General features: G+C 41.7%; 2 protein-coding genes across 2 annotated transcripts; one reads left to right on the top strand and one right to left on the bottom strand.

Annotated features, from left to right (window-relative positions):
* Window positions 1–14,449: 14,449 nt before the first annotated feature.
* LMNB1 (lamin B1) lies at window positions 14,450–35,059 on the bottom strand. The gene is made up of 11 exons (XM_063454145.1): window positions 34,503–35,059; window positions 21,991–22,147; window positions 21,566–21,691; window positions 20,298–20,468; window positions 19,646–19,771; window positions 19,219–19,439; window positions 18,299–18,524; window positions 17,880–17,984; window positions 17,571–17,690; window positions 16,332–16,442; window positions 14,450–15,004 (listed from the first exon to the last, which is right to left on the bottom strand). Exons 1-11 carry the CDS (start codon window positions 34,859–34,861, stop codon window positions 14,975–14,977), a joined length of 1,752 nt encoding a protein of 583 aa, XP_063310215.1. The 5' UTR covers window positions 34,862–35,059; the 3' UTR covers window positions 14,450–14,974.
* Window positions 35,060–38,137: 3,078 nt separating this feature from the next.
* SPMIP10 (sperm microtubule inner protein 10) lies at window positions 38,138–60,217 on the top strand. The gene is made up of 3 exons (XM_063456950.1): window positions 38,138–38,548; window positions 54,434–54,542; window positions 59,866–60,217. Exons 1-3 carry the CDS (start codon window positions 38,421–38,423, stop codon window positions 60,079–60,081), a joined length of 453 nt encoding a protein of 150 aa, XP_063313020.1. The 5' UTR covers window positions 38,138–38,420; the 3' UTR covers window positions 60,082–60,217.
* The last annotated feature ends 11,872 nt before the right edge of the window (window positions 60,218–72,089 follow it).

The following is a 72,089-nucleotide window of genomic DNA, read 5'->3' as shown; positions in this document are numbered from 1 at the left end:
CGCACTAAGCGGAGGTTATTTGCACAAGAGCTTAGGCAGATATGAGGATAGAAATCTTTTTCCTTCCCTAACAGGTCCACTACAGTCCTCTATGGGAAAACAGACAACGTTTGCAGCTATTTGATCCTGCTAGCCCTAAACCATTATTGGGCTGACACGTTATGTACTTTATACAGAAAGTTGCAACTTTGTGTCTCCCGGTTCACAGAAAGATACTGTGTTCCCTATAGGCTGCAACCTGACTTGAACTAACTAGAGAGTACAGAATCCACATAGCTCATAATTGGGCTAATATGAATCAGGTCGACTACAACCTCTATGATTATTAAGACAACTTTTGCAGTTATTTTACCCGGCTAGTCCCGAATCTGCATTGGGCTGACGCTCTGGGTTTCACGTGTAATAAGTTGTAAGAAGGTGTCTCCCTGTTCAATTAGAGATACCCTATTTTCTTAGAGGTGGTAGTCTGATTTGTATCTGTCTCTCTGGCGGGGAGTTTTCTACACGCTGATGCAAAGGGACCTTAGACAGCTACTGGTTGGTTGTGTTTTTCAGGATTGGCAATCCTTCATGCACCACACTGTGTAAGCAGTCGCTGCGTCCCCTGCCAGCGCCAACTACACTACGGGTTGCCTACGGGCCACTCTCTATTTTCAGACCCACCCTAATATGTATAGTACGGTGATGGTATTCTAAGTTTTATTTGTGTATTTATTTATTTTCATTTGGGATCATATTTTGAATGATACCCGCGATTAAATAATTTTAGACGTTTATTTAAAGCAGTACAACAGCTGCAGAGCTCCTTCCTCCGGCGCTCCTGAGGCCTTTCTTGCCAGGGAATACGCCGATTCTCTCTGTTTTTTGTATTCATACAAAGGTTACCCCCTACGGAGTTCTACAGCCACACTCTAATTCCCCTTGTTGGGAACCAAGCACTTCGGTGCCTTCCGTTTTTCGAAATAATAGTGCACAAGCGCTGCCCGTTCATAACCCTTATCACCCAAACTGACACCGCGGGAAGGTAGATAATCCTCACAGGGACCTTTCATGCCAACACATACCACCTGACTTCAACTCGATGCCTTGCCCGGCAACGGACCGGAGCGAACACAAGGGAGCGCGGAGATCCCAGGGAGGAGGCGGACAGGACAAATTGGACCCCTGGAGGTTACAACAGAAATAGGGACAGCACATAAGGCGGTCATACGCGGGACCCTGATTAAAATAGCAACAAGACACAAGAAACAGAAAGCGGAGACCCTTTTTGAACTCCAAAAGGCGCTTAGAAAGGCAGAATTAAAACATAACCGACACCTACAGCCGAGTGGCTCCAGGGGCTCAGGGACCTGCAACACAGGATATGGAACACAGCGGTCGAGGACCTAGGTAAGGATCTAACCCGCAAAAAACGTCTATACTACAAGCGCTCCAATAAAATGGATACCCTACTATGGAGGGTACGAACACTAACCCAGAAACACTCATGGCCGACATAACGCTCATCCCCAAACCCGGAAAAGACACAACAGAACCGTGACCTATTTCCCTGATAAACTTCGACGTTAAAGTGTTTGCTAAAATTCTGGCGACAAGGCTAAACCCCCTACTGACGACCCTGATCCACATGGACCAGGTTGGTTTCGTACGCCTTCTCTGATCCTGTCTCTGGACGCAGAGAAGGCGTTTGACAGGGTCCAGTTGCACTATCTCTTCACGCTGCTGGAACACTTGCGAATACTGGGACCATTCATCACAGGGATTAGGGCCCTGTACGCAGAACCCAGTGCACAAACAAATATACAGGGCTCCGGGCCAGGGGGGAGAGGAATACAAAGTTTCTGCATATGCGGACGACATCTTGATCACACTGACCAATCCCGAGCGTTCACTGCTACTGTTCCTGCTAACGGAGTACGGCTATGTCTCGGGTTATAAGACCAACCTAGAAAAATCCGTGGCCATGCCAATAGAGGTCACCCGGATACAAACCACCCACGCCATTAAAATCACGACATCCAACATTAAATACTTGGGGGTCAGACTTACAGCAGACCCGGACAAACTTTACACTGAAAACTTCACACCCAGTATACAAGCACTCTGCCAGGATATAGAGAGATGACAGGACAAGCCAATCTCATGGATAGGCAGGTTACACGCAGTTAAAATTACATTATTGCCACGCTTTTTGTTCCTGTTCCAGGCCCTGCCCGTTAAAATAACCAAACAAGACCTGACACCGCTACAACGCGCCATAGATCATTTTATATGGGCACAAAAAAGACATAAAGTGGCTCGGCAGGCACTATACCGGCTGAAGCCCAGGGGTGGTCTGGGGCTCCCAAATAGCGGCCTGGCTCTCCCAGGCAGGATACCGTCGCTCGGTAGAGCTGGAAACCCACCTAATGTGCACGAACCTACCCCAATTCTTGATATGGGTGCCCAAACAAGACAGACAAGCCCTCCAAACCTCCTGCCCAGCGATCCTCAATTCTATTAGAATATGGAACCTGACAGCAACCAAACACGCCTTAAAAAACACACCATCACCAATGACTCCATACCTACGAAACAAAGCATTTGAGCCCTGGCTGAATTGTTTGACAATGGGACTTTCAGAACGTTCGATAACCTAAAAACACTAGCTCCCCTAGCCACAAAGGATGTATTCAGACACATACAACTCCAGGACTTTGCCAAAAACTGAGAGATTCGAAATGCAGCCCAAACCCCAATGACGTTCTATGAAAGACTGTGCGCCTCAGAATCCGAACAGAAAGGCCTGATAACAACCATATATGCACAACTTAGTGCTCCGGACAGGACCAACAAAGACCCTCAATATATTGGAAAATGGGAGACTGACTTGGGAAAAGAAGATCTCGATCTGAGGGTATTGGACATATGGAAGGGGTAGATGGAATGGGACACATAGAGGGGCTGTGGGGCAAAGTGAATGAGATACATGGAGGGGCTTTGGGGTCGAGGGAATGAGACACATGGGGGGGCCTTGGCGCAGTAATGAGACACATGCAGGATCTGTAGGGAATGAGACACCTGGGGGAGGAATGAGATGTGGGGGTGGGGTGCAAGGCAATTTTCGCACTGGGGCCTGGTGGATTCTAGTTACAGCTCTGTACCTAGGTGCTGTTATAGATACAGGTTGTGCTCAAAAGTATGCATACTCTTGGAGACTATCTCCCTGTGTTATATATCATTTACTCCTGGTTTAAGCATTAAAACTTTATTTTGCCTTTTCAGATTGACTTTTTTGGTGGATTCTAGTTACAGCTCTGTACCTAGGTGCTGTTATAGATACAGGTTGTGCTCAAAAGTATGCATACTCTTGGAGACTATCTCCCTGTGTTATATATCATTTACTCCTGGTTTAAGCATTAAAACTTTATTTTGCCTTTTCAGATTGACTTTTTTGAGACTTGGGTGTGTTTTTTTTCCTTTATCAGTTGTAGTGAGATATATATATTTTATATATATTTTGAGCGTCTTAGACATTCTTCTATTTTGGGTTCTCCTTTATTTTCTTATATATCTTTTGTAACAGTTACCTATAAGGCCCCTAATTCTAGCAGGTGGTATAGCTGCCCATTCGTCTTGGCAAAATGCCTCCAGGTCATGTAAAGTCTTTGGTTGTCTTGCATGAACCACAAATTTAAGATTCCCTCACCCCCCCTCCTCCTCCCGCCCCCCCCCTCCAGAGTGGCTCAATGATATTAAGATCAGGAGACTGTGATGGCCACTCTAGTACCTTCACCTTTTTCTGCTGTAACCACTGGAGGGACAACTTGGCCTTGTGCTTAGGATCATTGTCATGCTACAAAGTCCCCCCTCTCCCCAAACATCAGTGAGCCATCACCATGCTTCGCAGTGGGGATTGTATTCTTTTCACTATAGGCCTTGTTGACTCCTCTTCCAACATAGCGCCAAGTGATAAAGCACCTTGAAGTCGCTTTCCCTTTCAAGGGAGGTCTGGATCCTCAGTCAGCTTGCCGCTCTCTCAAAATCAGGAATCAGGTGGGTAAGTATAAATGATTTATTTGGTATAAACTACAATACAAAATACAGTACTAGCTCACCGGTCTGGGGAGTAGATTTCTGTTATCATTATGATTAAAAAGGAGCCAAAATTTCTGCTAGGGTATGCAAACCTTTGAGCACAACTGTGACAAACGCGACAATAACACTATCTCCAAAAAAGAATGATGAGAATCAGACAGAAGATTCAGAATCTCCACAGGAAGATTTACATATCTGCAAGAAAATTCATGAGTCTCCTAGGTTTCCTTACATCCACCACAGGCATTGCACGGTGGGCTCAGTGGAGCATGCATCTGATACAGAAGGAATTCCTACGGCATTTCCACAGAAGAGAACCCAACTGGGAAGAGCAGATCAAGATTCTTGTCAAAGAACAACTGAACTTGTGTTCAGAAGAACCAAGTTGGCAGATGATTCCCATAGGTGCCAGTCAAAGAGGAAGGGGAGCTCATTGCGGAACTTTGTAGAAACAAGGGATATGGTCTACCAGTGAAAGTAAATCACATTCTAACATAAGAGAAATGATAGTAAACTCAAACACTCTACCTTCTCTCAGAGTACAGTGGGTGGTGATTCAAGCCGCCCACATAGCAGTGGCGTCATATGTGAATCACCAAAGAGACACCCACAGCAACTGGCTTTTGACAGAATTGTCTTCCAATGAACTTTCCTCAGACTCACCTTCTTGGTATAAAAGCAGTCTATATCCCAAGTCCCGAAAACGTTCTAGGAGATTATATGAGCAGTGCGGACATTTTTCCAGGAGAATGGAGATTGAACCCAGAAATCTTGCACTAATTTTTACGCAGGTGGGGGATACCCCAGATCAATTTTACGGCCAACTCCAAGAATACACAAGTTCAGAAATTCTGCTCCTTAAAGGGACACTATAGTCACCTGAACAACTTTAGCTTAATGAAGCAGTTTTGGTGTATAGAACATGCCCCTGCAGCCTCACTGCTCAATCCTCTGCCATTTAGGAGTTAAATCCCTTTGTTTATGAACCCTAGTCACAGCTCCCTGCATGTGACTTGCACAGCCTTCCATAAACACTTCCTGTAAAGAGAGACCTATTTAGGCTTTCTTTATTGCAAGTTCTGTTTAATTAAGATTTTCTTATCCCCTGCTATGTTAATAGCTTGCTAGACCCCGCAAGAGCCTCCTGTATGTGATTAAAGTTCAATTTAGAGATTGAGATACAATTATTTAAGGTAAATGACATCTGTTTGAAAGTGAAACCAGTTTTTTTTTTCATGCAGGCTCTGTCAATCATAGCCAGGGGAGGTGTGGCTAGGGCTGCATAAACAGAAACAAAGTGATTTAACTCCTAAATGACAGTGAATTGAGCTATGAAATTGCAGGGGAATGATCTATACACTAAAACTGCTTTATTTAGCTAAAGTAATTTAGGTGACTATAGTGTTCCTTTAAGACTGAACCCTCTCTCAGTAGGTCAAGATGCCTTCTCTCAGACTTTTCTCCCTCTCCTACCTATGATTCATTGTCCTCAGAAGAATATATGGAAGGAAGGTAAGAAAGTTATAGCCATCATCTCAGTGTGGCCAAGAAAACCCTGGTTTCCTTTGTTGTGCAGACTAAGTCTGGAACCTTCTTGGATGTTACCAGTTAGATAATTTTTACTGCTACATGGGCCAGCAGTACATTCCAACCCCAAACAGTGATGCTTAGCGGCATGGTTCTTGAACAGGATAGTCTCCTAAACTAGGGTTTATCAAAGGCAGCAGTATATACCCTACTATAATTTAGGAAGAAATCTACATCTGCTGCATCTTTTACTCTTGACAAGTTTTTCAATTTCCCTTATTCCTTCTCAAACTCTTCAATCTGGTTTGGAGAAGAGCATGAGCCTTATTACTTTGCAAGTTCAATCTTCAGCCTTGTCAGCCCTCTGCAACACCACCTGGGCCTTGGATTCTCTTATTTCAAGGTTCCTCAAAGCCAATATGCGATTAGACCTCCTAGGAGGGCATTGGGATCCTCCTTGGGATATGCCTTTAGTCTTAGAAGCCTTAACAGAACCTCCCTTTGTTCCACTGAAAGAGCTTTCCCTAGTTTTGTTCACATATATAACTCTGTTGCTGGTGGCTGATACGACCGCTAAAAGGGTCTCTGAAATACAAGCCTTTTCTTGTGAGAATTCCCATACACAAGTGTTTCATGGCAGATGGTGCTAAATCCCATATTTGATTTCTTACCAAAAGTGGTGTCTACCTTCCACCTTCTTCTGGATATGTTCTGCTCTCATTTAATCCAGAAACTTCCACAGAGATGGAGTCCAGATTAAATCAGATTAAATTAATTTATATTTAAATTATACAATTACCGCAGTTATTTGTACTTCTGTCAGGACCTAGGAAAGTTGAAGCAGCTTCAGCATCTACCCTCAGACATTGGATTGCTAAAGTCATCTGCAAAGCCTATCTTTTGAAAAATCTGACTCCTCCTGAAAAAATCAAGGCACATTCCACCAGATACCTGGCAACTTCATGGGCAGAGATTCCATGAGATGACATATGCAAGGCAGCCACTTGGTCTTCTCCTATAACATTTAATAAACATTACAAATGGGGTTTGTCATCATCTGCCACTTACTTTGGTGTGTTATCATGTATATTTTTTGGTGTTTCTTTATTCCCACCCGTCGTTCTTTTCTTTGCTTGCATATTACCCATAAGTGATGCTGCCATGATGCAGCCAGGAATAACAAACATTGTTATCATATGTACCATAATTCTCTTTTCCTGGCTATTATTAATGGCCGATTAAGATACCCTCTTATTAATGTTTATTCTTTCAGGTTTTAAATGGAAGTATGGAATAAGGTGGTACCTACAGTCTTGTTAATTATTCCCTGTGTTGTCTCGACTGGGGGCAGAACTACCTATAAGGGATGCTGTCATGAATAATAGCCAGGAAAAGAAAATTACGGTAAGTATGATAACAATTTCCCTTAATTGTGTCTGTCATGTTTAATAACCTCCCTTTCTCTTTAGTGGTGTGGCTGTTGAGAGGGAGAGGAACTAATCATATCAAGATTTCGGGTGCTTTATGGGTATAGATCTCTCAAGCTCCACTACATGTTATTGTCCACCTAGCCACCCCATATGCCCCATTTTACATTTTTTTAACACTTTATTTCATGCCCGGACCTAGGTCCTGGGTGCCGCCATCTTTGTCATCTGCACACACTAGATAGCACTGTGAAATTCCCACGCATGCCCAGTTAAACACTTGGACATTCGCTATTGTCTGAAAATCGGATGGGAAATTCGGCTATTCATACATTCATTCGTCAGAAGAACTTTGGTATTCGTTAATTTGTTTGTATTGTTTATTACAAGGAGGGAGCTACAAGCTCGCGGCTCCCTCCTTGTACTATGTAAAATAGAACTCACTATACCCCCCATGCCCCACAATATGACCCCCATATTAACATAATGGAGATTAAAATCTCCTGAATACATGCCCCTTTAATAGATGCCCCTACTTGCTATGCTGTGAGCAAAAAAAAAAAAGACCCCTCCCTCCCCCAATCCAATAAAAAGGGGCATAGCTCATCTATTAAAATAATTAAGTGGGGGACGGGACATAGTGTCCCCCCTCAGCCACCTGAGTGGTGGCTATTCAACTAAACGGTGGCCACCTTTTCTTTTTATTGTATTAGTTCGACAGGATTTATGGCTTATTCTTTGGCCTTTTTGGGGGCTGAAAAAAGAGGACATCTAATGGTAAGTATTTTTTTTTTTCTTTTTACTTTACAGGTTTTTAATTTATTACTCCCCCTTCACTATTTTTAGGTTCAGGGGGTAGGTATGGTTCTATTTTATTGAGGGGGTGACTATGGGCTCAGGTACCCCTAGTCACCTGCAGGGGTTATTTTTACATCAATTTTAATTGATTGTTTTTCCCCGCTATATCAATGCATGGTTAAGTACAGAAATAAAAGAAATGACATGGTGTGCATGCAATTCATTACAGGAGACAACTTATGTCTGTAAGATGAGAACGAGTTGTGGATCAAGCAACCAAACAGTAACAAATTTACATGAGGGTATAACTGTGCAGTGATATGAGCCACATAGTTTATGTGCACTACAATGCGACCCATTTGGGAAGATACGGTCATGCTGTCTTCTAATTATACCCCTAACCAAGGTGGCATCGGGCCGGGGCGGTGTTTAGGTGTGACGTTACACACCATAGTGTAGGGGCTAGACCCCTGTCATCTGAGAGCCAGAGCATCTGGCTATAGGTGAGCAGGCTTGTTGGAGAGCTTAAAAAATATGTGAATTGTAACTAGCCAAACAGTAAGAAAAACAGTAAATAATGAAAATAAATAATAAGCCAATTAGTTAAACAAAAAACAAACGTCCAAACCGCTAATGAGCAATAAGACCCTGGTAACGAGATCAGTTGTTCCGCTAAAGTGGAGGGGACAACTCGTGTTGGGTGTCAGGCATGTGTGCTGTCCTGTTGTGCAGGATTACTCTTCGGGTCCTATAAGACGAGTTTATAGAAAGTTTGGTGCAATTGTACCGTTGTGTGTCACCACCAGGAACCTGGGCGATCTCCAGTGATATTCTATTCCTGCCGCTGGTGACAGTGATATTCTATTCCTGTTGGCTGGTGACAGGATCCAGGGATCTTCCCCACTGTAGTGTGGCCCTAGTGAGATATTGGTAGAAAGAGAAGTTAGAACCTTCAAAAGTTTACAGCGCCTTGCCCTGGAGTGCTGTCAGCAAGGTTCTTTTATCCTATGAGGAGGAACAACTGAGGATGATGTCTTATACCACGATAGTGTGAGCTCTGCCTGAGATCAACAGTCGGTAAATCACATGCAGAGAGAAATTTTTTGCCAACCATGGTGTCAGTAGTGAGGCCACAAGTCATTTTATATAGTGAGGAAGCTCATCAGGCATGATTAAATCAGGTATACCCCTTAATTTTAGGTGCTTGCACCGTGACTTGTCATCAAGAGCGGTGTAGTGGAGTGGGTTTGTTGGTTAGCTTATAGTCTGTTAGGGACAACGGGCCAAACCTGAGGTCTGAAATGCCTTCCTCCGAGGCCCTTACTCTGTCTGTGACTGTTTGTATATCAGCATTTATGACCGCCACATCAGCTGTCAATAGGCTATTAATCTCCATGACCAGGTTTCAAAAGTCTTGTGTCTGGGGCCGACCCGTACTTTGAGGTACCTGTTCAGGGGCTGAGTCAGGCTGTGTGGGATCAGTATCAGTCTGCACAGCCCTGTATATCCCGGTCTCCACCATTTTGGGATGTGGCTGGCAATGAATCAAGGACCCAATATTCCTGGACCCTGAAGCTGGCTCCTGAGTCGGCCTCTGGGTCCGCCACCCCATGGTCGATGTCAGATCAGAGTCTTCAAAAGGCTTAAAGGAACACTATAGTCACCTAAACTACTTTAGCAAAATAAAGCAGTTTTAGTGTATAGATCATTCCCCTGCAATATCCCTGCTAAATTCACTGTCATTTAGGAGTTAAATCACTTTGTTTCTGTTTATGCAGCCCTAGTCACACCTCCCCTGGCTATGATTGACAGAGCCTGCATGAAAAAAAAAACAACTGGTTTCACTTTCAAACAGATGTAATTTACCTAAAATAATTGTATCTCAATCTCTAAATTGGACTTCAATCACATACAGGAGGCTCTTGCAGGGTCTAGCAAGCTATTAACATAGCAGGGGATAAGAAAATCTTAATTAAACAGAACTTGCAATAAAGAAAGCCTAAAGAAGGCTGTGCAAGTCACATGCAGGGAGGTGTGACCAGGGTTCATAAACAAAGGGATTTAACTCCTAAATGGCAGAGGATTGAGCAGTGAGGCTGCAGGGGCATGTTCTATACACCAAAACTGCTTCATTAAGCTAAAGTTGATCAGGAGACTATAGTGTCCCTTTAAGGCCGCTGAGCAGTGCAGACAAACCTGGGTGGTCAGTAGGCCCTGGATCTACACTTCTGACGTTTCGATTTGGCGGAGTGTAGGAATAGCATAGAATGTCTCGTTTGTGTTCACCTTGGGGATTGCCGGTATTTATCTGGGTGGTGGAGGGGTTGAATCCTCCAAAAACAAGCTATTGTTTGGCTTTGTGATAAAAGCCCCCGATTTGTGCATTATTACCCATTTATTATGGAGAATAGTTTCAAGGATGATGTCACAGTATGTACAGTAGGAGATTCAAATGCATTTGAAAAATTACTTTCTATGCTTTTAATATTATGTTTAAGAGCTATAGTTAACAAATGTATTTGCAAGGTCTGAGCAATATGTAAGTGAAATGTAGAAATCAATACCGCTGTATTTATCTTTAAACTAAGTGGCTGGCTTAGTTGTCAGTCTCTAAGTGCTGCCCTTTGCACCTGTCAGTCTGCTTTGAGCGAACAGGAGGAGAAACAGAAATTATGCTTCTGAGCCACCTCCTAGAAGCAGCAGATTTGCATGCAAGGGAAATTCAGATGGAACTTCTTTTAAATATTTTTAAAAAAATATATCATGCGGATCAGTGGTTCCCAAACTTCTTAGATTTAAGGCACCCTTAATATTTCAATATTTTTTGAAGGCACCCCAAGTCAAAACAAATTTCTAGGTTGTATATATGTACAGCACTGCGGCATATACTGGGCTGCTGTTCTGCAGAAATGTTTCCCGGTCAGGGGCAGATCCAGAACCCAATCTCGGAAAGAACATTGGTAGATTGTAAGAACCCCCATATAGTACATTCGTTCGCACTCTTCCAAACTCCTGCAAGGTTGTGTGAATAAAGCATTTTCGAATTGTACATCCGTTCGTTCACACTCTCCCAAAACTCCAGCAAGGGTGTGATTAATAGCGCTTTGTTGTTTGCATACCCAAACATCAGTCAAGACTTGATGAAGGGTACAACAGGAATGTTTTATTATGGGTAGATGGCCCACTTCTATACACAGAGCCCCAGCATGGGGTCTCCAGTAAAAGTATAGGGGAAAAACACCCTGCTTTGTTAGCTTAGAAATAGTAATCGTAAAGTTTCAAGACAATAAGGTTCTTGCTTTATGCATGATTTAATGTTAAATTGTGCTTGATAACAGAGGTCTTTAGTGTTCTATCAACCAATAGAGGTTTCATCTCATCACTTTTACATTTGGTTACAAACTATAATTTTGATTTTTTGGTCTCGCCTGATTTCATAATGTACAAAGAGGGGGAAAAACGGTCATGTAAAGAGATTAAGTGTTCTACATAAGAATTATCCAGGGAACATTTTGTAAATGTTTAAAGAAAACTAATGTAGAAGTAGTTCAAAACCCAATATTATCTTCACTGAAAATTGCAGGTGAGGGAGAACTTTGTTAGAAAGAAAGAAAAAAATACATTAGTTTTTGACGCAGGAAAAATTGCTCATGACTGTCCTGCCTGCATTTCTAAGTAATATTAAATTCCAACATTCATAGAATTAAATTCCTAATATTTTATATTTTCAGATCAAGTTGTCCTTTAGAAAGGTCAGCCGTTTTGGAACCTGTAATTGCTTTAAACTGAAGGCCTGTGACTAGTTGGGTTTACCATTTATGTAACTATATTTGAAACCTATATGATAGTTGTTTACAGGTTACTCTAAAACTCAAAATAAAGAATTTGTAAATATGTATCAGAAGCATCTTTAGGAAAGTTTGAGAAAAAAAAAAACTACCAGAATTATAAAGCAAAATGGTGTAAGGTCAGGTCCATCCAAAATGTAGATCCCTGGCACAACTTTTATTATGGTTTACCAGTAAGTGACAGTACAGCCTACAACAGAAATTTCAAACTCATTTGTCCTGGAGGGCTTATTGAAATAGGTAGGGAGGGCCATATCCATAGCAGCATTCACTAAGTGGGTTTATATCCTCCCATAAAACCCATCACGCAGTAAAAACACCCCAAATAAATAAGTCTGTCCCCTCAACTTTTTTTTCCCCCGTCCAACACTCCATATTGACAACAGCCTTTCATTTTTAGCTCACTGAGACCCATGTATGGTTTCAATACCAGGCAGAGTTCTATTTTTTTCTCCTGTAAGCTGTGGTACCACATGCTTTCTCTCCCCCTTGATTTATCTTAGTGATTGAGGAGACATGCTGTGACCAACCAGTAGCAAATGGCACATGTGGAGATCTCCTGCAGACTGTATGTTTCCTGGGCAGCAGTGTAAGCATGTGTTTGCAGTAATGGCATTTTAATTCAGGTGTGCGTAGAAATAGTATTTGGATGCAGCATTGTGTTTTGTGTGCATTGTTTGTGTTTCATTGCTATGAAGCATTTTTATTAAGTGTTTGAATGTTGAGATGTACATACTGCCCTCAGCCACACACTGGTATATACACACACACACGTAACAATACCTTTCAGCTTTCCTGCCCAATTCACGGCTCACCGTAATCTGTGAAGAAGTGACCTGAAATACCATTCTCCCAGCAGGCAATTGAGAGATACCAACAATGTGACAGTGGACGACCAGACACCTGATCTGAGAACTCTCATCACACAATGACCTAATGGGCCTCCACAACTGCCCTTATGTCTGCACTGCCCACATGCAGTCCTATCCACACTATTGTACACTCACAAATTATGTGGGTTACTACTACTGGAAGCTTTTCATAGTTTAGTATTCTGGGTTTGGTGATGGGAGTGACTTTTAAGAGCATAGTGTGTACTCAGAGGCGCTCATCTGCAGGACTAATTCCAGAGCTGCACGGGCTGTATGCAGCCTCCATGTTTGACAGCTCTAGGCCTCCACTATTTAAGTTATACCAATTTTATTTTTCTGTGGAATAAGGGTGTATGTAGAAGTACATCAGAATGCCTGAAGAAAACATTTACGTCCAGACTGGTCATAACAGATGGGCAGATGTGTGAGTAATCCAAGTTTAATAAGATTTCTCTTATTAAAATGAGCACTATAGGGTCAGGCACACAAACATGCAGTCTGTGCTGGCCCTGTCCTCTTTGTGACCTCTGAATTGCTGTTTATTTGCCATAGGGAAAGCATTGGTTTGGCTAAAATGAGCAAGGGGCAGGGTCAAACACGGATTTGGCCAATCAGCACCTCCTCCTATCCTATTCCTATTGAATCAATGCATCTCTGAGGAAAATTCAGCGTTCCCACACAGTGTGGAGATGCTGAACGGAACTGCTGCCTACTGTGCAGCACTGAGCCAGGAAGCATCTCCAATGGCCTTCTGAGGAGTGGTCACTTGGAGGTTTGGCTAGGGGCAATATAAACACTGCCTTTTCTCTGAAAAGACAGTGTTTGCATGAAAATGCCTGCATATAATGCTTATACGCACCAGAACAACTACATTAAGCTGTATTTGTTCTGGTAACTATAGGGTCCCTGTAAGCTATTTTAGGCTGACAGAATCCTTCAGCCACATACATACACCTTGGCTCAGGCAGCGTTTGAAAACAGACGCTCTGATCTTTCCAGCTTCTATGCAGGGAGTGAAGCAAGGAAGATCAAGGAGACAGCTTAAAAAAAAAAAACCAACAGCAACACACTGTCTGGCCCAAACAGCATGCATAAAAAAATATGGCTGAAGGATCCAGTTATATAGCAGCGGTAGGGAAGAGTCTCTATAAAATACATATTTTTAAAAAAGTTATTTTTTGGAGGGGGAAAGGTGTCCGTTAACTGTAGAGAGCTATTTATGTACATATTGCATTTTTATACACATCTATTTGACATGGTAGCTGTAAAACCTGATAAAAGTGTGCATTATTTCAGACATTCCAAATATAATGCTAATCCATTTTACAAAATGGCCTTGCACAACATTTTTTTTGTTTATTTCGGTGTGGTTTAAACCCCTTGTTAGGACTCAGAAATGCATCGCCATTGATTAAGCAGATACAATAAATTCACAAGGTTCCAGAATGCACAAAATACCTTACTATAGATTAACCAGCTTGTGTGTCACAGCCGAACAAGAGCCATAGGCTGCAGTCCCTGCAACCACACCCCTAACATAAAAGCAACGTGAGCTGCGGCTTACTAGCAACCCAACAAACAAGGACAGGCAGACACTAGGCGTAAATGGTGTTTTGTGCTGGCGAGTGGCCCACTGGATAATGCCATGCATAATTAAATCATTAAATTTTTCAGCGAGTTATGGATATTATGTGAGCACCCAACAGCGAGTCCACATGCTTCGTAGTGATGCTTAGGACCCAAGTTTTGAAAGAAAAAATAAAAAACAACTTTTAAACATACCTATTATAGTCAAGCAGAATTGACTTTATAAAAACACCAAAATAAACTTTGGCTACGAAACACAAGTGGGTCTTGTTATATGCAGCTCTGCAATTTCAGTGCACACATAAAAAAAAAATACATTAAAAACCAGCATTGTTTTATTTTTGTTCACGTAAACCTTTTAACATAGCTAACAACCCCACCCACCACACTAGTCTAAAAAAGTTGAATAAAAACAGCTGAATTATTTTTAAAACAGTACAAAACATATCCATATAACAAGAACTGAAATTGCTTCATTTTTAAAATTAAGTCAGTAGAAAAGTTGAATGCAGACATTCTCCAAATGAGGAGCCACACTAGTCATATATGACCAACAGGTGGCAAAAAAGAAATTCAGATTGGCTGTGCAGTCACATGATTTCACTACTGCATTAAAACCCCCGAATACAATCAGCGCACAAACCAGTTTTCACATTTTGCAAGTCACAGATCAATTACATTACAAAATGTCCGATGTTCTTTTTCCATTATAAAAAGAAAATAAGGCCATCAAAATTGGCATCTTTAAAAGTTAAAATAAAATTGTATGAGAATACAAAAATAGTTGACGCTTCCAGAAGGCTCAGATCTGTTTAGAGGGAATATTCCAGAATCCAGGTTACATGATAGCACAGCCTCGTTCCCCTTGCTGAAAAAAAAACAAAAAAAATATTTTATATATCTAATGAGCTTTTTTTTTTTAAACCTGTGTGACATGTCATGATTCCCTTTTATTCCAGAAGTTTGGTACTTAAGGGGTTAAAATAAATACAAATTATATATACACAGTATCTTAGTGTATCTGACAGTATGCATGGCCCCAACATCAGCCGCTACTGGGACACTAAAATGCTTTTTGGATGCCCCAATCTGTATTAACCAGAAGGAGGAACAAAAAAACTCTGTAAAGACCAGTTATTTGCCTTTGTTTTCCACAACTAACTACATTACAGATGATCTGATAACCAGACAAAATCATAAAAAAAAAAAAATGATTTTAGTATCCCTACCTACTGTCCATTGTTTGTGAAAGAGGGTATATACCATCAGATGCAAAACATTTGACATTTTAACTTTCAAACAAGGTTTTTCTGATGCAGTTTGTGAATTCACAAATTTTAAAAAGGGTTCATTAAGCACCAAAACCCCATTTTAATCTTTAATCTATAATCTAATTCCGGCCTGAATAAAGATTAATAAAAATGCCAATGCTTACATTTGTCTGAGTACATGCCTCTAATGGCCGTTAGGAAGACATCCACTAGACGCACTTGCTACTTAAAAGGGACACTCCAGGCACCCAGACGACTTCTGCCTATTGGAGTGGTCTGGGTGCCAACTTCCACTACCCTTAACCCTGCAACTGTAAATACTGCAGTTTTCATAAACTGCAATATTTACCTTGCAGGGTTAACTCTTCCTCTAGTGGCTGTCTACTAAACAGCCACTATAGGACACTTCCTGGTTCATAGCACAGATTCTGTGCTATAGCGCCGCTGGACGTCCTCACGCTAAAATCCCCATAGGAACGCATTGAAAGCATTTTTCAATGCTTTCCTATGGGGAGGTCTAATGCGTGCGCACGCGCATTAGGTCTCACCCGCCAGATGATGTCGGCGGGGGAGGAGTGTGGGCAGACCCTGGACCACCGCCGAGGGACATCGGCGCTGGACTCCGGTAAGTCACTGAAGGGGTTTAAACCCCTTCAGCAACCTGGGATAGGGGGTGGGAGGGAGACGGGAAACTGTTTTCATGGTACTGGAGTGTCCTTGTAAAAGGATAAATGTCATTTAAAAAAAAAAAAGGTTCTTATGCATTTAAAAACCAGCAGCAACATTTCCATAAATGCTCCAAGCTTTCTTAGGTATATGCCAAAAATTGCAAAATAACTGCATGCAAACCCAAAAATAAAATTAAAAAAAATGGATGTTACAATCCAAATCTACATTGGGATTGATCAAGATCAATCTACATACCTTCTTACGGCGGGGTTCTTGTGTCTCTTCAAAAATCTCCTCTTCTTCCACCTCCACTTCTTCCTCTTCTGGTATAGTGGTTGTATACACAGTTTTCCTTTGAGCTACTTCCTGCAAATACACAAGTAGATTAATCCTAACTAATACAACTTGTAGCCAACTCTGCCTTTGAAATGTAGTCTACCAAACTTTGATTGTGATAAATAGAACAGCTTTGGGTAAATTCTTTGAGCTATATTCTAGAGTAGTTGAAGCAAAATTTGAAACCCATCCAGAATTCGCAGTATAATCCCTTGGTAGGACAGGTGTGGGTTCAAAAGAAACTGTCTTTGTTTAAATGATTTGGTGTCTTAATATTTCAATTCACTAAACTCAAAGTGGTAGCAATTGTAATCTGAATGGCAAAAATTCCCTTGCAATTTCACTGCTCAATTCACTGTCATTTAGGAGTTAAATCACTTTGTTTCTGTTTATGCCGCCCTAGCCACACCTCCCCTGATTGTGACTGACAGCCTACATGAAAACAAAATGGTTTCATTTTCAAGAAGATGTAACTTAATTTTAAAGTTTGTATCTCCTGCTCTGTGAATTAAACTTTAATTAAACACCGGAATCTTCTGCAGAGTCTAGCAAGCTATTAACATAGCAGGGGATAAGAAACTCTTAATTAAACAGAACTTGCAATAAAGAAAGCCTAAATAGGGCTCTCTTTACAGGAAGTGTTTATGGAAGGCTGTGCAAGTCACATGCAGGGAGGTGTGACCAGGGTTCATAAACAAAGGGATTTAACTCCTAAATGGCAGAGGATTGAGCAGTGAGGCTGCAGGGGCATGTTCTATACACTAAAACTGCTTCATTAAGCTAAAGTTGATCAGGAGACTATAGTGTCTTTAAGTAGTATGCAGCTAGCAGAATCTGAGTATAGATATAGCTATAATTGTATTTATTTTTTTTATTTCCTCCTTCAGACGACAGTTGCAATTGTTAAAGGAGAGATTAAGGGCAGCTACCAGATATCACATTATAATGTACAATCCATTGAGAAACCCCTAAAACCACTAGCATAGGTTAACACAAAGCTATAGCAATAGAACTTGAGACTTTTCAACCTTCACATATTTAACCCCTTAAGGACACATGACATGTCTGACGTGTCATGATTCCCTTTTATTCCAGAAGTTTGGTCCTTAACGGGTTAATGAGTTTCTTTTTTGTGGTCAGTTTAACACAAAAACACACCTCTCCCTGAGAATTCTTCAGGATGACCTGGACATCTTCACCAGTTCCCCAGGAGCTTTGGTTCTTCCAGATGAGATCAGTTGGTGGACTTGCAGGAACTCCGGCATTTACAGCCCAGATCTAGTTTGAATAAAGATTGCATGTTTTACAAATTGAGATAGGGGAAATTAAAACAAAAAAAGCAAGAGAATCAGCTATAATTTTATAAAGACATTAACAAATAATAATTAATAATTAATTAATAATTTAACAAAAATGTTTTTTTTAACTATGGTAATTTTGGTGAGTGAAGCCAGCATATCTGCCTACCGTTACAGTCTGGCCTGCTTTGAGCACATATCTTGAGGTAAACTTGTAATTCACAGACGTCTCTCCAATAGTTCTGGTCAATTCCCAGCCACCCAAAGGTTGATCCTGTGTAGAATTGTGTTAAAAAATAAAATAAAGAAAAGCAGGAAGAGTTTACAAACTTTCAAACATTGGCCCAATAAACTAGTTCGTTTTAACTTACTATATGTGGCCTTAAAAAGGTGTACATCGGCTAAAGATAAATCGCTTGTTTTTATACTCGTGGTCTAACATTGGGATATGTAATACAGACTCCACCAAACCAAATTTTGGCACTTCCAGGGTTATTCACTAGTGAGGATTGACAGGAATTCAAAGTGAATTTCAAATTTAAGGTCAATATAGTCAAACTGGAAGCATAGCTGACCCAGCAGCCTTACCTGCTCTGAATTGTTCTTAAGTCGGATAAATTTTCCATCAACATCCAGCTCATCAATAGACACGTTACCAGTTGCAGATGCAGAATGAGCAATGCTCACACTGCTGCTTGCCTCAGATTCCTCAACATCAACCCTCTTCCTTTTACCTTTAGTGGTGCGAACACTGCGGCTTGAGGAAGCTCGAGACACGGTCACACGTGAAGATGGGCTTGGAGATAATTTCAATCTGGAAAAACATTGTGTGGTATTATTGCATACATGAAGTTTGATATTAGATAAAATATATTCAGTAAAACGTGTATAATATGAGGTACTCCAATAACTTAATATGCAGAACTCCCTGGGTCCAGGGCTAAAGACAATTTGCAAATACAACAGAAGTGTAGGCATCAAACCTAGTAGGAGAATGTTGGACTTTACGGACAGCACCCCTGTAGTGCCACCAGAGGACTTTCAGTGCTAGAAGACCGGCCATATGAAAAGGTCACTTTTGTGGTTTAAAGTAGGCCTCAAAGACATTTTAAAAATGTGGTACCAAAATATGGAATTAAGAACTGCAGTTCGCTGGCTTTTATTGTTGCTAGGAAGCCTTCAAATCATGGTAAATATGCAATGATACTTCACACAAACTTTAGAGCTCACACAGTGTACAAATTAGGGAAGTGAAACAATGGTCTTACATATATACATGTGTTTTACCAAGTGCAGCACTGGCTAAGAAATATACAAACATGTTAGCAGACAAGAATGTATTTTACAGAATATATTCTTATAGGGTAATTTCTACAGGAAAGGACTTGAAGGCTGAAAGAAAAGGTTTGGAGGGCACCCAAGTCAATCATGGTTAATGTTCCTTCACCAACATGTAGGGCAGTCTCCAATAGAACAAGGTGTTACTACACATCAATTAAATTGCTTACCTTTCCTCTTCGCCTTCCAGCAGTTTTCTGTATGCAGTGATTTCCATGTCCAGGGCTAGTTTCACATCTAGAAGTTGTTCGTAATCACAAAGCTGCTGCTGCATTTGATCTCTAATTTCTGCCATCTCCCTCTCCCTTTCAGCCAGTAGTCGTCTGCTGTTGTCCTTCTCCTTCGCCAGCATTTCTTCTAGTTCTTGCAATTGTTCTTGCCATGCTCTTGACTAGTGTAAAAAAAATAAAATAAAAAAAAATGTAAAATGTATTTTATTTACAAGGGCGTGGAAGCAGGCTGGTAAGCTGGAAGCAGGCATTTTCACCTTTAGAAGTTCTGCAAAGCTGGACTATTGGAATGTTCATAATGTACCAACACAGCCTTTTCCACTTTTAAAAGCAGTATGTAGCGTTGCCTCATTGCTCACATAATTACCTCCTTTTGAAGCTCAGAAAGCTGAGACGTGAGGCTATCAATCCGCAGGCGGCTTTCCATAACCTCCTCCCGAGAGCTGTTTGCTGCAGAGCTGTTCATTTCAGAAGACAGCCTGGCGTTCTCCAGCTGAAAAGCAAATATACTTTCTCAAACACACCAAATCAGGAAGTGTACCAAATACGGACATTTCACAAGTCCACTAATTTCAAAACCACATACAGGAATTGGTAGATTTCCTAAGGAAATGCAGTCACTATACAGAAAATTAACACTTTTTTTTTTTAAATTAACAAGTGGAAGTGGGAAAAATAAAAAAACGCTTTTGTCAGGTAATCATGTCAATTTATATATGCACACAAACAGCTTGGTTTAAAACCAATTCAAAGTATTGTTACTCGTATGACAGTTTCACATACACTTGCGAAATACAACGCAGGGGAAAAGGAAAGAGGGGGACGAGAAAAAAAAAAACTAAAATAAAAATGCAGAAACTTTCATAGAACTAGCAAAGGCAGTCGCCGTTCCATAACCACTTCAGCTTAATGTAGTTATAGATCTTTCAGGCTACTAACACTACCCCACTGTTTGTAGATGCATATACACAGATATTAAGGATACTGCAAACAATTTTAACCATTATACATTTCCCTACCTTAGCTTGATAGGTGTTCTCAAGCTCTTCTTTGTAAATTTTAACTTGCTCCTCATGTTGAGTTCTCATTTCAACAAGTGCCTGGGCAAGCTTATGTTCATATTCCATTACCCGACCAGAATCCACCTCCACCAACCGAGTCTCATGCTTCCTTCGAGTTTCCTTAATTTCCTGTAAAAGAACCATACATACAATCAAATATAGAAAAAAAAAAAATCATAAGACGACTAAGAGGAACAGGGAATTATGGGAGCTGAGCCAATTTCTACATTACTACTAAATAATCTAGGAATTTAGAAGAAGAATAGGCCTGGGGAATGAAAAGAAAAACACAAAATACACAACTTGTCTCAGACGGTATCTGTGCATGATTTTGCTTGTGAACTGTTATTTGTAGCCAATATCACCGAAAATGCAAAAATTTACCAAAGTAAATGGAAGCTGACATACACTCTTTTGTAACTATTTTTCTCCACTTTCAATGAGACTATAGTAAGATGCTGTATTTCTGCATGTCCAGTCAGCCACTTCATTGCAGAGTGTTTATGTGAAACACACAGCTCTTAAAGATTATCTTTCTGGGTCCATAGAAATTGGGCTTCATCTAAAGAATTCAAATTTCATCTAAAACAAATGCTAGCACAGGCTTAAAGATTACACATTTTGCTACAAGGCAAGCCTAAAAGTAACTCACTGCAAAATTATAGGATCCATGTGTAAATTTCTACTTCCCATCGATTAAATTTCACTCGTCAATGGCTAGTGTCACATTTGAACCTTGTGCGTACATGCAAGCAAATGTAGAGATGAATACAGGGCTCAACATGGCGACCTGAGATTTGTCACCCCTCAGTATACAGTTTTAAGCAGAGTAGTAAGTAGCGGGTAATCTCCTCTGGGTGGTTCTTTTGCTCCCTGTCACTGTACTACTCCCCCTTCGAGAGTGCGAAATGGTCGCAGAGACAGTATAAGACATTTTAGTGCCAAATTGCTAACAGAGGGTAAGCAATGCTTCTAAAGCTCCAAGAGCATAGAAATATACAATCCCTATTATAAATGATATATTAACAGACTTGGGATGGTTTGTATTTTAAATATAAGACAGATTTACTTGAAGCAGAGAGCCATTAGAAAAATCAGTAAAGGCTGAAATTGTTCAGCAATTTTTTGGTTGTAAGAGAGGTCACTGCAGGATCAGAGCCTGGCATATGTAACTTTCTAATAGATATATTAGAGCATCAACGTTGAAACTTTTTAGGAGTAATTACCTCTTCAAACATATTTTTACGGAACTCAAGCTCTTCAGATAGAGACTGACAGCGATTTTCAAGATCGACTTTCAACAATGTTTCCTCTCCAACATGTTTCCTCGCCATTGCTAGAGCAGCTTCAAACTAGAGGGAAAGAGAAAAAATATAAAAGTACAAAATGGAGACTCTGCTTTAAATTGCAAAATTAACATTTAAATATACAGGCAACTTCTATAGCAAAGGACACGTAATATAATTTGCAGCAACAATGTTAATAACAAAACCACTGATAGCCGAGTCATCTTGTGATGTCATATAAAACCAAGATCATTTGAAAATAGAATGATTACAAGGTCTAGAGAAAGAAATAGGAAAACAATGTGTGGAGCTATGACAGACGTAAAAAGCACCAAACCCATCATTAAACTGAGGCAACTTCCTACCTTAGACAGCTCTGCTTTAAGATCTTCCAGTTCCATCGCCAGGGATTTGTTCTCGCCTTGTGCAGTGGCCAGGGCTGCATCTTTGGAGTTGAGGAGAGCTTCAATATCACGAAACCGGCTTTGTAGGGAAGTGAAATCAGATTCCTTCTTAGAGTAGCTGTTAAGGAGAATAAGTATTTGATTAAAAGGGTTTCAAATATAGTAGAATGCTTGAAGGCAAAAAGTCTGTTAAATTATTGTAGACAGGGGAGGACTGAATACTTTACAGGGCTCTGGGTGATAAGAAATCAGGAGCCTTTATGCTCAGCAAACATACAATCACCACTCACAAGTATATCCTTGGGTTATAGGATATACTTTCTAAAAATATATTTCCCAAGTGGTTCGGTAGGAACTTCAACTTGTCTGCAGCCCCAGTAGGCTTCTCCTTCCAGCCAGTGCTGTGAAAAGCAGGAGAATGCTGGCGTGGTAACCTGAAGGAGGTGAAGACCAATTTAAAAAAATAAATAAATAAAATAAAAAAAAATAAAAAAGTCTTGTCATGCCAAAAGCATGAGTTGGTGTTTGATGTGTGTCGAGATATGTTAAGAGTTGTTTTTTGTAAACCTTGCGATGACATTTATTGTGGTCTTTGATCTTGCACCAGGCCTAGACCATAAAACATCTAGATAGCCACCACCAGAGCTGGACACAAGGAATTGCATAGAGTGGGCAATAAGCAATAAACTGCCAGACCAACCCCCTCTGATTTTTCTTCTTTTGTCAGCACTTTCTAGGAGACCTATACCACCTAAGACTCCCACAAGAATTCTATATGGGGTAAATATATGTAAGAAATTTCTTGTGTTTTCTCCTATTTTATTTTATGCACTGTTTTGCAATGTGTTATCTGTATGCCATTTATTTCTGTATTTTGTACTCAGCACTGTGAATCTTTTTTGTCAGATTAAATGTTTACTTAATCAGCTTGTGTCTCTGTGCTCTATGAGCTTCACTCTCCAGAGGAAAGCTCAGGTAAACATGTTACGAAAAAGGGTTAATTATATGTGTTTGATCAGTAAAAGTGGAACTGTGATTCTATAATTCTCCTGTGTGTGAGGTAACCTAAGACGCCCGGGTTTAAAAGTCTTGGTGGTGGCAGTAAAGTGTGTACTAGGGTGTTAGTGTAGAAGGGATTGCAGGGGTTAATTGAGTGGTTGCTGGGACTAGCAACAGGTAACCAGGGGTCTGGCGTCATTAACCCCGTCACTTCCACACTATCCTCACTATCCCGGCTGGGCCTATAGCCCACACTCGTGACAAGTCTCCTCCCTCTATAATGCATCAAAGTGGGGTGGCCGGTGACGGAAATCTTTGATCTGATCCGCCTACCAGCAATGTAAGCCCACTCTGGGTCAAAGCTTGGCGAAGACCATGGGAGAGAGGCGAAGACCATGGGAGAGAGGCGAAGACCATGGGAGAGAGGCGAAGACCATGGGAGAGAGGCGAAGACCATGGGAGAGAGGCGAAGACCATGGGAGAGAGGCGAAGACCATGGGAGAGAGGCGAAGACCATGGGAGAGAGGCGAAGACCATGGGAGAGAGGCGAAGACCATGGGAGAGAGGCGAAGACCATGGGAGAGAGGCGAAGACCATGGGAGAGAGGCGAAGACCATGGGAGAGAGGCGAAGACCATGGGAGAGAGGCGAAGACCATGGGAGAGAGGCGAAGACCATGGGAGAGAGGCGAAGACCATGGGAGAGAGGCGAAGACCATGGGAGAGAGGCGAAGACCATGGGAGAGAGGCGAAGACAAATATTCTGAACAAACTGTCCCATAGTAAGAAACACTATGGGACAGTTTGTTCAGAATATTTTTTTTCTGGGTTTCTTCCTCTAAAAACTAGGTGCATCTTATGGAGCGAAAAATACGGTAAGTTGTTGTGATGTGAGGCAGTGTCAGATGCAGTCTTGCCTAAAGGCGTTAAACCAGTGGTGCCCAAAACTTTTAGGTTCAATATTTTTCCAAGGCGCCCAAGTCAAAACAAATTTCTGGGTTGTATACATGTACAGTGCTGCAGCATATACTGGGCCCCTGTTAAGCAGGAATGTTTCCAGTTCAGGGGCGGAACCAGAACCTAATCTCGGAAGGGGCACTGGTAGACTATTTAAAGAAGCAATCCAGGCACAACCACTACAGCACTCTGTAGTGGTTACAGGGCCAGGAGTGCAGGTGCCCTCCCAGGGTAAGTAGTCAAACAGTAAACGAACAGTTTGACAACTTACCTGCGATCTGCTGGGATTGGGGCAGTAGTTTGTGTGTGAAGGATGTAGTGTGTGTATGGGGGGGGGGAGCTTTTGAGAGTCTATGGGGGTAGGAGGACAGATTAAGAGCACTTTTTTTTTTATTACCTTTACCTGGGAGTAGGGATAGTACTAAACCCTGGTGGTCCGGTGGGGAAGCCCTGGTGGGTCTAGTGGTAAGAGTTCACGCTCACAAGATTCTGAGCTTTTCTACGATAACCACAGCAATGCTCCAAGTTTGCGATAGGTGAACCTGCAGGTTAGAGCTTCCAGGTGCTCTCTCTCCCCTGCAGCATTTCAGTGCTAGCAGGCTGGTGAAGATCTCTGATCTACCCTTTGGTCCTGTAGGGGAGAGCGAGGCACAGTACGCTGTAATCATAACACCTGGGAAACATTTTGCGGCAACCCTGTTTGGGAACCGCTGTGTTAAACCATTAGACCTAGCATCATCCTTGGTTGATCTGAGGCTTCAATCAGGAAGCCTCAGACTGGGATCCTAGCACTAGCTCCCCATTCAGCAAACAGAGTTCAGAAAAGAAAGTTGGGACAAGCATCATTAATCGAGAAATAAAACCATGCTCTTATCCTCTTCCTTTATTTGCATGCTTTCGTTATGCTGACTGCCAGGTACAAAGGATTGAGCTTGTAATTATGATTGACATGAGGCCAAGATGATGACAATACTAATAACCAAATTGCTGCCAACAGTGGCACAGAATGTAATTGGCTGTACAAGGTTAAAACAAATTTGGGTTGTACTGTGTTTTATTAAGTACATTCTGTACTTCTACCTTACATCATGCTTTCAAAACAAAAACAAATACCCACCCACGGCTGTAAGTACAATACATCTGCAGTATTTGTATATGATAAATCACTTCTAATTAGATGCAGGCCATAATATAAACTAGAATTTAACCAGATACCTGGAATACATTTTGCATATCAAAATCCTGTTCATTGTGAATCAAAAGAGACACTAGGTGGCACCCATGCACTTCCAACAGTTTAATTATTTTATCAATCTTACGTCTATCTTCTGTCCATACGCCCACCTCTGATGCTCGCCTTCAAGATTTCTTGAGGGCTGCACTGTTCCTGTGGAACTCTTACCTCCTCCGTTAGATGCTCACCCAGTCTCCACTCCTTCAAAAAAATCATTAAAAACCCACTTCTTCATAAAAGCGTATCAATTAAACTGTTAATAGCTCCTGACTGATTCCTCTTCTGCAACTGTCACTAGTCTAATACTATGGTTACCTTTTGTGTCATTTTACCCCACTCCCTCTAGCACGTAAGCTCATTGAGCAGGGCCCTCAACCCCTCTGTTCCTGTGTGTCCAACTTGTCTGGTTACAACTACATGTCTGTTTGTCCACCCATTGTAAAGCGCTGCGGAATTTGATGGCGCTATATAAATAACATAAATCAATGTCTTCAGTGCTCGTCTGTTTCAAAATGAATTTAAAATGTATAGCCAGAGTAGCCATAGTGGACGCATAGCTGACTTAGGGAATTCTTCCAGTTTGGCGATTTTAAATTCAATTTGGATTCTCACTTTAGCAAATAACCCTGTCTATAATAGATAGATAGATAGATAGATAGAGATAGAGATATTATATATATATATATATATATGTTTTTTTAGCAGAAGTGTACTTTTTAAATGTAAAACATATTCTGATGCCTTTGGATCTACAAGTTCCAATGGAGTCCAAACCATCTCCCAAAACAATCTACCAGACTAATTAGCCTCAAAAAAAAAAAAAGTGCGCACTTTTATTGGTATTTATATAGCGCCAACTTATTCCGCACCGCTTTACATTAAAGGGGGAATTTAACAAATAGGTATAGGGGTTCTCTGCTCAAACAAGCTTACATAAACGTCAACACAAAAATAAATGGTAAACTATAGTGGCAGGAAAACAAACTCCTATCCCTGTAACTATAGCTTCCCCCTCTGTCAAAAACCTTGTCACTTACCTGGGTCAAGCACAGATGTAGATCAGTGCTGGCTCTGGTCCTCCTTCGCCACCAGTCAGCAGGGAGGACCCAATATGCATGCGCGGCAATGGCTGCACTCATTTGGATTTCTCCATAGGAAAGCATTATTCAATGCTTCCCTATGGGGTTTTGGGTCTAGTGTCAGTTAGGTAACTAAAAGTTACCCAACTGCCTGAAAGACCCTCTAGTGGCTGTCTGATAGACATGTGGAGTTTACCCTAGCAGGTAATTATTGCAGTTTCTTAAAAACTGCAATAATTTACTGGTCATGGTTAAGGGACCAGGGATATTGCACCCAGACCACTTCAATGACCTGACATGGTCTGTGTGCCAATAGTGTCCCTTTTAGAACAAGAGCCAGGGTCCTTAAGAGTAGGGATTGACCGATTATCGGTTTTACCAATATAATCGGCCGATATTCTGTATTTTCGGCAATATCGGTATCGGCCAATATAGATTCCGATATTGCCGATAATACCTCCTAGGACCACCAGGCTTATTACAAGCCCAGCTGTCCTGGGGGGGGGGGGGGGGGGGGGAGAAGCTGCTGGCAAGGTAAGTCGGCGCTTGCTGCCATTTGGGGTATTATAACACTGTTAAAAAAAAAAACACAAAGGCCTACCATTTGTAAAAGTAGAAACTCCAGGGTATCTCATATGGTGCATATTGTGCCTTAACATGCCCCCATTTTTTCACCAATATCTGCCAAAGTATGTGGTAAAAAATTATTTTGGGCATTTTTTTTTTTTACATACGGATTACATTTTTGCTAGGCCTTTTGTATATTTCACATGTGCCACTAAGTTCAAACTTCCCAAATTATGCTCAGCTAAGTCTGAGTAAAATGACAGCCCCATTGTATGTCTTTGGCAATATTTTGTGAAGTTACAGTGCTGTAAAAGACACGTGACAAGTTTCAGTTTTTAAGTGTGAATTTTCATGGAGGGTTTTGATGTGTCCGTGTTCCACTTTGGAGCACTTGAGCAGGCTACATATCACAACTACACCATAAAGGCATACCATTTCTTAAAGAACACATCCCAGGGTATTTCAAAAGGCATATTTTGAACCTTAGCGTGGGATCATTTTTCCACTAGCTTGTACCAAGTGTAGTGGTAATAAGCGTTTTTTTCTGCCTTTTTGACACACAAAGTGAGTTTGCACAGTATATTTTGCAAACCTTATGTGTGCTACGACTGTAAAATACTTTGTATGTTGCTCAGCTGTGTTGGCTGAGTACAGCAATACCCCCGTATGTACCTTTGCCAGGTATATGTGAATGTTGAAGGGACACATTTGAGACGCAGCCAGTTTTCTTCTAACTTTGAAGTTTTACGCTGTATCCATGTTCCATTTTGGATGGTTGGTTATTGAAACTTCCCCCCCCAAACACATACTATTTATTAAATAATACACCCTGGGGTAATTCAAAAGGCATATTTTGAACCTTAGCGTGGGATAATTTTTTTCTCTAGTTTGTTCCAGGTGTAGTGGTAATGAGTTTTTAAAACTAGTTTTTAAACTTTTGTTTTGCTTATTTTTTAAAAACTTTCTAAACTTTTTTTTTTTTTTTTTTTTTTTTTTACAGATTTAACATTTTTCTAAGCTTTTTTTACCGTTAACTCCTACCTAGCAGTAAGCAGCACTAACCGTAAATTCCCCATAACTCCCACCCACCCCAGCTAGCAAAATATATAATTATAAAATATTTAAATGAATTAAATAAATTGAACCCCTGAGAGTTAATAAATAAAAGTTAATCGTCAGGGGTTAAAACAAATGAGATCACAGTATAATACTGTGATCTGTATTTTGATCACTGTAGGCAGTGATCGACTGGCAGGGAAGGGGTTAATTTTTATTTGGACTGGGTAAAGGGTTTATTTTTTTTAATTTTTTACTTAAACGTTATTAAAACTTTTTTTTTTAAAAAGTAATTTTTAACTTTTGAAAGCTTATTTTAAAACTTTTTTTTAACATTAACCCCTAGTTAGCCTAACTCAAAATCCCCAAATTCCCCACTAACTTCCACCCACCCCAGTTAGCTAAATATATAATTTTAAAATATTTAAGTTAATTAATAAAATAAATTTAACCCCTGAAGATTAAAAAAAAATAATAATTAACCCACAGGGGTTAAAAAATAAAATCAGATGACAGTAAAATGTAATCCCTGTAGTCAGTGATCAATTGGCAGGGAAGGGGTTAATTTTTTATTAAAATGGTAAAGGGGGTGGGATTTTAAATAAACTTTATTTATTAAATTTTTATTTTACACAGGGGGCAGGACAGCACTGATCCGTCTCCCTGCACTTCAGTGAACCCGGAAGTGCAGGGAGGCGGAAGGCAAGTATACTGAGCACATGTGCTCGCTCTGACATGCTGTCAGAGCAGGCACATGTGCTGGGACAGCCCGATCCGGTGCTCCCGGTCTGCCTCTAATACAGAGGCAGACCGGAGCACCATTAACCCCGCGATCTGGGGTTAATTTTACCGCGTGACAGACGAGGTCAGTCACCTGTCGTTAAGGGTATCCCCAGGATGACGGACCTTGTCCGTCACCCGTCCTGAAGGGGTTAAGGGATTAAAGGAAATAAGATATTAAGCAAGTAAACCATGAATAAAACCAAAAAATAAATTATCCACTCTGCTTCTTTAACGGAATAAGATGCCTCAGTGATATGGGACACACTAAACTTGTGGACAGACATATGCAAATAAATATTCAGTAATTCCCCAACCAGGAGAAGTGAAGCCCAAGAGCTGGCTGGGGGCAGCATGGGTGCTTTCTAAAGAATTCTGTGGGTACAGAAGCAGGATATGAAAACTTTAAAAATAAAGAAACCCACAGATTCGTTTTAGATTTCTCTTACCAAGTATACATAAACAACATTTTTATATATATATATATATATATATATATATATATATATATATATATATATATATATATATATATATATATATATATATATATATATATATATACACACATATATACACACACACACACACACACATATATATATATACACACACACACACGGAAAATAGTGATTTGCACAAAATGCGCAAAAAAAAAAAAAAAAACACCCTTGTGGCTATCAGAAGGGGAAAGATATATAAAATTATATAAATACCCCAAAATAGGAAGTGCGAAGACTCCTCAATGTCTTCAATATCAAACATAAAACAATAAAAAGCACGACCTAAAAGTACAAAGGGAGACCAATAGTGCAGACAGAAAAATTGAAATACATAAAAAGGGAACTAAAAAAACTCACAAACAGAAGTAAAAAGGCAGGGTATAGCCGGTCTTCTAGTGCTTCTTCTCTTTTATGTGAAGATAATAAAAAAATAGTAAAAAAATAATAGTAGTAAAAGGGCAATACCATATTGTTGCCACAAGCCCCTGACGAAGTCATTTAGACGAAATGCGTAGGGTGGCAAGCTTTATTTTATTATTCAAACTTTTTACCGTGGACCTTCTTATCTACTTTGTCTCCATATCCTGATGGTTTTATTTGTTCCTGGTGGGAGACATCGAGTTTGATTTGAATTAATGAGCCCTTTTACTACTATTATTTTTATTCATCTTCACATAAAAGAAGAGAAGAAGCACTAGAAGAAGACCGGCTATATACATATACACACACACTAAAATAAAAGCTAAACATTTGCATAGTAATATGATCAGCATCACCAAAAAAAAAAAAAAAGCCTAAATTACACTTCAAACACCTGCTCTGTCATCTCAAACGGTACGTCTCATTAGAATTTGGTTTCACCAAATGACAAGCACAGCAATGGCCTTCACAGATCAAATTCAACATGTGTAAAAATCATTCCAGCTCAATAACCAGAGCTCCCCCCCCCCCCCCCCCCCACAGCACCTCATCGGTCAATGATAGTACACAGTGCAGACAGTCACTCATTCATCACATATGGCTGCAGGTCACATGCAGAACAGGGAGGGCTTAATGCAGAACAAACCCAGCAGTATTAGCACACTACAAAAAACAACCCATCTGTTCATCCGGTATGAGTCTAAGCAGGATACAGACCACAGCACGCAAAGCCAGTTAGCAGGTGGATTTAATAGACAACTTAAACAAAATTAAAATCATACGTACTACCATAATCATTGTTTGCCACTAGATAAATACATTTTAGCTTCCACACAACTAGGGACATCATATTCTTTTATTATGTCTCATCTATATCAAAAGGGGTCCAAAGCAATAAAAGTCACAATGTAGTGTATGGGTATGCCTGGTCCACACCTTAGAGTACATATTGACATTTCGCAAGTTATCCGATACTTTTAATAAAGTCAGTTACCAACATGGTCTGCTTAATGCAGTTCATTTTTAGAAAAAAAAAAAAAAGGTTTATTTGCCTACTGTTACATATCCCTCTCTGCGCTCCAAGTCTCACTGTTGCCAACATTATTCAGGAAATATGCTATGTCTGCCGAAGTTTTCCTTTCATGTGACCAGCTATTACAGCATCCAAATGCAAAGAAAGACCATGCAGTTAACATCCCCATTTCCACAATAATTGTAGAATGAATGCCAGAGCTGCAGCGCTGCAATGTCACACACCTTTGTAGTAGTAAAGAGATATTCTGTTGAGGGACACACACATTAAGGATTGACCAATATTGATTTTTTTCAGAGCAGATACCGATAATCTGTGAACTTTCATGTTGATAGTCGATAACTTACAGATAGTTTGTATATTTACTGTTTTGAAAAAATAAACTCCTTCTACACAAATCTACTGTTAACTGAACAGGTTTGTTTTTCCTAATTTTTAAAATAATTTAAATGCACAAAATATACATGACAGTCAGAATTGTTCATGTTTTCAAGAATATATGTATGTAGTGGATACAGTGAGCATATTTGATTAGTGGATGCAGTGTGTGTAAATATCTGGGGTGGATAGGTGAGCTGGGGAATTGGGGTTGTAAGGGCACTGAGGTAGATATATGGGAGCATGGACTCCTAGCTTACCCTACCCTTACCAGTCCAGATTTAGCCCAGCCACACACAAAGCTCCGCCCCCATTGTTCTGTCAGCATTATAGACAATATCGGTATCGCTGAAAATTCTGAATATCGGTCAGACCGATAATCTGTCGATCCCTTATACACAGTAGGATTGTCTATGGTGTGAAAGGAGCTTTCTAGTTTGAATTGTATGCATTACCACAATTATCCCTTGAATTTCCCTCTGTTTGTTTTCCCCAAGTTAAAACAAACTTATGATTTTCACCCTAAGATTTTGGCCCTGACCACTCAGGCAATCTCTTGTCTGCAATTTGGAAAAGATGGCATATACACTAAACTTAAGCAAAAGTTTGTTTGATCTGGTTCATCTGAATCACATTCCTTTTAATCCACACCGGAACAAAGTAGTCAGGGATTTACCTGGTATTCACTGAATATATTCCCAAACAGATCGATATGATAGTGTGTGGATTTTGATTCATATGAACAGACACCTAATTTACACATTTTGCTTTAGTATGGCCACTAACTCAACAGAATTCAATGGATTACCGGTACTTGTCCTTGCATCTATTTATTTTATTCCCAAATAAGATACTCAAAATAAATAAACAAACACTCAAAAAATCCAAAAAGGGATTCAGACCTAAAGAATATCTCCATGCTGGTCAGGGAAGAACTTTTGTTATTCTGTGTATGAATGCCTAATTGTGAGAGTGGTGTGTTTGTATGAGTGTTTAAAATATTTGAGAGGAGCATGGCTAACTAAACAAACCCTGTCACTGAAATGCTTACACAAGTTAAGAGGAAAAAAAAACAAAAACAACAAATAGAGATATAGATATATCTCTATATCTCAATAAGAAAAACTTTTTTTTTTACCAAATCCTGGAGTGCCGATATAGATACACACAGCACTTTGATTTTTTTTGAATGCAGAGAAAAGGCAATATTTACATTACCCCTAGGGACACCTCCAAGTGGCCACTTGAGGGGCTTCCTGGCTCAGGGCAGCACAGTTCTGCGGGACTTGGTCGTTGAGTGTCTGAAACTAAAATGGGACACGCAACTTCCCGAACACCGGTCAAACTTTGCGAACACCTGCTTCCTTTCCCCAACCAGCCAGGAGAGCGCTGTTCGGTAATTTTGTTCCCACAAGCTAGGGGAACAAACGCTACTATGAGCCAGGGGGTACGTTTCGCGGATTTATTTGGTTTTAAGACTTTTTTAAATAGACCTCCATGAAACTCCGGAACCCCTCAACTGATGTTTGGGTACCTGTCTACTTTGCTGGGAGAATACACTTGGGAATCTGACATTCGTATGGAGAATCCTTCAAACAGCCGAACTGCGAGCTATAATCACTCAGGCTCTAGAAGTTTGGGAGGAAATAGGCGAACGGGCATCTGCTACACCAGCGTTTGTCACAGTCCCCAATGCTTTGCAATTCACGAGGCACACAAATGTTTTTTCCAGGCAAACTTTTAGCCATGGGCTCAAACTATAGGGAAGTTAATCAAAAATGCAGCTAGCCACTTTACCACATCTGTAATATGTATGAAAGTTCGCAGTGTTTACATAAGCCATTTTTAGAGTCTAGAGGAGCATGAACTGAATATAAAGACTGCATTTAAAAGTTTCTAACCTAGTCTTTATTAAAAATACCTGCATGATACCAAAAAATGCATGGTTTACTAGGGGGAGGGATAAAGTTGACCATCATGTAGGTGTAAAACAAAATAGCCACAAAACCTTTCCTTGTTACATAATGGCTAATTGGAGCCCAGTTATACACAGAGAAGAAAACTTGTTTTAGCTGTGCAAGTATCACATAACACACTGGCCCCAAACCAGAAGCAGCTGCCGCTGCAAGAGCTATGACCTGAGTACAAGTCAAACAGCTACAACTTACTGACATTGCAGTGATATCTGGTAACAATAAGACCAAGGTATTTAGAGTGTCCCTGCCACTTGCATAGTAATCTAGTAATAACCATAGTAATCGCTGAAGAAGAAAAAAAAAAATCATGTTCAGCATTCTAGATGCATTTATGCTGTTAACCCAAAAGAATGGGGCGGGACAGGGGGGAAGAAACTGAATTGTGCCACAAAAAGGAGTTGGTGGTTTAGGAATACACAGAGTATTATGGATAAGACTCCACATTAATGACCAAGGTCAACATAATAGGAGTCACATTGAATTCTACAAACTACTGAACACTATACTGGGCAGCATTGTTTAGCGCCAAATGTGATCTGCATTATTTTACAGGCAGGAAATAGGGCGGGTGTGTCAGTCTAAGAGGTCCATAGCAATGAATGAGAAGTAGAGAAAGTGAACATATCCAACGCTCAGATCACTGCATTGACAGGAGTGAACTAAATCCCCTGTCCTGGTGTAGGATGAAAAAAAAAAAGCAAACATATTACAACATAATAAAATGAGCACACGTGCACAAAGTTATATCTTGCATGCAAAATACTATTTAAAAACACAGCATTTCTCCATAGCCAGTGCACTGGCTCTGCCATAGATCGATCAGCAGACTGCTGACAATGTGTTAACAGGGAACCCCCTCCTGTTCATTGAATAGTGATGGGGGAGGGGTAATTACTACAGTCACAAGATTAACCTAGATCTCTAGATAAAGGGGGGGGGGCACAATCCAGCTACTGAAAGACAAAGACACCCATCCAGGAATGGGTAAATCCTTTTTAAGAGACGTTTTAAATATATTTCCCCGTCTGTGTAACAAAGTGATCACATTACACCGCTTCCATATATATGGAGCATACTGACACCCAGCTATATGAACCACCACTCATGTCATCCAGCCAGCGCTGTAGATGTGACAAAATGCTCTCATTGTCTGACTCCCAGACAGGCTCTCTGTATGAATGACCCCCCCTCCCCCCTTTGTATGAATGATCCCCTCCCCCAGCTCATGGAACCACCACTCTCATGATGCCCAGCCAGCGCTGTAGTGATACAGTCCCTGTGTTAGTGACACTCTGCCCTCATTGTGTGACCCCCTCCCCCCCCCCCGACCAGCTCTCTGTATGAATGAACTCCAGACAACAATGCTTTGTCCCCCCCGAATCACCACTCTCATGACGCCCAGCCAGCGCTGTAGTAGAGTTGCGGCTCCCGGTATGAAGGACCCCCGACACACAATGTATGCCTTTCCCCCCCTCTCTCCCCCCGATGCTCACTTGTTAAGGAGCAGTTCGTGGTCCGCCCTCAGCTTGCCCAGCTCGATCTGCAGCTTGGCTCTCTCCCGGGCCGTGTCGTCCAGGCTCCTGCGGGCGTCGGCCAGCTCGGTCTCGTACAGCTCCTTGATGCCGGTGACCTCGCGGCTGCGCCCCTCCTCGCGCTCGGTGACCTGCAGTTGCAGCACGCTGTTCTCGCTCTCCAGGCTGCGCACTTTGTCGATGTAGACGGCCAGGCGGTCGTTGAGCTCCTGCAGCTGCTCCTTCTCCTGAATGCGGGAGATCCGCGTGGGACTGAGCGGGGTGCCCACGGCGCTGCGCCGGGCGGACTGCCTGGGATTGCTGGGAGTGGAGGTGGCCATGGCTCAGTCCGTTCAGGGAGGCTGTGATCGCGGGTCCTAGCGGCCGGAAGCTGTGTATCGGCCTGACGGGCTGCAGGGATTCCCCCTATTATAGCGCACTATTTACAATAAATGGCAGCACGGTGTGCCCTGGATCCCGCTGCCCCCCCTCGATAGGCTCAGCGGCGAGTAAAGGGGCGGGGCCACAACATGGCGCCAGAATGTCACGTGACTGCCCGCAGCCAATAAGAACGCAAAACCCTCCCACCGGCCGCGTCTGAGACAAAATTCAAACTGTAGCTGTGAGAGCGGTGGGGGATGGGGGAGCGGCTCAGAGCAGCCTGTCTGTGGGCCGTCTCTCTTTGTAGCCCATTCTCTGACAGTTTATCAGTTAGTGCAGATGTGTATAAGCATGCTGCTCACAGGGCAGTAGGCAGCTAGAGAGGAAGGCAGAGGATATTGTTTATCACACTACATACTGGGTGTATGTGATGTCATTGTTGCAATAAAGCTTTTTTTTTTAAAAAAAAAAAACAAGTCCCCCCCTCCCCTGCTGTGACACTCGAACAGCTGCATGACACCAGGCTCCTATTTCTTGTACTGTCAGGTTTTATACCATGAAAGAGCCTGGAGCAGGAAAGAGTTATGTACAGGGGGGCAGGGTGACCTGAGTTTGTGACAGATTTGTGCAAATCCTATGGGTTCAGTGACAGCCCTATAAAGACCTGGGAAGGAAATAAAATGTGTAGCGCTATGCACTAAAGTAACTAGATTGTAAGCTCCTTTGAGCAGGGCCCTCTTCGCCACTCGTCTGTGTGTCAGTATTATTTTTGTCTGTAAGTTACTAGTTGATAAAGGGTTAATTTTAACACTGTGACTGCTTTAGTGTTTTGAAGTGGTCATGGTGCTTGGAGTCTGTATGCGCAGTGTATCAGTATGAAATGCTACACATAGTGAGATATTTTATATTGCTGACGCAGTTGTAATTCCACCTCCAGCAGCGTCATTATCCAGCTATCCCACCTGTCATTGAGCTCTACTACAGCTCATTGAGAAGCACAGGAACGTGACACATACACTCAATGAGAGTCCTTTGATTTGTCATTTTTCGGGCACAGACCTAAAGTTTGGACCCGGGAAAGAGGGGAGGCTTTACAGTGGAATGTTCCTTTAAGCATGTGAGGTAGGGCTAGTGCGCTGTATAGGTGGGAGAATATGACCGGCTCGGGGTATGTGGTTGGGAGGGTGGCTGAATGACAATATTACTTTGTGGAAGCAGATACGTGGTGTGTGAATTTGTCATGTTAATGGTTGTAAATGACAGGTAGGCCTGGGGATACGTGACAGGCAGGGTGGGTGCAAGTAATCTGGAAGTTAAGTGGGGCTATATTACAACGTGAATAGATGTAAGTGGTTGGTGGTGAGCTGGGGGTATATGAGTGGAAGTTTGTGTAAGTGACTGACTGGGAAGTGAGGTGGGGGTAACAAAGTGGTGTATGTGTCTATTGACTATAAGCTCGTTTGAGCAGGGTCCGCTTCAACCTATCGTTCCTGTAAGTTTTCTTGTAATTGTCCTATTTATAGTTTAATCCCCCCCCCCCCCTCATAATATTGTAAACCGCTATGAAATCTGTTGGCGCTATATAAATGGCAATAATAATAAATGACTGGTAAGTGAGGTGAGGGTGACTGGATGTGTTTATGGCTAGTGGTGAGCTGAATGTATATGAATGAAGGTTCAAATAAGTGACTGACTGGGAAGTGAGGTGGGGTGACAAGGTATATGTATGTGTCTAAGTGACTGGGAAGTCAGGTTGGGGTGGCAGGGTGTATGGGTTATAATGGCAGGAAGATAGCTAAGAATTTGCTGACAGCCTGGGAGTGCAGTAAGTAAGGTAAGGAGAAGATTATGAAAGGGACACTAAACAGCAAAAACAATTCATCTCCCCTTTTGTCTAAATAATGGAAATTTGAAAGTCTTCCAATTCTTCTCGTATAGAAACATTGCATTCAATGCGGAGATTAGCTGTGCGAAGTATTGGATTGAACAAAAGACATCAGAATTGATTAATTCACCAGAGAAGGAATGACTTCAGAGAGGAGGCTGACCCATCATTGGCTTACAGGAGGTAAGTTAACACCTTTTTAAAATCTACATTTCTACTTCAACAAAGAATCTCAGGGCTATTTACTAAAATGAGAATTTCAAGTGAATTTCAAATTTAAGGCCAGAGTACCTGAGCTGAAAGTAATATGTACAGGGTTATTCACTAGAGTGTGAATTCAAAGCAAATTCTAATGAGTTTTAAATTTAAGACCAGAGTAGCTGAAATGAAAGTATAGCTCACTTAGAAAGAATTTCCAGTTCCACCATTTGAACTCAATATTGAATTTACCTTACATTTTCACTCAGTGAATAACTCTGAAAAAGCATAAGGTTTGGTGTTTGGGAGAGCTGGATATTTGTATGTATAATATCTGATCTTATGGTCTTTTTTTATTTTTTTTTATACACACAGTTAAACCATTACTAATGGACTAAATAAGGCTGGTTATGGTTTGTGCAACATTGCATGCTACACTGTTACTGTATACTCTAATGTATAGGTAGTGTAGGAATAGGTATAGGTAGTGTAGGAATGCCTTTACAGCAGAAAAAGCAGAGTCAGGAGTACAGGAACAAAGCATGAAACAGAGAAACAGACAGGATTACGGATATCAGAATAGTCAGGACAAGCCAAAGTCAAAACCAGTTACACAAAATAGTAATAACAATGCACTCTCCAGCACTAAATCCACCATAATGTGTCGCAAGAAGGGTGAAGGAAATTTAAAAAGGTGCAGGGAACTACTTCCCAATTGCTGGTTTAACTTTCCCACGCCAGAAATTGCATTAAAAGTGACACTGGAATAATACCATCGAAGCCAGTATTTTAGGATGATGCTGATTGCCAGTGTCACTAAAGGTATTACAGTGTCAGCATTCAGCGTCAATACTGATGCAGGAATGACACAGTGACGTCAGTTTCAGGAGCAAATCCTGCATTAAAATTGTTGAAGGAATGATACACGACCAGAGAACAGATACACTGATGGGTGCAAGAGAGACAGGTACTGTAGAATTTACAAAGTGAGAGAAAACACATTCTTTTGTACGTCACATGAGCTACGGAATCACCATGCAGTTACAAAACATACTGTGTAGACATGTTTGCAGATCTTAGCAACAGTAACTATGTACATGGAGGTTGGTCTAGAATCTCTACTGTAATGTAACAATCACAAACACTGAAAACCAACAAAGGAGAGGAGAATACACAAGAGAAAATAACAGAGCTTGAAGGGGAAATTAAAAGTGTTAAATCTAGCTAATTACAGAATAAATAGTAATCAGGCTGCTAAAGACACCTGGAAAATCTGAAAACATTGAGTAAGAGCACAGAAAGAAAGGAGGGCAAGAAAACGTATCACCTTGGAGAATTAATTTAAGAAAGGATAATTTGGCTGTCAGAAACAATGATGTTATAGATAAGTAGCTGACATCACAAGCAAGTGACCAACAATAAATATATCTATCTTAATGAACGGACACATGGACAAAGCACAATCATCAAAAACTGACCATCGCTATGTTTGCAAAGAGCCAAGAAAAACTACTCAAGTACATGGCACTCTGAAAACTGTTGGAACCATCACTGACATTAATGGGTAAATGAGACTTATTTCATACTATCACTTTCTCTAATGTTTTATTTGTCTTGAGGTCCTAGAGACACTTTTGCCCTTTACCTTCCCCCTAACCCTTCCCAGGATAATTTTCCCCCAAGACTCCTGGTAAAACACTTGATTTCAATAATAACAGCCATGTATTCATTTAGACTTGACATTTATATAGGGTTGTGTGCAACCCTTAATATAAAAGTTAACTATTCCGATTTACTCTGTTTACCACTAGTGGCTTCTACCTCTCTCAATGTTGTATTTTGATGTTTTGTAGTTTTTTTTTCTCCTAAAAAGGTGAATGAGTTTCAAAGGCTTTCTATCTGATGACCAGGAGTATGCTTCCCAATGCTTTGGGCACACTTCTGGCACTCAGAGGGTTAAATGTTCAAAATGGTTAAAAGCATTAATGCTACCAATAAAGTAACTCAGATTCTTCTGAACCTTTACCTATCACTAGTAATACACTTATCAGCCACAACAGTAAAACCACTGACAGGTGGAGTGAAAAACATTTTTTATATTGTTACAATGGCAGAGCATCTCCAAAACGGCAAGTCTTGTGGTGTGTTACTGGTATGCACTGGTTAGTACCTACCAAAAGTGGTGCCAGGAAGGACAACTGGTGGATCGACCTCAGGGTCATGGGTGCCCATGGCTCATTAATGCACATGGAGAGTGAAGGCGATCCCATCTGGCCCGATCACATAGAAGAGCTACTGTAGCTCAAATTGCTGAAAAACTTGCGGTCCATGATAAAAAGGTGTCAGAACACACAGTTTCAGAACACACAGTGCATCACAGTTTGCTGTCCAGTCATGGACCGTCGGTGACCCCTGTACACCGACGAAAGCACCTTCAATCCGGACATGAGCGTCCGTACTGGAACATGGAGCAATAGAAGAAGGTTGCCTGATCTGATAAATCACGTCTTCTTTTAGATCAGGTGGATGGCTGGGTGTGTATGCATCACTTACCTGGAGGAGAGATGGCATTAGGGTGCATAATGGAAAGAAGGAAGATCAACTGAGGCAGCGTTATGCTTGGAAACCTTGAGTCCTGACAGTCATATAACTGCTACTTTGACGCGTAACGCCTACCTATAGATTGTTGCAAACCACATATAGCCTTTCATGGCATTGGTGTTTCCTGCAGGATAATGCAACCTGCCACACTGCAAAATTTGTTCAGTTCAAATTTCCCAGATCTCAGTCTGATTGAGCATCTGTGGACTGTGCTGGAACAACAAATCCGATCCATCAAGGCCCCACCTGGCAACTTGCAGGACTTAAAGGATCTGCTTCTACTGTCTTGGTGCCAGATACCAGAGGACACGTTCAGAGGTCTTGTGGAGTTTGTCTCGACGCATTAAGAAGTAGATCTGGGGGGCAGAGCCAAGCTACTGAACTGAATGGTTGCATGTCTGCTGTGCTCCAGGCATCAAAGGCCTATATTATCGATATATACAACTTCCACCCCAAATCAAGCTACCCCAACTGGACCCCCAGATTGGCCCCAGCACCATGGGTAGGTAAAACAGAAGGTGGATAAGCCGAAAATGGGTATGAGCATCGGCGATATGTGGCGGCAGGCACTTGGCGCTTTACTACCTAAGATTGCCTCTTACATGGGAGAGAGTTCCGACTTCTCGGATGACCAAGCGCTGGAGCCCGATGACCTCCACTTGCCTACCCCACGGGAGCCATCTCTGACTCAGGCACCTGTTGTCTCCAAACTTCGTACCCAGACAGGGAACATTGCTACCCCAAGACCTAGACTACTTCCCCCACTGTAAGCAAACCGCAGCACACCTATAGTCCCAAGACCAGGGGTCTGCAAACAACCCCTCCCCCTCGGGTCAGAGGGTAATCACCACACCACTAGGACAGATAGAGAAATAGAGGCTCCATACTCAGAGGGATACCGCAAATCACTACAACTTAGCTTACTACTCCACTGTAAATCCAATGTTCACTCTAGTACACACACACTTACATATCTTAGATTAATCTCCTAATGTCTAACATCGACAGGCATAGCCTTTATCTTGTTTTTGTTCTCTTACTTTGAGTTGCTAGTATTTGCTGTTGTGGCAGTACCAGCATGCATGTACCTTTTGTGCACATCAAAAGAAAAGAAAAAAAAAAGTAGATCTGGGTGGGATCAGTCTTATATGCAAAAGGTATAGGTTCCCTTAGTAAGCAAAAATATGTTGAGACCAGAGCAGGAACTAACCAAAGGGCAAGCTACTGAGTTTCTCTAAGCTCTATTTTTGTTCCATTGTATTTGCTTTGGGTCTCCCTAAGTTAAAAGGGTGATCCAGATGTGGACCCTATGCTCAGTGTGCCTAGAGGGGTGTCAACTACACATTGATGAGGCCCAAAGAAGGCTGAAATTATAGTTCAGGTTTGCTGTATCCTTCATGCAAAAGGAACTTGCTAGCATATCGGTTCTGGACTGTCCTTATGGTTGGGATCAGTCTAATATGTAAGTGGTATAGGTTTCCTTTGTAACGGCACAGGTGAGCAAAAGCATGTTGAGATCTCAGCGGGGATTAACCCAGAGCGAGTTTCTCTAAGCTTTTGCCGTTAGAGTTTTCATGTTCTCTGTTTTATAAGAGCTGTTTTGGCAGCACAAGGGGTACCTACAGAATATTAGGCTGTTTTTTGTTGTTGTGGCTGATCAATGTATGTTTTGATTTACATGTTTTTTCCCCTCATCAATTTATATTTATATATATTTGTTTACGCTTGCTTCTTCAGGAGTGAGACAAAGTGAAGCTAAAAAAATTACATGATCACTCCTATCTGTTGGAAATGTCTCTTCTCTGGAATTTACATCATTGAATTAAACATCTGAAAATCACTTATAACATGCATTAACCTTTCTTTTAACAAAATGCCCAATTTTCTTAAAACATTTTATTAAAGGAACACTATAGTGTCCTGAATAGAAATTTGTTTCTGACACTATAGTCCTAAAGTGGCTGTTTAGGTAGGGTTACCATATCCACCATGCTTTCAGGGACACATATCACGTACAGTTGCAAGAAAAAGTATGTGAACCCTTTGGAATGATATTGTAATGTATACTTGGATTAATATATGGAACACAACTGCAGATAGCTGATGGAGGTTTTATTTAATGAATTAAATTGGAGAGAATGTACTAAATAGTACAGATACTGTAGCTTTAAATATTTGGAAGTTGTTAATCGGTTAAATGGAGCAAGCAGCAGAAGATATGCAATAGAGTAGCAAGAGGCAATTAATTAGTCCATGGAAGAGACTATCTATTCAGAGCAATAATATTTTTTGTAAGTTGCAATAGTATTTGTTAGTTTGTAGCAATAGAGAGTCAAGTAGAGTTGCAAGCAGGCAGAATCCAAAAATGAACTAAGAGTAATACTTAGCTAATTAGTAGGAGATAGTTCCAGACTTGTTTTTAGCGTTTTCTCCCGAAAGAGAGAGAGTTTCTTAGGAAGTAAGAGCAGGTCCGTGATACAATCCGTGGTCGAGGAGAGGAGAAGGTGAGTCAACGATTTCCAGTCAGGGTCCGGTACACGTAACAGTAAGTGAAATAATTCTAGCCGGGTTTCAGGTTCGAGGGTAAGCCTTTCAAAAATCCAGCGTTTTGAATCTGGCGCAGTCTCCCTATGTAGCGTGGGGAGATCGTGTCAGAGAAGGGGGCGTGGTGGAGCTCCGTCTACCCATGGTAGCGGTAATGCCAGGAGGTAGGACATGACAGATATGGATTTCTGCACAAATTGGTCATAAAATGTGATCTGATCATTATCTAAGTCACAACAATAGACAATCACAGTCTGCTTAAACTAATAACACACACAGAATGAAATGTTGCCATGTTTTTATTGAACACACCATGTAAACATTCACAGTGCAGGTGGAAAAAGTATGTGAACCCTTTGATTTAATAACTGGTTCAACCTTCTTTGGCAGCAATAACTTCAACCAAACGTTTCCTGTAGTTGCAGATCAGACGTGCACAACGGTCAGGAGTAATTCTTGACCATTCCTCTTTACAGAATTGTTTCAGTTCAGCAATATTCTTGGAATGTCTGGTGTGAATCGCTTTCTTGAAGTCATGCCGCAGCATCTCAATCGGGTTGAGGTCAGGACTCTGACTGGGCCACTTCAGAAGGCGTATTTTCTTCTGTTTAAGCCATTCTGTTGTTGATTTACTTCTATGCTTTGGGTCATTGTCCTGTTGCAACACCCATCTTCTGTTGAGCTTCAGCTGGTAGACAGATGGCCTTAAGTTCTCCTGCAAAATGTCTTGATAAACTTGGGAATTAATTTTTCCTTCGATGATAGCAATCCGTCCAGGCCTTGACGCAACAAAGCAGCCCCAAACCATGATGCCCCCACCGCCATACTTAACAGTTGGGACGAGGTTTTGATGTTGGTGTGCTGTGCCTCTTTTTCACCACACATAGTGTTGTGTGTTTCTTCCAAACAACTCAACTTTGGTTTCATCTGTCCACAGAATATTTTGCCAGTACTGCTGTGCAAACTGTAAACATGCAGCAATGTTTTGTTTGGACAGCAGTGGCTTCCTCTGTGAAATCCATTCTTGTTTAGTGTTTTACCTACGTATTGTAGATTCGCTAACAGGGATGTTAGCAATTGCCATTGACTTTTGTAAGTCTTTAGCTGACACTCTAGGATTCTTCTTCACCTCATTGAGCAGTCTGCGCTGTGCTCTTGCAGTCATCTTTACAGGACGGCCACTCCTAGGGAGAGTAGCAGCAGTGCTGAACTTTCTCCATTTATAGACAATTTGTCTTACCGTGGACTGATGAACAGCAAGGCTTTTGGAGATTCTTTTATAACCCTTTCCAGCTTTATGCAAGTCAACAATTCTTAATCGTAGGTCTTCTGAGAGCTCTTTTGTGCGTGGCATCATTCACATCTGGCAATGCTTCTTGTGAAAAGCAAACCCAGAACTGGTGTGTGTGTTTTTATAGGGCAGGGCAGCTGTAACCAACACCTCCAATCTCCAATCTCATCTCATTGATTGGACTCCAGTTGGCTGACATCTCACTCCAATTAGCTCTTGGAGATGTCATTAGTCTAGGGGTTCACATACTTTTTCCACCTGCACTGTGAATGTTTACATGGTGTGTTCAATAAAAACATGGCAACATTTCATTCTTTCTCTGTTATTAGTTTAAGCAGACTGTGATTGTCTATTGTTGTGACTTAGATTATGATCAGATAACATTTTATGACCAAATTGTGCAGAAATCCATATCATTCCAAAGGGTTCACATACTTTTTCTTGCAACTGTATATATATTGATGATGAAAAGGGTTGCCCTGTAGTATGTAGAATTCAGAATAAGATGCATAATATTAAGTAATTAGGCGATGCCGAATTATGCATAATACGCATTATATATACTGCAGGCAACCCTTTTCATGCGGTTACATAAATGACAACATTTTGTTTACTCCGATCGCAGTAAAAAAGTGATTTAACTCACCTTTTATCCTATGCTGCTCCGGTTTTGCGCCATTCTTGCTGCAGCTGGCTCCGCCTTCATGGCTGAGATCATCAATCTTGATAATCTCATCTAATCCAATGTTTTCCCATAGGAAAACATTGGGAGGCTATTGCACATGCACTGCTAAAGCCACGCTGTGCCAATCAGCATCTCCTCATAGAGATGGATTGATCAATGCATCTCTATGGGGAACCTTCAGTGCATCCACTGAGATAGCACTTCTAGTGGCCATCTGAGTGAATGCAACTAGAAGTGTTCCTAGGCAGCAATATTATTCTTCTTTTCCTTTCTGTACCCCAAAAACCAATAAAAATTGTCAAATTGAAAAAAAGGAAAGAAAGACCGTGTTTGCCGTGCTGACAATTCAGTTTCTGCCCAGAACCACTACATTCAGCTGTGGTGGTTCTACTGATCATAGTGTACCTTTAAAGAGTTAGCAGATGACATTGTAATCCAGTTCAGACAAGACAAGGTCAGTGCAAATGAAACATAATTTAAATTCTCGTCTTGTTAGTATGTTTTCTTGATGCCAATGTAGAGGACTGAGCTTTTAACTTTAATTGACAGGGAGCTAAAATAGAGGCACCCAGTCGCTGCATGAAGATCTGTTGATTTCTAAATATAATTTTGTTTTTCATACATTACAAATATATATGTTTTAAATATTGGGATAAGTAAACATGATATTCAAAATCCCGGTTAGTGACAGGTCCAATTTAAACATCAGCATTTTCATCTTGGTATAAAATTATTAGCAAAAATTTTGAGCTGTTTTGCTTTTCACATTGTGGTGGAATCTCGGTAAAAATAAATTTAGTAGGCCGAGATTACCACGTGGCATGTGTACGTGCATATGCTGACGTATCGATCAGTTGGTTGCACGAGGCAAGATACGATCAGTAGTGTACGGAGCATGTGCAAGAATACAGGATGTAGTATTCCCCTCCTCCATTGTGCTGGACAGGCCATGCGGTCAAGCAGGAAGTTAATTCTTATTTGTATTGATTGGTCAAGAGAATGTGCGGGTGGAGCTTAATATGGGAGGAGTTATGTGCCTATATAAGGAGCCTGCACTATTGTCCGGGGCTCAGAACTTGTTGTATTTTGGTGACATTAGTCCCTCTGAGTCCCGATCGGTGAACCGAATAAAGAATCTCTTCCTTCCTGAAGAAACCTGTGTCCATCTCTCTGTGCTTGGCTTCCGTCAGTTTCTCCGGTATCATTTGGTGCATTGGCCGGGAAGCTCATCGTTCAACGGTAGCTGAGAGGCAGAGGCGTGAGACGGTCTATCTTTGCCCACGTTCTCTACGGCTGCACCCCTGAACTTCTGCGTGGACCTCCCTTCGTCTCGGCGCCACTGGTCTGTTGTCCAGGAGATCATCGGCCTTTACGTAAGAAGTGCTGGGGTGTCCCCGTCGATGAGTGTGAACTCAGGTTCAGGAACGAGGAGGTAAGACAACTGCTGTTTTAGACGGCGGACCCACTAGGGGTATACCGATTGTGCGGTAGGCCCATAAGGGGTTTAAATCTGTGTATGGAATCTGCCCCCTCTGTCGGAGGGAAGGAGCGAAGGCGCACCGCTCAATCGAACGCTCTTTAGTAAGACCGTTTGATTTGGTTTGGAGTCAGGCGGGGTTCTGTGTAAATAGCCCTAGCCGGACACCGGTGTCTTGTCTAGACTAGCGTTCTAGGGTGTATATTTTGTTTGCTAGGTCGGAGGGACCGGGAGACTAAGCGGCGTCTGTGTAAATTCGGTCCGCTAGATCTCAACCTATCTTGGCTAAGTGGGAAGGCGTGTAAATTTGGAACCCACTAGACTTTTGATAGAGTAGATAGACTAAGAGGGTTCTGTTGTAAATTCCGCCCTCTAGTTCGCTATATGTGGTGCTTGGGCAGTGTGGCTAACCAAAACGGATGTAGATAGTTTTAGGTAGTCCTTTCAAGGTACTGGCCAATAGTTTAGTTGGGATTGTATATGTGTTAAAGATTGTTAGTAAAGTGTATATCTTGTTAGATAGCGCGAGCTCAGCCGTCTAGCGAGAGTGTGTTGCTGTATCATAGTGCACGGTACCATAACCCTGTATATTTACTGACACTGTATATAAGTACTAATCATTGTCGTCTATTGCATGTTTAACACCATAACCACTAATAATTGTATTGTGACCTTAAATTGTGCTTTGACCTATGCTAACCGTACTGTAACCGCTAATTGTAAAAGACGATGTTACTGGGGTGTGTTATAGACGGGTAATTCATATATAGAGAATTATAGCGTGGGTGACTGTATAGTTTCGCCAAAGGGCATAATATTGATTATTCTAGTGACTGGTGTAACAGCTGTGTGTGTACGGGAATTCCCTGAGTGTTTATTGTGTTATTGTGTACGTTTCACTTGGTAACCGTACCACGTGGTGCTGTTGCCGAAGGAAACGGGTGTGACTGTTGAATAGAACGTGTGCATAGTATTCGTTGTCAACGACGCTCCATTGATAAGTATGGGCGCGTCGGAGTCGACGATTTTGGATCCCTTAGGTTGTATGGTAAAGAATTTTAAGAAGGGATTTAAAACATGTGATTTTGGGGTTAAAATGTCTCCTGTACGTTTGGTCACTTTGTGCACTAGGGAGTGGCCTACTTTGGTTGCGGCATGGCCGCCACGTAGCAGTTTGGATCCAACTCTGGTACAGCGTGTACACGTGGCTGTATCAGGTAGGCCTGAACTTTACGGACAGTTTCCATATATTGATTGTTGGAGACAGGCCGTAAACGACTCGCCAAGATGGATTCGGATATGCCACGAGGAGCAATGTCGCCTCATGGTGGCCAGGACTTGTTTGTCCACTAGGATTATGGTTAGGCCCATTTTGGACACGCCCCCTGAGTCCGAGATCCCTTTGCCGCCCCCTTACTTCCCTTTAGGAGGAAGTGGTACGAGTACAGGAAGCTCTACATCCCTTCCCCCATTGCCCCATCCACTTCCTCCTCCAGTGCAGAATCCACCCCCCCTCGTATTAAACCTTCCCTTCCGGAACCAACCCCCGTTAGATCTGAATATCCTGATTTGGCGCCACTTCAAACTTCCGGTCAAGCGTCTTCTAGCTCGGCTCGGAATATTTTATTCACCGACCTTTCCCAAAATCAAGCTCCCACATCCTCATGCCTTACCACCCCCCGACTGGAACCTCTAACCGATGCCCCTTCACGTAGCCCTATACTAACCCGACAACTGACCGGTACCCAACGACCCAAACATTACCAGATGCCTCTTCGTCTGAATCCTGGGTCAGCCTATCTCGATGCCGCAGGTCAAATGGTATATGCTGACCCAGTCTTCGTATATGTCCCGTTCACGACTACCGATCTCTTGAATTGGAAGACCCACAATTCCTCGTACACTGAGAAACCACAAGCTATGACCGATCTGTTCACCTCGATAGTTCAGACACATAATCCGACATGGGCTGATTGCCAGCAGTTATTAATGACATTGTTCAATAATGAGGAAAGGACTAGGATTAACCAAGCGGCCATTAAAGCGCTAGAGGATGAAGCCCGTGCTTTAAATCAAGCCAATCCAGCAGCATGGGCCGCAACACATTACCCTAACACCGATCCCGACTGGAATGTTAATGGCGCAGATATGGTTCAACTAAAAGCCTATAGAGACGCTATAATTGCTGGCATGAAAGCCGGAGGGAAGAAAGCTATTAATATGTCGAAGACAGTTGAGGTGATTCAGAAATGTGATGAATCGCCCAGTGTCTTTTATGACCGATTATTGGAGGCATACCGCTTGTATACCCCCTTTAATCCGGAAGACGCTGATAATTCCCGAATGGTAAACTCCGCCTTTGTCAGCCAAGCTTACGGAGATATTAAGCGCAAGCTACAGAAGTTAGAAGGGTTCGCAGGTATGTCTATAACCCAACTAATGGAGGTAGCGAATAAGGTGTACATGAACAGGGAAACAGAGACAAAGAAAGAGGAAGAGCGCAAGATGCGTAGAAAGGCAGATATGCTAGCGGTAGCGATCGCAGGCGTAGATAGACGGGGCCCAGATAGAGGCGATAGTAAGTGGAATGAGGAACCCCTGAGTAGAAATCAGTGCGCATATTGTAGGGAAGAAGGGCATTGGAGAAGTGAGTGTCCTCGAAGGGAACAGTATGAGAGAGACAGACATAGGACAGGTTATGGAAACTTTAGAGGCAGAGCGAGAGGTAGAGGAGGCCCCGGAGGGAGCAATGGTAATAGAGGAAGTAATGGGAACAGAGGAAGTGTAAGGGAAGATAGGTACTATCCAGCAGCGCAAAGGTCCCGCGATAGAGAAGGTAGGGACTTTGTAGGATTGGCTGACACGGTCATGGAGGACTATTGATACCGACCGGGCTCCATCCCCCTTGGTCGAGCGGAGCCTATGGTCGATGTATCAATAGGGGGAAAAAGGAGTGCGTTCATGATCGACACTGATGCTGAACATTCGGTGGTGACTAACCTAGTTGCTCCTCCATCTGGAAGAACTATTACTGTAATAGGAGCAACTGGAAGAAGTGCTGCAAAACCGGTTCTTAAAAGTCGACTCTGTACATTGGGAGGCCACGTAGTAAAACATCAATTCCTTTACATGCCTGAATGTCCAGTCCAATTGCTGGGACGTGATATGCTATCCAAATTACAAGCGCAGATTACGTTCCTACCAAATGGAACAACATCCTTAAAGTTTAATGGACCTTCAGGTATTATGACATTATCCGTACCAAAGGAAGAAGAGTGGCGACTTTATACAGCGTTGACTAGCCAAAACCCTAGGAGTGATGAATCCTTATTCAACATACCAGGAGTTTGGGCAGAGAACAACCCACCAGGACTGGCCCGCAATATTCCACCTATTAAAATCGAACTAAAACTTGGGGTTTATCCAGTGAGCCTACGGCAATATCACATCCCGCAGAAGGCAGAATTGATAGCACTGACACGAGCGTTACAATTGGCTGAAGGTTTAAGAGTGAACATCTACACGGACTCCAAGTATGCGTTTTTAACCACCCATGCCCACGGAGCTTTGTATAAAGAAAGAGGACTATTGAATTCAGAAGGCAAAGAAATCAAGTACGCAGCTGAAATCCTACAACTACTGGAAGCAGTGTGGGAGCTGAAAGAAGTCGGTATTATACATTGTTGAGCGCATCTGAGAGGAGATGGTGATGTAACCAAAGGAAATCGGATGGCAGATAGTGCAGCTAAGCGTGCTGCTGAATCAGGAAGACAGGAATATGTGGAGCATATAGCTGCTCTTATACCAACTCCACTGTCTCAATGGACTCCAGTTTATACAGCTCAAGAAGAGGAGTGGTTAAAGACTGAACCTGGAAAGTATTTGGAGAACAAATGGTATCAGTTAGAAGATGGAAGAATAGTCATTCCAGCATCACTAGCGGTAGAAATTGTCCAAAACTATCATAACGGGACACATTCTGGGAGAGACAGTACAGAAGAATCTCTCAGAAAACATTTCTACATACCAAGATTGTCCAACTTGACTCAGGCCATTGTACAAAGATGTGTAACGTGTGCTAAAAATAATGCAAGGCAAGGACCAGTAAAGCCACCAGGAGTCCAGTTTATGGGGGGACTCCCCATGTCCGATCTACAAATTGACTATACAGTAATGCCTAAATCTGGTGGACATCGCTACCTACTGGTAGTTGTGTGCACCTATTCAGGCTGGGTAGAAGCATGTCCTACTCGTACAGAAAAAGCAGGAGAAGTTGTGAGATTCCTGCTACGAGAAATAATACCCCGATATGGACTACCCTGCTCTATAGGATCGGACAATGGTCCAGCTTTTGTTCATCAGTGCCTACAACAACTGACTCATATGCTTGGTATAAAGTGGAGGCTTCATACGGCATATAGACCCCAGAGTTCTGCGATAAAAGTAGCCGAAGTGACTCCGTAGATACATCACTCCAGGGTTAAACCAGCAGCAGTCGATTCTTGGCAAGCTACAGCAGATCCAGAGAATCCCTGCAAGATCCGGTTAAAGCGCACGATTCAGTCGGAGTGACGAGGAACCTTGTGGATTACAAATTTTATTGTTTCAGAGATTGGTAAGTGAGTGAGAAGGCCATAATAAAGCCTGTCCGCTCACCAACGAGTGTATAAGTCAGGAAAAGTCTCGAAGGGACCCCTGTGAAGACGAGCAGAACTCCATTCCCTGCAGCCCTTACATCCTGGAAGCTGAGGTGCCATCGCACGGACGAAGACTGAGGATGACGACGAAAGATGTGTTTCTAATAATGTTTTTATATGTGTATTTTTATATTCAGGAAGGTAGAGGTACCGACACTCCTAGCTGTGAGGTATGCATTAAGACTACAAGAACAGGTAATCATATTTCCCAGACCCTAATTTGGCATTCGCAATACGAGGGTAAAGGAGATGTATCAAGATGTAGATACTTAAATATAGAATATAGTGTGTGCCATTTAGGAGTAGGAGAACCTAAGTGCTTCAGTCCAGAGTATCAACCCCGTACAATTTGGTTGACTCTCAGGAATGGAGATCCTCAGGGGACCCTAATTAACAAAACAGTATTAGAATCCGTATATTCTTCAGGTGTTCTGCTATTTGATGCGTGTAAAGCGATATCGAGTGGTAGAAAGCCGTGGAATGTATGTGGGGATCTTAGATGGGAGAGAACGTATGGGTCTAACGATAAATATATTTGTCCCAGTAGTAAAAATAAGTATGTGAGTCCTAGATGCCCAAATAGAGATTATAACTTTTGCCCATATTGGTCTTGTGTGGGGTGGGCAACTTGGGGACAGACAGCAGACAAGGACATGATTGTGACTAAGTTGCCTACCAATCCATACTGTAAGTCTATGGAATGCAATCCAATCCATATACTTATAAATAACCCTGACAAGTTCTTAGATAAATATGGTAATTTATTTGGGTTTCAAATATATGGGACGGGTTTAGACCCTGGGACAGTATTGTTTATAGGGATAGAGACTGATACGGTAACCTCCCAAACTCATCAGGTATACCATTCCTTTTATGAAGAGATGAGCATAGATAATAAGATCCCCCATAATGCTAAAAACCTGTTCATTGATTTAGCCGAAAGTATTGCCGGTAGTCTTAATGTTACCAACTGCTATGTGTGTGGAGGTACTAACATGGGAGACCAATGGCCTTGGGAAGCAAAGGAGGTAATGTCCGGTTCTGAGGCAGTTGACCAATTAATATCTACACAAGCCGATTATCATATGAGTGTTAGAGGTAAATCTGAGTGGAGATTAAAGACCTCCATCATAGGTTATGTTTGCATAGCGAGGAAAGGAATGATGTATAATACTTCTGTAGGAGAATTAACTTGTCTAGGGCAAAAAGCTTATGATGATGATACAAAGAATACAACTTGGTGGTCGGCTTCAAATGTCTCAGAACCATCTAACCCGTTTGCAAGATACGCCAATTTAAAGGACGTATGGTTTGATTTATCCATCACATCTAATTGGAGAGCCCCAGCAAATTTGTACTGGATCTGTGGTAAGAAAGCCTATTCGGAGTTGCCACAGGACTGGGAAGGGGCATGTGTGTTGGGTATGCTCAAACCATCCTTCTTCTTGTTACCTATCGAAACAGATGAGACTTTAGGTGTTAAAGTGTATGATGTGAATCATAGGAAGAAAAGGGGACCCATAGAGATAGGCGCCTGGGAAGATGATGAATGGCCTCCCCAGCGTATTATAGATTACTATGGGCCAGCCACGTGGGCAGAGGATGGTACCTTTGGTTATAGAACCCCAATTTATATGCTCAACCGTATTATAAGATTACAGGCAGTGGTTTAGATTATTACTAATGAGACCTCACAAGCGCTCAATCTTCTAGCGAAGCATAATACCAGGATGAGGACAGCAGTGTACCAAAATAGATTAGCCCTGGATTACCTATTGGCAGTAGAGGGAGGTGTATGTGGGAAGTTTAACCTGAGCAATTGCTGTCTTCAAATAGATGACGAAGGGCAAGCAATAGCTGAGCTTACTAGCCATATGGTTAAACTAGCGCATGTGCCTACTCAGGTATGGAAAGGGTACAATCCAAGTAGTTGGTTTGGTAGCTGGTATGAGTGGTTTGGAGGGCTTAAGGCATTGGTAGGTGGAGTCCTACTGATTTTAATGTTGTGTCTACTCCTGCCATGTCTTATACCCTTAGTAGTTAGGTCTGTGCAAAGCCTGATAGAAAATATAGCAGAGAGGAAGGCTGCTGCACAGATAATGGCAATTTATAAATATAAGGCTCTAGATCAGGGAGAATCAATGCAGGAAGATGAGTGTTGAAGATTCACATCATAGATAAGTCTGGTCTGGTTCATGGTAACTTGCGGTGTATGCAAACCAAGGTTAAGTGATGCCTCAAGTAATTGTGAAATATCAAGAGGCATCAAAGGGGGGAATGTGGTGGAATCTCAGTAAAAATAAATTTAGTAGGCCGAGATTACCACGTGGCATGTGTACGTGCATATGCTGACGTATCGATCAGTTGGTTGCACGAGGCAAGATACGATCAGTAGTGTACGGAGCATGTGCAAGAATACAGGATGTAGTATTCCCCTCCTCCATTGTGCTGGACAGGCCATGCGGTCAAGCAGGACGTTAATTCTTATTTGTATTGATTGGTCAAGAGAATGTGCGGGTGGAGCTTAATATGGGAGGAGTTATGTGCCTATATAAGGAGCCTGCACTATTGTCCGGGGCTCAGAACTTGTAGTATTTTGGTGACATTAGTCCCTCTGAGTCCCGATCGGTGAACCGAATAAAGAATCTCTTCCTTCCTGAGGAAACCTGTGTCCATCTCTCTGTGCTTGGCTTCCGTCAGTTTCTCCGGTATCAACATAAGTTGAACAAAGTTGAAATCTTGTATACTAAATGCATTGTAACATCCACCAATCCATCTATCCATCCACCAACCTCTGCACTTTACCATCACAATTCAGATCAACAGAATGTACGGTATTTAAAAGTCTCTCTTTTAGCACACACCAGTGGTTTCAACTGCCGCTTACTGCCCAAAGGATAGAACAGAATTTGCTGTTGCATGCTGCTGCACAAGGCCTACTGTTCCAATTCCGTGCCACTATCTAAACACAGTGCTTCTATTCAACTTATCGGATTATACTAATAAAACCTTTGTAGTGAATATCCTCAAAGCATATCTATACTCTTTACATTTTTCATAAGAGTGTGAAATTTGCCTTCAGTCACACATCTGCAGAACAAAACACATTGTCATGATCTGCTCTGCTCTGTTCTGATGTCTGGACTTGGCTTCTGGTATCCAGTACTCCTTTTACTATTCTTGTTTAGTATTTCTTAGTTTTTGGTTTTCTATTCTATGTCTGGTTTTCTTTATGCTGGGATTTCTGGGTTCATTCCTATAGTTCGTCCCTGGATTTCCCAGTCTCCAGGTTTCCTTTAAATGTTTGTTTTATGTGACACACCCATTTGTTTTCAGCTTTCATTATGTGTTAGAGTTCCTGCAGGCAGTTGCTTTCTGCTTCTGTCCTTTCTTGCAGGTAAGTACTATATATGTGTTCTGAATCTGTGGATGTTTTAGTATACATTAGGCAGTGTAGGACCTGCCAGATATGGGGTACATTGGCGTTGTTGGCAGGCTTATGCAATGTATGATCATATAGTGTGACTAAATCCCCATGATTTCCATATGTAGTACTTAGTTATTTCTCCTCTTGTTTTGCCTATGTTGTCTTGTTTTAGTTTGTATCCCCAGTCCATGTATAGTCCTGTCTAGTCATGCCCATGTTATGTTCATGTTTTCCTCATGTCTTGTGTATATGTTCTGGGTTTAGCTTGCTATCCTTCTCTGGTTCTGGGTTCTACTAGTTCTGTCTTGTTTTCATGTTTGGTGCCTATCTCTAGTCTTGAGTTGTTTCTAGTACTGGATACAATCTTGCTGCAGAGCCTCCCAATTCAGCTCCTGGGAGGTCTGCTAATTTCCTTGCTCCTAGTTCCTTGGATCCGCAGAAGCTGAATCAGGGTTCTGGTTGTGGCTGCACAAACGCTGGTGCTCAACACCAGGGGGCGTGCGGTTACCCTGCACCAGACCCTGCTAATCCACCTCCACGCTGAAGACTCCCACTTAACATCAGGCATATTGGGTCCCGGTCCATGCGCCGCCACCTGGACACTGTGTCTGGGTTCCGGGCACTGGACCGCCACCCTGACACACATATTCAGATACAGAAATAATAGCTTTGTCACAGTTCTTTCTCTACCTAATGTTTATGTCAATATATCTCTTTTTTTCTTCAGACTATCTCACTCGCATCTCGCTGAGTTCTCCAGAAAGCATCCACTCTTTCCAAAGCATTATGTAATGCCCTGGAAACAAGACATGACCAACAGGAAGCTAATTCTGAAGGTATGATTTAAAAAATAGTTTTAATAAATGTTTGTTCAGGTCATGTGGCTTGCAGCCTATTAATAAAAAATAAATGGTGATGGTTGGTTAAGGGCCTTGGTATGGATGGTTTGGAGGAGAGTCTAATTAGATGGCTCAATCTATAAGGCATAAGTGAAAAAAATAGGTTATGCAGGATTAAGCCCATAACTATGATTTGTGTGCTGCTAGGGCAGCGAAGTTTAAGGGACAATATTGTCACCAGAACAACTACAGCTTATTGTAGTTGTTCTGGTGAGTATAATCATTCCCTTCAGTCATTTTCATGCAAATGTGTTTGCATAGCCTCCTACGGACCTCAAATGGCCACTGGAGGTGCTTCCTGGTGCAGTACTGCCATTCAGCGTCTCCACGGTCTGCATGGAGATGCTGAATTTTCCTCATAGAGATGCATTGATGCAATGCATCTCTATGAAGCGGTACTCATTGGCCAAGCAGGCGCCGGCAGACCCTCATTAAGCTGGAAATAAGGTAAGGCATTTTACCTTTTAACGGGTAAAATACCTTAAGGGGGGGGGGGGGGGGTGGCGGGCAAGCCACTTAAATGCTATTTTTATGGTCAGGGATACATGTTTGTGTTTCTGATCCTATAGTGTTCCTTTAAGTATCCCTTTCTGGCGTCTCTGCATCTCAAAATAGAGTTAATGATGCCCAGCTGAAACCAATTGATTATCTGTTTAACAAGGATTTAGCACATACACTACACATGCATCCAAATAACTGTGAAAATGGGGCTGTATTAGCATATACAGGCATTGCATGTGCAAGGAATTTTGTGAGTTGGAATTGCCAATATATCACGGATATTCACCAGTACAATTGCTCTCTATTCGTCTTTGCACAAAAGTGCTGTCAGTCAAGACTTTGCTTGAGTTGGAATGACATTCACATAGCCATGGCACTGTCCATGTTATACATACTACAAATGAATGAAGAATATTCTTTAGGTTTGATGAAGACAAAGGACCTTGCAAAACATGCTCAGGAAACATTCCAAGTCAACATTGTAAGACATTTAAAATAAGTAAATTAGTTAATTTAACAGAATAATTAGTTAATTTAACAGAAACAATGAACACGAACAGTCTATACAATGTGCCTCTTTTTTATGAGTTTACAATTCTTGAAGAATGATTAGATAATTTTCTGTACTGACATAGCTGGTTGGAGGAAGGAGGGCAGTTTCTACATTTTATGGTAAATTTAACCACTTTTCTTTGTAAACTCTGGGGTTAACTTCTGCGGTGTCACACACCTTGTTACATACCACCGGTCTAGGGCACTCAGCTCAGAGCTTATGTGCCACCTTGCTAAGGGGGCGCCACACCCAGGTCTCTAGGTAGCAGGCCACATGGTCCGCATGGAGCCACTTTGCCGAACGCGGATAACGAAGGTCATCCGGGTTGAACGAGGGTTCGCCCAGCGGGTCCATTAGGGCTGTCCTCATGGCCGTGGGAGGATCAGCCCCAGGGTCTCCTCCCGTCATCCCCGCAGCGGCGAAGGTAAAGAGGCGACGACCCAATTCCCCATTATCATTCTCTGAGTCACTATTCCTGAGTCGGAGTCGCTCTCATTCTGTACTCTCGCACATTTCCATCGTGACGCCCGTTCTGCCCGGCGCAGAAAGGCTCTTTTGTGTTAATTGTACACACTTTTAGGGGCACCAAATAGTTTGGAACAAAGCCGAGGACATAGAGCCCGTAGCGGCAATAATGGCGTCGGTCACAGACATCTGTAGCGCCAAGGACTTCCACCCTGCAGGGATCAGGGTCCCCTGCCGAGGGGGGGGGGCAGCTGTAGATGGGGCATCACCCGACAGCAGTGGGGTATCCAACTCCCCGGGGGCAAATAGGCACCTTAGGCATGGTAAATAATAATTATGACCCACAAATGTACCAATACTGCACTATAGGGTAATAGAAATGCTGTAAGGAATAAAGTAATTAGTGAGGGTTAGTCACCCAAACTAGTACTCCAGAAGGGACAGAAGGGAGCTCACCAGGGCCCAGACCAGCAACTAGAGACATAAGGCAGAAAGAGGCTGGTACAGGCAGAAACCGGAAGGAAAACACAGTGAAAATCGCGAGATCGTGGCGAACAATCTGCGATACAAACTGAATTCGTCCCGCGACCAAGGTGCATTTGCATGCCAAAAGCGTCTATTAGGACAAATCCCGAAAATGTCCGCGAAAGCCACCGAACTATCGGGCACAAAAAAATAAATAAATGCAATGGGAGAGATACGAACAGGCGTTCGTATGCGAATGCCCAGCCCCAAAACGGCATGAAAAAGTACCTAAAGATGGCGCGAAACACTGCAAAAAGGGTGCCAAAACAGGCCCGGGATCCAGGTCAGCAGGCAGAGAGAAGTAGAAAACGGGAAATAAACAACCAAGCCTCAGAACAAGGAGAAAAAGGAGACAAAAGTGGATACACCACCCCAAGTGAAGATAGGGAAGAGAACCCCCCAGCTAGTCTGGGACCCCGGGCACAGAACCAATAAACACACAATAAACAGGAATAATAAACAGTGCTCTAAGGGAAACCCAAAGCTTAATTTAAACTAGAATCCCCAAACATACAATTAGAAATCCACCAAAATAAGTACAACTAAATCTGAAAAGACAAATAGATGGTAATTAACTGACTGTGGAGCAGCAAAAAAAAAGAGGAAGAGCTAAGGAAGGTGCTTACTATTATACTGGGGCTTTGTATGGGAGTGGCTTATATCACCATGTATACCACATTTTTCTTACTGTTTTTGTATTATTTGCTGCTATTGGTAGACAGTAAAGAAAGGGATATGCAATATGAGCCTTGTTATAAAATTGTATATAACCACAAGGTCAGTAAGACTGGACATGCCATTGATCCTTCGAGCTGGCCGAGGTTCATGTATGATAGAATGACAGAGTAAGAAAGACAAGCCAGAATATAGGGAGACCATAGATCAGATAAATGTTTAGACAAAGCTAATTCAACGTAACCCAAAATCAGAATCGCCAAATGGAAAGCCAGTTGAGTAAGACGGAGAATAACTAACTGTATAAACGTGCTATTGGATCAAGGAGAAACCACAGTTCACATTGAAACTTTCATATTTATATGTCGGGGCATTATTACGATAAGCACGCCACCAAAATGTGAGAGAGGCATTGAAAATGGCTTGAATCCGTGTCATTAACGTCATGCAAGAAGCCTTACAATAATTCTATATGCAAGTACCACGTGCTGAAATTTAGTATAACCATTAAACCTTTTCAGTGCTAGAACCATCAGGGTTATTCCCTAGAGCAAGCATGTCAAACATGCGGCCCACAATGCTTATTTTTGCGGCCCGGCTGCCCTGGGGTCGCTTTCAGCTGTGGCTACGACCAGCTGCAAGACAGGAAAAATACTTCCTGATACTTGCTCTACCAGCCACAAGAAGGCAAAGTGGCTGTGTGTCTGCTGAGCAGACCAGAGCAGCCACTCCCCCTTCCCTCCTGCTCGCAGTGCCACAGGAGTCTGTCCTGCTTCAGTAGGGCTGGAGCTGGAGGACGGGCAGCAAATCGTAAGGTAGGAGAAGAGGGGCTTGGGGGAGGGGGGGAAGTGTATTTATTTGAGGAAGGGAGGGGGCCAGTGTATTAGAGGGGTGGAGTGTGGGGAGGGGGCCAGTGTATTCAATTGGGGAGGGTGGCAGTGTATTAATGGGAGGGAGAGGGGCAGTGTATTAATGGGAGGGAAGGGGTAGTGTATTAATGGGAGGTAGGGGGCACTGTATTAATTTGGGGATGTCAGGGGGCCAGTGTATTTGAAGGAAGGAGGGGCCAGTGTATTTGAAGGAAGGAGGGGGCCAGTGTATTTGAAGGAAGGAGGGGGCAGTATATTTATTTATTTGAGTGAGGGAGGAGGCCAATATATTAGAGTGGTGGGGGGCAGTGTGTTAAATTAGGGGTAGGGAGGGCAGTGTATTCAATTAAAGCGGAGGGAGGAGGGGCAGTATATTAGATTAAGGGGCATTGTATTAGATTGGGTGAAGGGGGCAGTGTATAACAGTGGAGAGAGGGGGGGGGGCAATGTATTTGATTTGTGGGCAGTGTATTAGAATGGGTCTGCATTGAGGCGCTGAACGCCAATGGAGATGCTGATTGTCCGCGCAGCTTTTTGACACACATGCACAATAGCCTCCCAATGGGAAAGCATTGGATTGGCGGAGATCATCAAAATTGATGATCTCAGCCAAAGTTAAGAAAACACTCATAGAACTTCAAAATAAACAAGATAATGTAATTTGTTTTTGTTTTTTTACAGCTGTGCAACAGCATGCATTCACCATTTCAGTTCCATTACCAAACATTTCTTAATATGTCAAAGTAGTTGTATTGAAACATTGGCTATATGCAAATGTACGTCTCCTTAAAATAAATTCGCTCTTTTGTTTATTTTGAAGCTCTACGAGCGTGAGGACGTCCAGTGTTAGTTAGGTAACTTTTTTATACTGTACTTGTCTAAATAAACCTAAGTTTCTATGAAAACAGGCATTTTTGTTTTTTTGCGGCCCACATAAAGGAAAAACCTTGTTTATTTGGCCCAACTTAGCCTTTGAGTTTGACATGCTTGCCATTGAGTCTGAAATGTAAAAAATTGAGACTAGAATAGTACAACTTTAGCACAGCTTTAGCTGAGTTAGAAAACGTAAAAAAAAAATAATAGGAATCAAAAATTTTAATATAAATCATCTTTTTATCTATCCATTAAATAAAAGTAATAGTTCATTTGCAGGCTATATGACTAAAAGATAACTTTTATTATTTTTTTATTTATTTTAATTATACGTAATCTTGTAAAGACTCAATTAAGCAGGCTAATTACATATCTAGCTGTGCCATCCGCTAGTATATGGAAAATTGCCAATTTGTGCTTTTGGGAAAAAATGTAATCATATAATAAATTGTACAGCATTTTTTCATAATGGTCTTTTATTTTTCTATTACTGAAGCAGCATTTTTTTTTTTGTTTGAACCCCAAAATTGTTGGCCTCATTTAGTCTCAAATCAAAATTCATGGTCTTCAAAACCCATCCAAAAACCCATCACAGCCGTGTAATTCTTTTTCTTGGTTCCAGACATACTAAATAGCCTCATTAAAAATGCATTAACTCTTCATCCAGGGGTTCCCCCACACAACTGTCTACCGATGTGTGATAATGTATGTATGTTAATGTTGCCATGCCAACCAGAGTGTTCTGTGATATCCCATTCGTTAATGAATCAAAATGAACAAAGGTGACTTTCCCTTGCAGCATGCGAGGATGGCAGGGGTATACACAGGCGCTTGTGAGGATTCCCTGTTTGTGGAGAACAAAGAAAGGCTATGCCATGGGGAAGAACGCAAGAAAATAATGGAAAAGGTGAAAATCCCAGCAGAAAACTGGAGAACAAATGTTCCATTACATTCTCCTCTATCGAGGTATATTAGCTATATGGTCACTCAGAAAACTAGATTGCTGGAACAATAGTAAGATTACACCCTGCACTGCTCCCGCCATCTCTCAGGAACATTACATCCTATAATAAAATATAATGTAACATTAAAATGCCTTACAGTTTGTTTCCTTGTATTAATATAATTCAGTTATATTATGTTTAAATGAATTCGCTATTTAAAAATATTAAAAAGTATTTACAAAATAATTGCTTGGAAAGTTAATTTTTTTTAATATATGTAGATTGATGGGTGCTTTTGTTTTGTCATAGGGAGAATGCTCACTAATATAGTTATGTTATTTCATGATATATGGTAGGAGGACTCCTGTTTGAAAAGCTGCCATAACTCATAAAGATTTATTTTTAGACCGCTGCACAACTATTGATGAGGTTTTTCTTTTTTTGGGGGAGGGGTGGGGGACTACAGAAGATAAATTGAATGCCAAATACTAGTGATACACAAATGCCAACATATATCCTTGGGCAAGAAGTAGGGGGAAAAAAACAACAACAAACCGAAGCAATTCTAGTTTAAATTGATATTCTAGGCACTATAACTACTGTAGCTCATTACATTGGTGATAGTACCTGGAATCCCCTGGTGCTTTCTCTCTATACAGTGTCAATTTTAAGTGTTCAGTTTTTTTAGGGCTTTAACACTGAATGTGGGTCCCTGGCCACTCACAGCCCAGAGTCCAGTAGAGATATGGCTAAGGCAGAGATTGCATACTTATATAGTGATACCAATTCATACCAGCACTGGGTCGTTGTCACTGAGAGCAATCAGCTGACACTCTCAGTTAATCACTGCTGTCCATTTCTGCTTAGGCTAATACTTCCTCACGCTGAGACAAGCTGCTGGGGACTCTCATTTAGCAATAAACCATTAAAAAACTGTTTAACAATGAGTAACTTTGTGACTTTAATGAGATAAAGCAGTTACACTGCCTACAGTGTCATTTTAATCTAAATGCAGCTAGAACAGAAGTGAGTGTATAAAATGCCAAAAAGTCAATGTAAATGCTGGTTAAATTGGTGAATGTTGATAACCAAACCAAGGTGAGTGACTTGTTAACACATAACAGTTAATACAATTACATTGATGGTCTGCACGTACTAAAAAAACTGTTAGGATAAAATAAATTTGGCTGACACAGATAATGATTCAAAAGAGGCTACATTCGAAGAGACACACCAGAAGGAAGTTGATCCTATTTTTTCATACTTTATATTGATAATACATAAGAAAAATATAAAAACTAAATAAATAGAATACAAAAGGTATGAATTCGAGGGGTTTCAGTATCGTGCCGTGATCTCTGCCCTAAATAGAAATTAGCTGATAACCTGTCAGCCAGTTTCCCCCCATAGTTTTGAACTAAGGGTGAGCAGATCCTCCTAAACCTTTGACCTCAGATGTTTATAGAATATGTACAGCATTTGGAGTGTGGCTTCACCAAGCTGTGAATGAGGCAGCTGCAGGAGATCAGGATTTATATAGCATGCACTATCCAAGAGCTCACAAGTAGTTGGGCAGGCAGTGACAGGGGATCTCCTTACACCACATGCTATGCAAGAAGCAAAGATGATTATAGTGCTTGGAGTAGCTTTGTTAGATCGGTTTTGTCCTTTTTTTTGCATACCCAAATGTCATATAACTTTGACAGACAGACAGACACCATGACAGACACACACACCATGACACAGACAGACACACACACATAACAGACAGACACACACACACACACATACACTCACACTGACAGACTGACACACATTATTGCTACCTGTGGGCGACCGGCCAAGAGGTCGTGCAGGTCAGACAGCTGGGTGTGCTGGCGGCCGCAGGGAGAACTGTCTCTGCTCCTCGCCCTTGCGGGCTAATTAATGAGATAGGGGCCGAAATATGACGTCATATACCGGCCCCGGTCTCATTAAGCTGCACGCTGGGGAGCAGAGCAGAGCCAGCACAGAGAGCTCCCCCTGCGGCCGCCAGCACACCCATCTGTCTGCCCGGCCCCAGCTGCCGATGGCCCACTTGGAAATTTCTCTGTCCCTGTGTCTGTCAGTGAGTTTGTGTGTCAGTGAATGTGTTTCTGTGACTTTGTGTGTAACTGTCAGTGAATGTGTGTGTACATCTGTGAATGTGTGTCTATCAATGTGTGCCCGTGAGTATGTTTTTATGACTGTCAATGTGTGTTTGTCAGTGAAAATGTCTGTCAGTGAGTGTGTGCGTGTCTTTAGTGCGTGTGTCAGTTCGTGTCTGAGGGATTTTGTGTTTCTGTCAGATTGTGTCAAATCAGTTATTGTGTGTGTCTGTCAGATTGTGTTAAATCAGTGAGTATGTGTGTCTGCCAGTGAGTGTATGTCAGTGTATCTGAGAGTGTGTGCCGGTCAGTGAGTGGGTGTGTCTGTGTGTATGTCAGTCAAAGTGTATGTTAGGTTTTAACAGGAAGAGGTGTGGCCTTCACCGGAAAGGGTGGGGCAAATTTAAATTGGGGGTGTCTGAGTTCCGTCATGCCTAGGGCAGCACAAATTCAAAATTCACCACTGCCTGAAAAGTCAGCTAATCGCTCTCAGCCAATGTGCCATGCTTTCTTGATTATAAATATTTCTTGTCTTCTGAGAATAATACAAAATATGACCATTTCCTAGAATGTTATCAATTACTGCAATTAATTTGCAATCATGATTGCTTTCATGTTGGCTAAATAATATGTGTAAGGTATATTAAACATTCTCCTCTATCAAGGTATTATAGCTGTATGGTCACTCAGAACTTGTATGCTGGAAGATTCTGATTTTTATCGTACACAAACTAATACACAACATACTTATGCAGAATGCTTACACATTTGTTGCACTGATTTAGAGTCCATTGATGTGGAATTTTGAAATCACATTGTTGGCATTCCTCTCTACTGTGTAACAAGAAAAAGTGATACAAACACATGCAGTTAAACTAAGGTAAATTGATTTCCTGTAATGAGTTACAAGCGCTGTAAAATAATTATACAGCATGCTGTTAAATAACAGAGTAATGGTGAAAATAGCATGCAATAAATTGTGACATATTTTGTGGCTTACCACTTTAGCCTGGAAAATATTTGTTTTCTGCAGATTGATGGTAGATTTGACTAATAGATATCTGTTAACACTAATACACTGTTCATGACAGGTTCACATACAGAGATAATATGGAATTTGCTGGCACTATATAAATCATAAAAAATTAAAATAATAATAATAAGGTGTAACTCCACATCTGGTAAACTTTATTTATTCCACAGAGTTTCATTTATTGGCTGAGAGTTCTCTGTTGTCTCTATCAGCCAATGAATGAGTGGCTGGGTCAGCAAATGGCCTTAACAGTTCCTCAGAAATCAAATGCTGGTCACCAGGCATTACAGAAGGCTCTGTTTCACCCAGGTAAGAGACAAACTGAACACCGTTTTCCCCATTCCCTGAATCATCGCCAAGGTACTCCTGGCATCATAACTACTACAGTCAATATTTAATTTATCATAAAGATAAATTATTGATTTTGTTGAATTAGAAGTTATTTAGGAAATCCTCTCAGTAACTAAATAAGTCAGCTGCAGTATTTTAAGTCACAAATTCCATTCCTGGGAAGGTCAACTCAGTGTTCCAATCTTCTGTGGTCAATAAGATCAGTACCGTTATGTTGGGTAATAACGCTATTGCATGTTCTTTAAAACTGACAAAAGCTAAATGTACCTTTCCTGATAAAGTACATTGATAATATTTAAGTGTTCTTGCATAGCAAGACCACTTAATATTATCTCACATATATATTATTCTTATTATAGCCAAATTTACCACCCTAACTCCTCCCCCAGTTTTTACACTACATAGACAGTAATATACCTAAACGTGCGGATTGTTCCCGATTGGTGTGCTATTACTTTGTGGAACGTTTCGACGAATGGTTCACAAAATATCGTCGTTTTTGTGGCGAAATTGGTCCAATAGGAATGAATGGCAAAATTTTCAAAACTAGAGTGGGAGCTGACAAAAGCTGAAAAATCAGGACATGATTTCTAAACTGCCACCACTCCCTCATTTTCAAGCCTACCTACACAAATCTTATATCAAAACGTTCAGATATCCTTACTGCCACTAAAAATGTCCACGGATAAGCCATAGTCCTGATAGTTTTCACAATATGACCATTTGTTTGCAACTCACGCAGTCCATTGACATTCATTGAAACTCCACTCTAGCCACCTCAAATTTGATGGGCAATATCTAAACTGTGACTGTGCCTTCATTTTTAATCTTTCAGAGACATACTGTGCATCTCAAAATATAAAGCTCTTCGCTGTAGGATTTATAGTTTTTAAAATACGACCGTTTGAAGATGGCAACCGCTAGTGAAGTGAGCAATTTGGAGCAGTTTGTTTTTAACCGCTCTTCTCTGCCCTGTTTAAAATCTATTAGTTCCTGTTGGCAGTTGGTGGAATATTCGAGGGATTTAACCTCCCTGGCGGTATGATTATGTCAGGAATTTTGTACCAAAAGCGGTACCATTTTTTTGCATGGAAATTTGGTGTTATGTATTGTAGGCCAGTAATTACTTTCTTAAACCTGACCAAAAGTACTCTCAGATGTGATAAAGTTCGAAACATAAAATCATGAATTATAATCTAATAAATAATATACCGGTTCCCATTTTCTGTTCCTGGAAAACTTGCTATGCAGAGTAGCTGATTGCTGCTCGTTGTAGCGATTTGTCTCCGTGACAATCTTTTCAATGACGTCATCTGTGAGAAATAATTTTAGGTATGTCAAAGGATCATTGTGCTCAACGTCTACCTTCATCCCAGGTGATCCAGTAAACAAAAATCTTGGCGGCGGTACCTCATCCATACCGCAATCAATAAGGCACCAAGTGCGCACATCACTGAGCTCGGGTGCAGAATCATCGCTGTCGCCACTTCTCTGGTCACTGTCAGAGTCGGATGACGAATCTTGCCACGAATCGCTATCGCAGTCGCTCAATTCTGCGAGGGGCTCTGTGTCGCTGCCGCTGTCACTCATCTGATCCAAACCCGCTTTGGAGATGCTAAAGTGACGCTTTGATGCCATGGTAAAAAATTTATTTTATGGGCAGAAATTACAGCAAAAAGGGCAGGCAGGGCAGTGTAGGATGATCAAATTTCAAATCTGAGGTGATACTGTGTCAAATCTGAGGTGATACAATGTTATCTGACAGGATTTCACTGTATCACCTAACTTTATGTGTGTGTGTCACTTTTATGCTTGAAACATTTGAATTACCCGCCCAGTTCCGCCCCCATGAGCCTCTGCGGCTCACAGAGACAGAACCAGGAAGTCAGATGGAGGCAACCGCCGGGGCTCTCACCGGCAATCACAGCGCGGGGACATCGCTGGATCGCAAGGAGAAGGTAAGGAGACTGCCAGAAGGAGACCGCTTCTGGCAGCGAAAATTAACCCAGAGTCACGCTCGGGAATACCGCTAGCCTGGTTAAAAGATTTGAAAGCTCTTATCTGCCCTTGCTGTAGAATGAGTGAACCACACTTCAACCTTTCCATAGTTACTCCAGCCACTCCAACCACACAACAGTTACGCAAGCCACTCCACCCAGTTACTCCGCCCACTCCAGTTGTAGACTACTGGTGGAGGCAGGAACACTTCACACAATTTCCCCAGAAATTGTAGCTTTTCTAGTATTTATTATTATTAGTTGTGATAGCATTAGTCACCTCTATTATTCTGTGCCGTCATGAACACCACGATACAGGATTCATTGGTGTTAAACTAAGGTAGCACCCTCCCCTATTCCCTCCTACTTCCCACCTACCTCCACCTTAATGCTCCTGCTTGGGATGCACGGAAACACCTTGCAATATATTTCCTGGCAAAATGCTAGATGCTGTGAAAGAGGGCAGGAGGACTTTCTGTACGAGGGCTTTCTTGCCATTAACATGGCTCTTGGACTATTCATTTAAAATAATACAATTGTAAAAAAATATAAAGTGAAAATAAAACAATTAAATGTAACTCATGGGCTAAATTGCCAAATGGGTTAAGATTTTTTTTTTTTAATAATGTAAACATTGGAGTGTTCTGGAACCCTGGGGAGATGAGAGGGATTAGCTTCTCTTTCACTCTTATTATAACTGTGCTGAAGGATGCATTTCAGTGGCTTCACTGAACATAACTCAGTGTCCACATTTAACTGTCTGTTACACTGATCATATGAACAGAAACACTATAGGGGTAGGCAACCTTCAGCATTCCATATGTTGTAAACTACATCTCCCATAATGCCCTTACAGCAATACAGGCAAAGCATCAGGAGAGATGTAGTCCACAATATCTGGAGTGCAAATGGTTGTGCCTACCAACACAATATAATAAAATAATGAACATTATAAAATACAGACAATCTAGGAAATAGAAAAAAAAACTATATTGTTGTTCATAGTAAATATGTTTGTCTCAAGTAAATTACTTTAAACATTGATGTTTAAGGGGTTAAGATTGATTTTGGTGTGAGGTGTGGCCTAAGCAATTAACAAATAAGAGAAGTCCGGGTAATAGTCTAGTTTATTGTTCTCTACTTTCCCGTCCTAAGCTCTTCAATAATATCTTCTACTACTATATTTCAATTAAGTGATATAACTTATGGTGGTGATAATAAGCGTATCAAAAATATTCACTGATAGGAACACTGTATATAAAACCAGCATTAAAATAATTAATGTATTCGTGCCATAGATTGCTCAGCAAAACTTTGGAATTCTCATGAAAAACTAAATTTTGTATAAGTTATTTAGAATACAATGGGTAATAGTTCTTGCAGGATCTCCCCTGCTACATTTAATGAACCTTACAGTTTTGATGTGCCCTACACTTTGACAACCATTGGGGCTAGACCTTTTGTGTTTAGCTTTGCTGATGTCAGCACATGGTCTCAAAGAATTGGTACACACAAAGCTACTGCAATGCAAGGATTAAGGCCTATTAATGGAAGTGATGAAATCAGGTGATGTAGTGACAGGCTGTGTAGTCCCATCATATTTGAAGTTGTACTAGGCAATAGAGAAGTCCATGCACCCACACCACCTCTTTCTCTAGCACCTTAGGTAGATGTAAATGCTGATAAAAGGACAAATGATAAACCATCAGTCAAAAGTACATAAAATTAAATATCAATTATACTCAGGCTCTGTGTTATATATAATCTATAATGTAAATTTTAAACTCAGGCTCCATGTTATTGGAAGCAATGTTCTATAAATTGCATTATCTGTTAAGCTGTTGCCAGTGCCAAGCCCCCCTGCAATACATACATGATAAGCTATGGTTGTGCAAAGTTTTCTAACTATTTTAAAACTGTCCATAAACGATTAAAAATTCAATTCGCATTACTGGTCAAGGCAAGGCTTGCCTGTCAGAGTGCTGACAAAACACTTAAATCAGGGAGATGCCTTTATGAAGGTTTTCTCTCCTTCTAATAATATGTCAGCATGGAGTCATCAATGGGCTCACATGGATTATTTTTCGTGTGTTGTGGTTATTTCTTTACTGTGTTTATATTGAATTGAGGCTTTCTTTATTTTGAACAGATTATGGTGGATTTTTAGACATTTTTGAGGATTTTATTTCAAGTAATATTGGGTAGACGCCTAACTATTTTTTTTAAAATTTCACAATTTTTATTTCAAGTTCAATTCGGGTACAGAACTAAAGAGTGGTAGCGAAGGTTAGGAGCAATAATTACCGTTAAACAAGTTAAATTTCAATTATACAATTTTACATCATTGCTCTTTCATCTGTAGTGGCTTTCATAGTAACGCGAAGTTTCACGGAAATTGTGGTGTGCAGCTAGGGGTGTGTTGGAGTTGACAATTGACAGTAAGGGTGGCTGTGCAATCTTGCACATAGTGCTGTCTGTTTTCGGGGTTCACCCAATTCGTATAGCTGCACTGAGTCGGCCTTTAGGCTAATTTGGTGTTCCTTAAATGATTGTATTAAGCCTTTGTGTTGCTCTTCTTACTTTGTTCAACCTGGGCAAAGCTAATCTTGATGCGGTTATGGTCTGTTCGTCTTGTGTGTATTCGTTGATGTCCGGTTTGGGATGTGTGAGCTCTGTACCTCCCGTCAATGTGTCAGATCGTGTGTTGTCTCGTCTAGGGGGGTCGCTAGCTGCAGTGTGTCAGTTTTCCCAATTTGTCCACTAGTCTTTATTGGGCAGGTCCGCTTTCATCTAGCAGTCAGTGAGACTCTGAGAAGTGTGATTAATTGGCTGTTTGATGCATTATGTTACGTTCTTAACTATTTCGTCTAAATATGCGTGTTTAAGTTCTGTAAGCGAAATAAGCCTCTTTCTGGTTTTTGTCATGCCTTTGTTCCTATCTTTCGTCTTCTAGTGAGCCTGACCTTGTTTTTGTGTTTTTGTGTATCTCGTTGAACTTTTTTATTTTAATTGTATTGTTTGTATTGTTTATGTTTCAATGCCATGTAGTCCTGCAGCAGAGTGCAATCAATTGCACTGCTCACCACTGCAGCATTTAACTTCTTAAAGGAACACTATAGGCACCCAGACCATTTCATTTCATTGAAGTGGTCTGGGTGCAGTGTCCCTGTCATTTTAGCTCTGCAGCTGCAAACAATGCAGTTTCAGAAAAAAATGCAATGTTTGAGTGACCTCAAAGCTTGGGGGGGGGGGGCACGAGGTAGATGGGACAGATGGACACCATAGTGTTAGAATTGCAGTTTTGTATTCCTAACACTATAGTGTCCCTTTAACTGTGTCCCTGTTTAAGTTACTATGGTAATTTATTGTTTATTGCACTGTATTTGTCAATTTTCACAATGGTAATTACTATGTGGTGATCACAGTCAGTTTCCATTGACATCACTAGCTGTAGTACATTAAAAAGAAAGGGACCAAGTTGGAAACATTGTGGTAATTAGTGATAATAATAGCTTGCGGCACATAATTAACACAAAGTTGGAACTGAACCTTAAGCCTCTTTCTCTACCTGGCTGCATATATAGTCCATAAAGCAGGATACACAGAGTGTCAGAAGTGGAAGTTGAGATTTAACCATTTCAGTTTTAGGAAACTGCCTACGATGCAAAGCCCTGCTGAGCATTCTGCTATTCAAACACAGGAAGAGAGTGTTTCCTTTATACTGTTGGGCCGACTGTACAGGACTATTGAATAGGCGAAAGAGTACACAGCTCATATATCAGTAATAATGGCATCCGCATCTTTCCACTTAATTTTTGACAGTAACATAATAATAAAGGTTTCGGGAGCAATCCAGGTCTAAAAAACCTGCTTGAATATTAAGGATAAAATGGCATGTAAACACTTATTATTATTATTATTATGATATTTATATAGCGCCGTCAAATTCCGCAGCGCTTTACAATGGGTGGACGAACAAACATGTAGTTGTAACCAGACAAGTTGGACACACAGGAACAGAGGGGTTGAGGGCCCTGCTCAATGAGCTTACATGCTAGAGGGAGTGGGGTAAAATTACACAAAAAGGTAAGGATAGTATTAGACTAGTTAGGAACTATTCAGTTCAGAAATCAGTTAGGAACTATTAACAGTTTAATTGATACGCTTTTATGAAGAAGTGGGTTTTTAACGATTTTTTGAAGGAGTAGAGACTGGGTGAGCATCTAACGGAGGAGTGAAGCGAGTTCCACAGGAACGGTGCAGCCCTTGAGAAATCTTGAAGGCGAGCATCAGAGGTGGGAGTACGGACAGAAGATAGACATAAGTCTTCAGCAGATCGTAAGGACCTAGACGGGACATACTTGTGTATAAGGGAGGATAGATAGGTGGGAGCAGCATTATGTAGAGATTTGAAAGCAAGAACCAAAATTTGAGCTCTGTATTTTATTGGAAGCCAATGTAGGAACTGACAGAAGGGTGAGGCATGGGAGGTGCGGGCAGACAGGAAGATGAGCCTCGCCGCCGCATTCATTATGGACTGTAACGGCGTGAGTTGGGAGCACGTAAGACCACTGAGAAGCGGATTACAGTAGTCAAGGCGAGAAAGGACAGTGGAATGGACCAACACCTTAGTCGCATCTGGCGTTAAGTAGGGGCGGATGCGCGCAATGTTTTTGAGATGGAAGTGGCAGGATTTGGTGATCGACTGAACATGAGGCTTGAAGTAGAGGTCGGAGTCACAGAGAACACCTAGGCAGCGAGCCTGCGTGGTGGAGCTGATGGTAGCACCATTGACTTGGAGGGAGACGGACACAGGAGTAACAACACTTGAGGGAGGAAAGACCAGAATTTCAGTTTTGGTCAAGTTTAGTTTAAGGAAGTGGGCAGCCATCCAGTCAGAAACAGCAGAGAGGCAGTCAGAGACACTAGTCAAGAGGGACGGGGAGAGATCAGGAGAGGACATGTAGATTTGCGAGTCATTTGCATAGAAATGATATTGGAAGCCAAAGGAGCTAATGAGTTTACCAAGGGAGGCAGTATAGAAGGACTGAACCTTGGGGGACACCAACAGAGAGGAGTTGTGGAGGAGAAGCAGAGCCAGAGAAAGAAACACTGAAAGAGCGCTGGGTGAGGTAGGAGGAGCATCAGGAGAGAGCAATATCTTGTAGACCGATATTGTGGAGGATGAGAAGAAGCTGTTGATGATCAACAGTGTCAAAAGCCACAGACAGGTCAAGGAGAATTAAGATAGAGTAGTGACCACAAGATTTTGCAGCGAGTAGATCATTGGATACTTTGGTCAGTGCCGTTTCCACAGAGTGCTTAGCGCGGAAACCAGACTGAAGCGGGTCTAGCAGAGAGTTGGACTCGAGGAAGTCTGTCAATCTCGCAAACACAATTCTTTCCAGGATCTTGGATGCAAAAAGCAGTAGCGAGATAGGACGATAGTTGGATGGGGAGTTAGGGTCAAGATTGGTCTTCTTTAGAATTGGGGTTACAGTTGCATGTTTGAAGGGCGATGGAAATATACCAGAGGAGAGAGAGAGATTGAGAATTTTAGTGAGAGGTGAAGAAAGAGAAGAAGACAGAGTACGTATGAGATGCAAAGGAATTGGATCTAGCGAGCAGGTGGTGGGGCGGGAGGACTGGAGCAGAGCAGAAACCTCTTCCAATGTAGCGAGTGCGAATGCACATAGAACAGCAGAATATTTGTTAAATTTGCTCAATTAATTTCAGATTGTTGGACAAAATAGCAAAGCTAGAACAGGTGCTGAGTTTTATAATTTCTCCACTTCCTCTATTTTGACCTGACATTTGCAATTCCCATGTTGTTTATCCACATAGCGAGGTTTAATGAATGAACCTCAACATCTTTTGGCTTCATTTATATAATTTAATGCAGTTAAAAGGAATCCATCTGCCTCGCTAACAGTGATGTTTCAATTACCAAGTTTTCTTCATGGAGTTTTTTGGGCTAATGTGTGGCAGTGAAGACACGAGAAGACTGTCGGGGGGAAGGAATTGCCGCTCAGTCCACTAACACCCACGGCTTGTAGGCTGCAGTCTCTAAGCATCATTTATTCTGATGACTGAAAATACCTTGAGGTGTGTTGGGATCCCTATTAGTACATTACTACGGGAGTAAGGTAGCAGACAAGTATTGTGCATGCTTTTGCTAGCCAAAGCCTGTATGGGTTTGCACTTGTGGCCCACAATACGATGCTTTGTAGGTCTGGAGTAGCAATCTGGAATGTTTTCAGAGAAACTGCCGTGTCTGTGGTGAATATGCTGTCAGAGTATGATAAATATATTTGATGTGGAGGCTTCTGCAAGTGACTGTGTGGTGAGATGAGACTTTGGTGTCAGTCACATTACAGGTAACGTCTGCACAGCTTTCTGTGAATGTTCCCTCATTCTGCATGGATCATACTGATGGAGTGTCAGGATCGGGACAGGGATCCAACACGCAAAGTACAAACAGGAGGTAGGTACGTATACCGGACCTTAGAATGGCCGGACTAACGTAAGGAGTAAGCAAAGAATGGTCTAGAGACAAGCCGAGGTCGAGGGAA

This window comes from Pelobates fuscus, chromosome 5 (genome assembly GCF_036172605.1).
Source record: "Pelobates fuscus isolate aPelFus1 chromosome 5, aPelFus1.pri, whole genome shotgun sequence".
Classification (NCBI taxonomy): domain Eukaryota; kingdom Metazoa; phylum Chordata; class Amphibia; order Anura; family Pelobatidae; genus Pelobates; species Pelobates fuscus.
Note: the sequence above shows the minus strand (reverse complement) of the source record. Positions and strands in the feature narration are given on the sequence as shown.

Bases quoted from the DNA above. Each gene is read 5' to 3' on its own strand.
- LMNB1 (XM_063454145.1), bottom strand. From the start codon at position 34,861: ATGGCCACCTCCACTCCCAGCAATCCCAGGCAGTCCGCCCGGCGCAGC. The intron at 19,440-19,645 runs GTAATTATGTGA...TTTTTACACTAG, and splicing joins TTTCTGAGCTTCAAAAGGAG to TCAAGAGCATGGCAAGAACA. The intron at 17,691-17,879 runs GTAGGCAGATAT...TATTCAAACTAG, and splicing joins AAGCAGGCCAGACTGTAACG to ATCTGGGCTGTAAATGCCGG.
- SPMIP10 (XM_063456950.1), top strand. From the start codon at position 38,421: ATGAACGGACACATGGACAAAGCACAATCATCAAAAACTGACCATCGC. The intron at 38,549-54,433 runs GTAAATGAGACT...TTTTTTCTTCAG, and splicing joins ACCATCACTGACATTAATGG to ACTATCTCACTCGCATCTCG. The intron at 54,543-59,865 runs GTATGATTTAAA...TTTCCCTTGCAG, and splicing joins ACAGGAAGCTAATTCTGAAG to CATGCGAGGATGGCAGGGGT.